Source organism: Amblyraja radiata, unplaced genomic scaffold (assembly GCF_010909765.2).
Source record: "Amblyraja radiata isolate CabotCenter1 unplaced genomic scaffold, sAmbRad1.1.pri scaffold_688_ctg1, whole genome shotgun sequence".
NCBI classification, from domain to species: domain Eukaryota; kingdom Metazoa; phylum Chordata; class Chondrichthyes; order Rajiformes; family Rajidae; genus Amblyraja; species Amblyraja radiata.
The window spans coordinates 1-68,880 of record NW_022630708.1 but is presented as its reverse complement, the minus strand read 5'-3'; the positions used below and the strand labels follow the sequence as shown (position 1 = coordinate 68,880).

Below are 68,880 nucleotides of genomic sequence, written 5' to 3'. Positions count from 1 at the left end.
CCTGCCGTGTTGGAGCAACTTTTCCATAAGTTGCTCCATGTGGGAGAGTCGTCCTCAGACGCACTCCGTTGAGGGAGGGTATCCCTCTTTCCCGGACTCATCAGAGTCAACGGGTTTAGACTTGCGGTGGCATTACGCCCCGCAGGGCAACCACGGAGCTCCTGCTCCCGCGCAGAGTCTCCTGCCGACTCTGCTGTCGGCGCTAATGTCGGGAACAAGACCGTCGCCCACTATTTGGAAAGCTGCGGTCTTCGGCAGCCAACATCCCCGCGAGCCGTCTCCTCGACATCTGGGCTCTGAAAAAACTTCAAGCCCGAAAGAACGCAGGTAGGTAGTTCAACTTCCCTTACCTGCTCATCCCGACGGCTGGGAGGCCTCAGTGCCTGCCGGTCCGTCGCGCGCGTTGCGTTCAGACGTAATTGACGCGCACGCAGACGGACGGCCCTTCTTCACTTAGTCACTCACGTGACTCCGAAGTAAAATATAGCATTCAGACATGACATAGATATAGACATGTTGATGCTATTAATGAACAATAATGGGAATTGTAACCTCCCTCAACCTGGAGGAAGTATGAACTAATATAGAGTTGGCAAATACCCCCGATCTAGCAATTAATCTACAGATTAATAGTTTGACCATCCTGCAGCAGCTAGGATGTGATCCATAAGCCTGCTGCTGAGGTATAGCGGTCCTGGTAGAGTGGGACTCAATTTCAATGTACACTCCTGTATATGCCAGACCCATTTAACCGTCTGGAGAAGATTTGTAGTGATTCCTTCTAACGAGGTTTTATGTAACTAACAATATTGCTAGTCAGAGTCTATGAGGCTCTTAGGGACCTTGACATACTGGTGTAGATGCGTGTTCACACGCAACCCAAGGACCATGGGATATGCAACATCTAGTTTGGTCTGTGTCCCTGTCTACTCTGCTTGACTAATCATAAACAAAACATGTTATTATAGCCCACAGATATGATCATTCTATCCAGTGTAGCAATGACTGGACCCGTAGCGCTGTACTCAATGCTATGGCATAACCACTAGTACGTGAGTTTGACCAAGGACAGGGATGTTGCTGGTGCCCATCGGCAAAGTGACGTAGCACAATGTTAACAACCCATATCTCTGTGTCCCTAGGCCTAGGAGGTTTTTAGTTGACGATACCCTTTATACTCTAGAAGTCAGAGGGTGAGACTGGAAAAAGAGGTTTATATTATCCACTGCCAAATGATGAGGAGGTACTTCAGGCACAGTAAATGGAATTTTAACTTGATGTTATATCCCATAAAACTGAATTTTAATGTTTCAGTCATCCGTGCCGAGTTAAACGTAAAGAAGAATAAACAATACTTCCCATCTTCTATTCGGTTTGTTGCTATTTGGTGCTATCCCTGCAATCTGCAGTGGGTACTCCTAAGGCTTATGGCTAGACAACCCGAGCCGCAGGAAACGGTATCTCAGAGTCTGTAAGTCTATAAATTGATTATATCATGCAGAGGATGGTATCGACATCACAACTGAACCAGCATCTTTTTTATCCGGAAATATCCATGTGTGGTTTTATGCTCATTCCCCACATCAGCAGGAATTGTGGGTATATAACCCAGGCAGGGACTATGAAACCTGGAAGCAGGAATCTTGCTGAATTTCGCAAGACCCGTCTATTGAGGCCAAATGGAGGAAGATATAAAGAACATTCCTCCCTTGTGTAGCAAGAATGCACCCTTTGCCACTAATATGCCTTGTATTTTTTGCAACGGTTCATTGAACCTAGATGCAAGCATCTTAATCGTTAGTGTTCCATCGATCCACAATGTTATTAAATGCTTTGTGATCACACATTCATTCTGTGTTGTCATTGATTTTGCATGATAATACACCAGTGCTAAATACGGTTAGGTAAAACTATCACCGGATACTTTGATTTGATTGTACCTTTGTGATTAACAAATACCACCACCAAAGTGTATCACCTTGGACTTGTGCATGCAGGTTATGCATATCCACATGCCCTTTAATGCACAGAATGCACCTTGTGTCCATTGGTCCAAATGCACCTTGTGCCCACCTCCAGTTTAAATTCCAGTTGGAATATTTTGGAGGACCAAGAAACCAAGAACCAACCAAGGTAGTTGATACCATAACTGAACACTTGATACCTCATGCTAATCCCATCTGCCTCCGTAACTAGAGATGGTATTAGTAGATTTCCCATCTTTGGGCAATAGCATCAGTTTGAAAATGACTGAAGATTTACAGATGAGATGGTTTTAGAGGAGCAACGCTGAATACTGTGCGTCCATCATTGTGACTTTGTTAGTTTCAGCTGAGAATAGCAGAGGTCTAATCTTTTGTCTCTGAGCTGATCCCAGACAAATATATGGTTTGATTGTATCCCAATAATCAATAGTTTCAGTTGGTATCAACTTAATTTGAATTTAACTGGATGGGTGAGAACCTCAATTTTTCAAATATAGCTATGTGGCTGATAAGGCTAATTTAGTAAAATACAGTATGTCCAATATGTTCCAGATTGGCCAAGCCACTTATTTGTTAGCTCTGTGCAGTCGAAGCACTGATTGTAGTGATTTAGTAATAATCTGGAAACTGAAGTTGGCCCATTTTGCAACGCCACTGAGTGTATCATTGCCTCATCCAGTTAAATTTCAAATATCTTCTGTGAAAGGAAATGATCACCTGGAAGTTATTCAGAAATGTCTAAACTGCACTGTTGAGGCTGTTGACCTTGATCAGTCCACATCCCATATTGTGAGCCTGCCTTGAAAGGCAAACTCCGCCATACCTGTTGTGCAGTATAAACTAATCTTATGTTATCCCAAACCAGTGTAAATATTCAAACCAGTTTAAGATTACCAACTTGTATCCGTGACGGGAGACATCATTGATGTGGCTCCATACCTTTATCCGGATGGGAGGACTTATGCAACCCGACCCAGGAGCTGCCTCAACCATGTGTGCTTGATTTTGCTCTTCTGCTCCTGGGGGGTAGAGGAGCTCGAGTACGGGGTTGGCGCATCTTCCAGGAAGGCCGTTCTGGGTTATGGCCTAAAAAAGACCTTTGTTATGGTCGTACGGTCTTCAAGCTTTCACCAGCTTCAATGCATCGTGGTTTGCTGGTAGGTGCATAGGGGTGCTGCCGCCGGAGATGTGAGGTCTTTTGTGATGATGTGGCCTTCCTGAGCTCGATGGCCCTCGTCAAGCTCCTGCTGCTGATTGTGTTGTTCCTGCCCCCCCCTGCACACTTGTAGTATTTTCAGCCAAACCCCTGTCTTCAGAGTCAGCCCAGAAGTGACTCCTAATGCTCCCCTCTGTCGAGGGAGATGCATTATGCAGCCTTCAATAAGGTGCTGCCTTGGACGTCCTGGTGACTAAACTCCACATACCGGAGCATGTCTCATTGAAGCTTCTGCTCCATCAACCGCTCCATGCGGGATATGCGATCACAGTTGCTCCCGCCGGCGGTGAGTCTTCACAGCCCGACTCGTCCGAGTCTTCGGCCTGTCCTACCTCTGCTTGGCCTTCCCACCAGTCTGTGGTGTCGATTCCGACCGTGCAGGTGCCAGGTCAGAGACTGCTGATCAATAGCAATCCAGGTGCAGTCTACCACTGCTGACTGCCCGCAATTCCGCGGTTCTCCGCAGTCAGTCTGGATGTGGTCCATTCCTGTAACATATTCTCACAAAATAGCATAAAACGACCTTTGAGTAAGGAATTTACCTGCAAGTCCTTTTTAAACCGTCTGCTGCGGGGGCAAAGCTCTTCCCGAGCCTGGTCTGGTCTCGTGGTCGTAGTTTGTTACAGCTGGGGTTCCCTATGTGGTCCTTGAGGAAAGGCTTCCATTGCGGGTATTTCTCCCCCGAGCTTTCTCTCCGCATAGCAGGGCTTCTCCGCGATGTTCTCCAGTCGGGGCTTCCCCCCCAAAAAAAGATTTTTTAAAACTTACCTCAGGTCTGTTGCTGGCAGGAGAATCACGTCCAACCTGCCAGTCGTCACGCAATGCGATAGACGATATGACACGCATGCGTCCTGGCGGGTTCTTCACGTAGTCACTCACGTGACTCCGAATTAAAATTGTCCCTAGTGTGTGCGGGGTAGTTTAATACATGGGTATCGCTGGTTGACGTGGACGCGGTGGGCTGAAGGGCCTGATTCTGTGCTGTATCTCTAAACTAAACTAAAAAAGGTTCTGACTGTGTGGTTAAAGATATGAACACATGGGCTCACTGGTCTGAGGGCTATAGAAAGAATCTTGTACTTTGCTGACTTTCACAAGCAATGTTAAACTGAGACCAACGAGATAACGGCAATAGTTTGTTTTAGAGAGATGGCGTGAAAACAGGCCCTTCTGCCCACCGAGTCCACGCCAACCAACGATCACCTGTACACTAGTCCTATATCCTTCACACTAGAGGCAATTTACAGACGTCAATTAACCTACACACCGGCACATCTCTAGAATGTGGGAGGAAACCAGAGCACCCGAAGGAAACCCACACGGGTCACAGAGAGAACGTACAAACTACAAGCACGCGTAGTCAGGATCGAACCCGGGTCACTGGCACTGTAAGGCAGCAACTCTCAGTCTATAGCTGCGCCACCATGCTGATCAATTCACTTGATGCTAAGGAAGTTGTATGTCAGCCCTCTGCAGACTTTAAAACCCAATGAGATGTTCCTTCTCCATTTGGCACATCAAGTCCTCTCCATCATTCAATCATATCTGGATTGGCATGGCTTAGAACATCAGAACAACTCTCTGCCACAGCCACTGATTTCTCAGGGACTACAAAGGGAAAATGTACTCCAGTAATCCCACTGTGTGCTTTATATCTGTCTGTGAAGGTGTTCAGATTTGTCAAAGATTGAATTGCATTCCAACAATGGAGTCTTTAGGTTTATAGAGTTAAAGTGTGAAACTGATAAAACAGAAGTATTTTCGTGCCAGGAACAAACTACACACACTTTGACTATAGACAACTCTCATTTGGCAAATGTCAAAAATATTCTGCTGCTTTTTAAGTATTTTTCCCCAACATGGCAGTGTGGCTCAGCGGTAGAGTTGCTGCCTCACAGCGCCGGTGACCCAGGTGCTGTCTGTACAGAGTTTGTATGTTCTCCTCGTGACCCGCGTGGGTTTTCTACGGGTGCTCTGGTTTCCTCCCACACTCCAAAGACGTGCAGGTTTGTAGGTTAATTGGCTTTGGTAAAATCCCCAGTGTGTAGGATAGTGCAGGTGTAGAGGTGAATACTGGTCGGCGTGGACTCGGTGTGGCTCGTTGCCACACTGTATCTCAAAATGAAAACACTTGAGATTGAATATTGTTTGTGCTGGAGTAACTCAGCGGGTTGTGCAGCATCTCTGGAGAACACAAGTGGGTGACGTTTTGGTTCAGGACCCGTCTTCAGGACCAGACGTCAACGAGTGCTGGACTCACCATGACGTAGAAACATAGAAAATAGGTGCAGGAGTAGGCCATTCGGCCCTTTGAGCCAGCACCGCCTTTCAATATGATTTTGGCTAATCATCCAAAATCAATACCCCAATCCTGCTATCTCCCCATATCCCTTGATTCTGTTAGTCCTAAGAGCCACATCCAACACTCACTTGAAAACATCCAGTGAATTGTCCTCCACTGCCTTCTGTGGCAGAGAATTCTACAGATTTTCTGCGTGAAAATGTTTTCCCTCTTCTGAGTCCTAAATGGCCTAACCCGTTATTCTTAAACTGTGACCCCTGGCTCTGGACTCCCCCAACATCGGGAACATTGTTCCTGCATCTAGCCTTAACTCCTTTAAGAATGTTATATGTTTTCATAAGATGCCCTCTCATCCTTCTCATTTCCAGCGAATTCAATCCCAGTCGACCCATTCTTTCATCATACGTAAGTCCCGTCACCCCGGATATTGACCTGGTGAACTTACGCTGCACTCCCTCAATAGTAAGAATGTCCTTCTGCAAATTAGGAAATGTACAGGAGTGTGAAAACACCCACCTCCAGATTCAGGGACAGTTTCTTCCCAGCTGTTATCAGGCAACTGAATCATCCTACCACAACCAGAGAGCAGTTCTGAACTACTATCTACCTCATTGGTGACCCTCGGACTATCCTTGCTGGCTTTACCTTGCACTAAACGTTATTCCCTTACCATGTATCTATACATTGTAAATGGCTCGATTGTAATCATGCATTGTCTTTCTGCTAACTGTTTTTAACACACGACAAAAAGCATTTCTCTGTACACGTGACAATAAACTCAATTGAACTGAGTTCCTTGTATCTAACACTTGAGTCCAGTTGGTTATAACCACTGTGACCTGTGGTCATATGGTGAAGTGGTTTATTCCCTTCTGGGCCGGCCTTCCATTCATAAGATCGCAAGTTTGTAAACCATCATAATCAGAGGTGACCTCATAATGTGCCTGGCCGGCGACATCACAATGAACTGCATCCGTAACCATGAGAGACGGACGGGCTCCATTCCATCCATCAACTTGAAGTGGGTTCACTGTTTGCGAGATATTGAACAGATCAGAGCTTTAAAATTCACTCTACGTATTTAGAAACATTCGAACCTGTATCAAAAATGCCGGTGGAAAATGCCAAGCAGGATGATAAAAGGAGATCTAAGGTAGATTTGAATCCGTTAATAGACCAAGATAAAAGGTGGAGTGACTCAGCGGGTCTTATTCTTAAACTGCGACCCCCTGGTTCTGGACCACCTACATTGGGGACATAGGGACGTAGGGCTCTACTGCCACCTCTGAGCTTTTCTTTATGGGAGAGAATCCTATCCATCCAGTGACAATCCTGTCTCCAGTCTTCAACATCACCCCCTCTCCCCCCAACCCTCCAACTTGACAAACAACCATCCACCATTACTCTCTGGCATCTCCCATTCAGCCACTGTTGAATCCATCTTGCTACTCCACCATTAATACCCAACCATTGAACCTTCTTAACCAACCTTCCATGAGGAACCTTGTCAAAGGCCTTACTGAAGTCCATATACACAACATCCACTGCTTTACCCTCATCAATTTCCCGAGTAACATCTTCAAAAATTCAAGAAGATTAGTTAAACATGACCTTCCAGGCACAAATCCATGTTGACTGTTCCTAATCAGACCCTGTTTATCCAGATGCTTATATATATCATCTCTAAGTATTCTTTCCATTAATTTGCCCACCACTGACGTCAAACTAACAGGTCTATAATTGCTAGGTTCACTCTTAGACCCCTTTTTAAACAATGGAACAACATGCGCAGTTAGGTCTTTATTCTCTGGAGCGCAGAAGGTTAAGGGGGGACTTGATAGATGTCTTTAAAATGATGAAAGGGATAAGACAGAGTTGATGTGGATAAGCTTTTCCCATTGAGAGTAGGGAAGTTTCAAACAAGAGGACATGACTTGAGAATTAAGGGATAGAAATTTAGGGGTAACATGAGGGGGAACTTCTTTACTCAGTGAGTGGTAGCTGTGTGGAATGGGCTTCCAGTGGAAGTGGTGGAGGCAGGTTCAATTTTATCATTTAAAAATAAATTGGATAGGCATATGGATGGGAACGGAGTGCTGGAGTAACTTAGCGGGTCAGGCAGCATCTGTGGAGAACATGGGTAGGTGACGTTTCACAGAGTACTGGAGTAACTCAGCGGGTCAGGCAGCATCTGTGTAGAACATGGATAGGTGACGTTTCACAGGACAATGAAGCTAGTTGGAGAATGGTGGCCGATTAGGAAAAGGGGTGATGCAACGAGACCTAGGTGTCATGGTACACCAGTCATTGAAAGTAGGAATGCAAGTGCAGCAGGTAGTGAAGAAAGCAAATAGCATGTTAGCATTCATAGCAAAAGGATTTGAGTATAAGAGCTGGGACGTTCTATTGCAGTTGTACAGGGTTTTGGTGAGACTACACCTGGAGTATTGTGTACAGTTTTGGTCTCCTAATCTGAGGAAAGACATTCTTGCCATAGAGGGAGTACAGAGAAGGTTCACCAGACTGATTCCTGGGATGGCAGGACTTTCATATGAAGAAAGACTGGATAGACTCGGCTTGTACACACTAGAATTCAGAAGATTAAGGTGGGATCTTATAGAAACTTGCAAAATTCTTAAGAGGTTAGAAAGGCTAGATGCAGGAATATTATTCCTGATATTGGGGAAGTGCAGAACTAGGGGTCACAGTTTAAGGATAAGAGGGAAGTTTTTTAGGACCGAGATGAGAAAATCATTTTTTACACAGAGCGTGGTGAATCTGTGGAATTCTCTGCCACAGAAGGTAGTTGAGGCCAGTTCATTGGCTATATTTAAGAGGGAGTTAGATGTGGCCCTTGTGGCTAAAGGGATCAGGGGGTATGGAGAGAAAGCAGGAATGGGATACTGAGTTGGATGATCAACCATGATCATATCGAATTGCGGTGCAGGCTCGAAGGGCCGAATGGCCTACTCCTGCACCTATTTTCTATGTTTCTAACTAGGGTTGGGGATTGGTGGAGAAAGAGGGAAGGCAAGGGTTACTTGAAGTTGGAGAAATCAATATTCATATCGCTGTTGTAATCTGCCTGTCCCGCTGAGTTTCTCCAGCATTTTGTGTCTATCTTCAGTGTCATCCAGCATCTGCTGTTCCTGCAGATTTTGTCTTGCCCACGTTGACCAAGATGCCCAATCTACACTAGGTCCTCCTGCCTGCATTTGCTCTGCATCTCTCCATACCTATCCTATCCATGTACCTGTCAAGAGTCAAGTGTATTTTATTGTCATATGTCACAAACTGAACTATTAAATGCTGACTTACGATACGATAGAACTTTATCTAAATGCGGGAGTAACTTAGCGGGACATGCGGCTGTCTCTGGATAGGAGGAATGGGTGATGTTTCATGCCTATCTTCAGTGTAAACCAGCATCTGCAGTCCTTATATCACCCTCTCTATCTCTCGTTTGCCTCACCCCTAACTCTCAGTCTGAAGATGGGCCTTAACCCGTAACGTCACCTACTCCAGCATTTTGTGACTTTCTTAAATGTAGAGCAAGATGGGGGCAAATGGCTGGAAGAGAGACAAGAATAAGATGCAAATTCCCATCTACAGGGGATCAGTTCTTCTCATTATGGTGGTGTTTAGTTTGTGCCCAGTCTGTATTGGAAAACTTTATGCTTATTATTGTCATGTGTACTGAGATAAAGTGAAAAGCTTTGTTTTCAAAGGTTTCAAAGGTCTTTTATTGTCACCTGTACCAATTAAGGTGCAGTGATATTCGAATTACCAATTCGCCGTACAAAAAAAGTAACAAGACACACAACTACATAAAAGTTAACATAAACATCCAGCACAGCGGATTCCTCACTGTGATGGAAGGCAATAAAGTCTAACATCGGAAATGTCCTCGTTCTTCAGGGAACGGGGATTCCCCTCCGCCACCATAGATGAAGCTCACACCAGGGTCTCATCCATACCCTGTAACACTGCTCTCTCTCCCCATCCCCGCACTCGCAACAAGGGCAGAGTCCCTCTGGTCCTCACCTTTCACCCCACCAGCCGGCAAATACAACACATAATTCTCCGCCATTTCCACCACCTCCAACGTGACCCCACCACTCGCCACATCTTCCCATCTCCCCCCATGTCTGCCTTCCGCAAAGACCGCTCCCTCCGCTACTCCCTTGTCAATTCTTCCCTTCCCTCCCGCACCACCCCCTCCCCGGGCACTTTCCGTTGCAACCGCAAGAAATGCAACACCTGTCCCTTCACCTCCCCCCTCGACTCCATTCAAGGACCTAAGCAATCGTTCCAGGTGCGACAAAGGTTCACCTGCATCTCCTCCAACCTCATCTACTGCATCCGCTGCTCTAGGTGTCAGCTGATTTACATCGGGGAGACTAAGCGTAGGTTGGGCGATCGTTTCGCCGAACACCTCCGCTCAGTCCGCAATAACCAACCTGACCTCCCGGTGGCTCAGCACTTCAACTCCCCCTCCCATTCCCAATCCGACCTCTCTGTCCTGGGTCTCCTCCATTTCCAGAGTGAGCAACAGCGGAAATTGGAGGAACAGCACCTCATATTCCGCCTGGGGACCTTGCGTCCGGATGGCATTAACATTGAATTCTCCCAATTTTGCTAGCCCTTGCTGTCTCCTCCCCTTCCTTAACCCTCTAGCTGTCTCCTCCCACCCTCCCATCCGCCCGCCCTCGGGCTCCTCCTCCTCCCCTTTTCCTTCCTTCTTCCCCCCCCCCCCCCATCAGTCTGAAGAAGGGTTTCGGCCCGAAACGTCGCCTATTTCCTTCGCTCCATAGATGCTGCTGCACCCGCTGAGTTTCTCCAGCAATTTTGTGTACCTGCAATAAAGTCTAACCTTCTTCCCTCATTTTTCTCCTGCAGTCGGGGCCGTTGATCGATGTGTCGGGGCGATCCAAGACCCCGTGTCGAGGCACTAGTATGGTGAAGCGTCTCAGGCTGTGAGTAGAATAAAATAACACTGCATCTGGTTAACCCAGAGAACACGGTCCCTCATTGATGTGTGGGAAGGACCAGAACTGCAGATGCTGGTTTGAACCAAAGAAAGACACAAAATCTGTAATATCTCAGTGGGGTCAGGCAGCATATGTGAAGAAAAGGAATGGGTGACGTTTAGTGTCGAGACCCTTCTTCAGACTGAGAGTCAGGGGTGAGGGAAATGAAAGATATGGAAGACATTTGAAAGCAGATGATGATCAAGGAATAGTAGGTTGGTTCATTCGAAGGTAGATACAAAATACTGGAGTAACTCAGCGGGACAGACAGCATCTCTGGAGACAAGGTATGGGTGACATTTCGGGTCGGGAACCTTCTGCAGACTAGGATGGTTCATTGTTGGCAGGGGAGAAGATGACAAAAAGGCATACAATCAGTAAAATGAACCAGGACAGTGTAATCAAACCCGAAACGTCACCTGCCCCTTTTCTCCAGGGATGCTGTCAGTTCCACTGAGTTCCTCCAGCCTTTTGTGTTTATCTTCGGTTTTTCATTGATCTTTGACATTGCCCTCCATGGTGAATAGAGCCTTTTGTTATACAGGCCTTGTTTTCTCAGGACCGTATAATGCTGGGGAGGTCAGTATCCGCGATGGACCGGGCAGTGTCCACCACCTTTTATAATCTCCTTCTTACCTGGGCTTTCGAGTTGCCAAACCTGGCCGTGATGAAACCAGTCAAAGATGCCGCCATGTGTAGGTCCACCACCGATTTTCCAGCACCCTTGGTTCCAGAGCCTTTCTGGATTATCCTTTTTCACGGACAAAAAGAGGTCATGGTCTCGAGGGGAGTTCAATGGTACTGGAGCCGTCCATATAGGCCACTGGTGGGCTGAGATATCGGCCGTGTAGGTGGGCAATTGGAACAGATCTGCCGGCTCTGGCCGCAGGGGGCAAATTCATCCCACCGATCGGCACAGAAGTCCCGGTGAGGTTAAGGTAAGCCGCCTCACCCGGCCTGGGTACCACATTTTCAGGGGGAGTTCTGGGGGCATTTCAAGAGTGCACTTGTAATTTTGCCTGGACCACCAGTTGCCGCAGAATCGGTGGTGGACCTGTACATTGTGTGTGTTTGCGTATGCGCTCTGCTTGATGTTAGCGTTTGAGGTATTTTTCCCGCGGTTGGGATGATTAGCCACTCATGGATTCAGTCAACACTGCATAACTATCTCTCCTGCCTAGAGTCACACAACATGCAAGCCGGTCATTCGGCTCAACTTACTGAAACTGACCAACATGTCCCATCTACACTAGTCCCACCTGCTTGTGTTTGGCCCATAACCTTCCTAAACCGTTCCTATCCATGTACCCGTCCATTATGCTTCACATATGATCCCTGTTAGAGGAATGATCTTGTCAATCTGGTGGAGAGGGAGCAGAGAAGATTCACAAAATGTTGCCAGGACTCGAGGGCCTGAGCTATAGGGAGAGGTTGGGCAGGCTAGGACTTTATTCCTGAGGGGCCACTTTTTCACACAGAGGATAGAAGGTGTATGGAGCGAGCTGTCAGAGGGGGTAGTGGACTATAACAATATTTAAAACACATTTGGATGGATAGGGCAGGTTTAGAGGGATATGTACCAAATGCAGGCAGGTGGGACTAGTGTAGCAGGGACATGTTGGTCGGTGTGGACAAGTTGAGTGGAGAAGCCTGTTTCCACACTGTATCTCTCTTTGAGCAGGTACTTTGAGTTATAAATTCACCGTTACTATCGAACTATCCATGTGAAACCACTGCCTTACTTTTTTATGCTATTTCCGTACATCACACAGAGGGGAAATAATGCAGAGCTAAGGCAAGCGATGAAGTAATCAATTATTCCTACTCCTAAGCACGCCCAGTGTAATAATTAATTAATAGACGCTCTGTTCCATTCTGTGGCCATTAAGAATGCGCAAGGCATTTTTGGCTGCAATCTTTCGAGATTTACTTTGGTAGTCTGAAGAAGGGTCACCCGAAACATCACCCATTCCTTCTCTCCGCTGCCTGAGTTACTCCAGCATTTTGTATCTATTTACGATGGATGTTGCCAGGACTTGAGGGCCTGAGCCATAGGGAGAGGTTGAGCAGGTTTGGTGTGCAGGAGGGTGAGGGGTGACCTTAGAGAGGTGTACAAGACCGTGAGGGGAATAAATAAAGTGAATGCAGTATGTTACGCAGGGTTTGGGAACCAAGAACCAGAGGACATAGGTTGAAGGTGAGATGGGAAAGATTTAATTTCAGTCCCGAAACATCACCTGCCCCTTTTCTCCAGAGATGCTGTCTGTCCCGCTGAGTTCCTCCAGCCTTTTGTGTCTATCTTTGGTTTTTCATTGATCTTTGACATTGCCCTCCATGGTGAGTAGTGCCTTTTGGTTCCAGACCCTTTCTGGATTATCCTCCAAGACTTTACTGGAGAACCTACCTGATCTCCTGGTTGCTCAACATTTAATTCTCCTCCCATTCCCACACTGACCCTTCTGTCCTTGGCCTCCTCCATTGTCAGAGTGGGGCCCAGCGCAAACTGGAGGTAGGGTTAGGATGATCAAATTGAAATTAGCTTCCTTGATGTTGTTGCCAGAAGATCTGTTTGAAGAAGTTTAAATAATTTAGTGGGTTTAGCGTGAGCTTTGGCTGCAGCTCACTGCATTGGTCATAATTAGCATGTTGGATACACGTAAACATGTATGATTCCTGAGGCCTGACATTAGGGTGGTTGGAGGTACCCAGTTGTCTGTTTTGCAATTACTGCTAGTCAGAGGGTGGTGATTGTGTGGAATTCTTTGCCACAGAAGCTGTGGAGGACGTCAATGGATATTTCAAAGGCAGAGATAGATAGATTTTTGTTTAAGAAAGAAACTGCAGATGCTGGAAAAATCGAAGGTGGACAAACATGTTGGAGGAACTGAGCGTGTGAGGCAGCATTTATGGAGAGAAGGAATAGGCAACGTTTCGGGTCCTTCTTCAGACTGACAGAGATAGATAGATTTTTGATTAGTGCGGATGTCAGGGGTTATGTGGAGAATGCAGGAGACCAGGGATAGGAGGGAGAGATAGATCAGCCATGGTTGAATGGCGGAGTAGACTTGATGGGCCGAATGGCCTAATTCAGTTCCTATCACTTATGAACTTATGAACAACACCTCTAATTTTGCCTGGGCAGCTTACAGTGGTATGAACATTGACTTCTCTAACTTTAAGTAGCCCTTGCTTTCTCTCTCTCTCCATCCCTCCCCCTTTCCAGTTCCCTCATTAGTCTTACTGTCTCTGACTACATTTTATCTCTGCCCACTCTCATCATCACTCTGAAGAAGGGTCTCAACATGAAACGTCATCCATTCCTTCTCTCAGAGATGCTGCCCGTCCCGCTGTGTTACTCCAGCATTTTGTGTCTTATCTTCAATTTAAAATACATTTTGACAGGTCTGGAAATAGGAAAGGTTGAGAGGAATATGGGCCAAATGCTAGCAGGTGGAACTAGAGTTTGTACGTTCTTGCTGTGACTGTGTGTGTTTTCTCCGGGTGCTCCGAATTCCCCCCTCATTCCAAAGATGTGCAGGTGTGTAGAATAATTCTGAAAATTGCCCCCAGTGAGTAGGGTAGATATAGTGTACGGGTGATCGCTGGTTGGCGCGTACTTGGTCAGCCTAATGGCCCGTTTCCATGCTATATCTCTAAAGTAAGCTTAGAAGGGATGACAGTGCATCATTTCACCACGTTGAGCAATACTCTCTGTATCATGGACATCACCACAATCCCATGTACTTGTCCATCATATGTTAACACCTCAGGTAACATTGACCCTTCGCTCATAAGTTACAGGAGCAGAATTAGGCCATTTGGCCCATCAAGTTACTCCACCATTAAATTATGGCTGATCTATCTTTCCCTTTCAACACCATTCTCCTGACTTCTACCCATAACCCCTGACACCCGTTCTAATCAAGAATCTATCCTTAAAAATATCCAATGACTTGGCCTCCACAGCCGCATGTGGCAATAAATTCCATAGATTCACCACCCTCTGACTAAGGACATTCCTCATCTCCTTCTTAAAGGAATGTCCTTTAGTACTGAGGCTCTGGTCGTAGACCAGTGATTGCCAACCTTTTTCATCCCATTTACCCAGGCAACTTTAATGGCACATTACAATATTATTTCACTTATTTATGAACAACTAATGATGAACAGATACCAGTATACCAGAACCAAACACAATCAGTCAATGAGAAAAAATATGTACAAATCCAGATTCAATAAATGTGCCCCCTGGGTAGGTGAAATGTACCTTCTAGGGGGTAAGTTTACCCCAGGCTGGGAACCCTTGTCCGAGACTCTCCCATGAGTGGAAACATCCTATCCACATCCATACTGTCCAAACCTTGCACTATTTGGTACATTTCATTGAACTCCAGAGAGTACGGGCCCACTGCCTTCATAAATGATCTTCATAGATTAACCCGCCCATTCCTGGGATCATTCTCGTAAACCTCCTCTGGACCCTCTCCATAGCCAGCACATCCTTCCTCAGATATGGTGCATGAAATTGCTCACAATACTCCAAATGTGGCCTAACCAGCGCCTTATAGAGCCTCAGCATTACATCCCTGTTTTTGTATTCTAGCCCTCTTTAAATAAATGCTACTACAGGTGCACAACCTTTTATCCGAAGATCCAAATAACGAAAACCTCAGAATAGCGGCCATTTTTTCGGTCCTTGAAGAAAGGTCCTTGAAAACGTTCACCGAGGGCGGCCCGCAGAGGTGACAGCGGAACCTCCGGTCGGTCCTCGAAGAAAGGGGAACTAAATCCCCATTCATAAAAGAGAAGGTGAGGCTATATTGCGCGGGAGGGTTAATAATTGACAATATGCTGCTGCCTGCCCGCTGAGTTAAAAAGTTCCCACGGTAGACTCACGATACACAGTGTTTCGTGAGTCTTGCGTGGGAACTTTTTAACTCAGCGGGGCAGGCAGCAGCAGATTGTCGCTCGCTTCAGTTTCACCCCACCTACACCCCTCTGCTTCCCGGCCATGTGTGTGACCCCTTCCCTCCCCTCTCCAGCTCCCCGCCCATTGCACCGGCGCGGGGGCTTTGCACTGTCTTCAAGTCGGCGATTGCAGCAGAACCGTGCCAGTCACCGGAGACGTCAGGACCAACGGGACACCGACCCCCAGGCGCACTGCAAGCACGGAGATCCCAGAGACCCACAGCCAGCAGCAGCCCAGCCCAGCCCCGTTCCAACTCCAGAGGAAAACTGCAAACTGGCCGGAGACGTCAGGACCACCAGAAGCCGTTCCCCGAGCTGCGCCCCCTCATCGGGACACCGACCCCCAGGCCCACTGCAAGCACGGAGATCCCAGAGACCCACAGCCAACAGCAGCCCAGCCCCGCTCCAACTACAGAGGAACCTGGGTTGCGGTTGACGGGGCGCAGCTCGGGGCGTCGGGGAGCGGGGCCCATCGGGGAGCGGGTTCCTGTTGGTCCTGACGTCTCCGGCCACCTGCCATCCTCCGGGAACTGTACCACCCTTGCAGGAGAGTGGGGTTGTTTGCAGTTGCAGAGGGAGGGGGCAAGGGCGGTACAGTTCCCAGTCTCAGCTCCAGTCCAGGGGGGTGGCCGGAGACGTCAGGACCAACGGGACACCGACCCCCAGGCCCACTGCAAGCACGGAGATCCCAGAGACCCACAGCCAGTAGCAACTCCAGCCCAGCCCCGCTCCAACTCCAGAGGAACACGTAGGGGCAGAAGCTGATGGTGTGCAAGGTACGTCTTGTTCTTGGGGTGGCGGATGAGGGGGCGCAGCTCGGGCTGTGGGCAAACTGCCACTTGTCGCCGTTGCGGCCCATCGGGGAGCGGATTCCTCTGGAGTTGGAGGGGGAGGGGGTATTGTGCTGTTTGATCGCCCCCTGCTATCCCAGGGACAGGGAGACACAGCGGCTTTTTAGACTGGTGGGCAATCACTTCCAAAGTTCTGCCCACACAGTCAGTATACCTCTCCTACACTGCATTTCATACAAACATTTATTCTGCAAGAAAAAACTACATTGAAGACTCAAACTCGCGACCGAGTTTACTGCCGGGATCAAGGCGCAAACTCGCGACCTTGCGGATATGAGCCGAGCACTCTACCACTGAGCCAGCCATTAAAATCTACGCTAAAAAAATTCCATTCCGAAGACCGACAAATTCTGAATTACGAAAAGTGTCTGGTCCCAAGGCTTTCGGATAAAAGGTTGTGCACCTGTATTGCGTTTGCCTTCTTTATCACTGATTTGTCTTGCTGATTATTTTTTTGGGAATCCTGCAACAGAATCCCAAGTCCTTCTGCACCTCCGATTTCTGGATTCTCACTCCATTTAGAAATGAGTCCACGCCGTTTTTTCCCATTCATCTTTCTCTCAAACTATGTTTTATATCATCCATTGAACTCCAGTTTTTAAACTGTTCATTATTCATTCTGCCATAATTTGTTTCTGGCATCCTTATCCATCTCAATTAGCTCCCATCCCCCACATATGCTGAATCCTCCTTAGTTTAGTTTTAGAGCTACAGCATGGAAACTGGCCCTTTGGCCCACCGAGTCCACGCTGACCAACGATCACCCACACGCTAGTTCTATGTTATTCTACACGCTCTTGGACAATTCAAGGAATTCAATTTACATTAGAGCTGCTGCCTCACAGCGCCAGAGACCCGGGTCAGTTTAGTTTATTGTCACGTTTACCCAGGTACAGAGAAAAGCTTTTTGTTGCGTGCATCCAGTCAGTGGAAAGTCAATACATGATTACAGTCGAGCTATTTACAGCGTACAGATGCATGATCAGGGAATAATGTTTAGTGCAAGATAAACCCAGTAAAGTCCGATCAAATATAGACCAAAGGCCATCAATGAGGTAGATAGTAGTTCTGCACTGCTCTCTGGTTGGGGTAGGATCGTTCAATTGCCTGATTACTGCTGGGAAGAAACTGTCCCTGAATCTGTGTGTTTTCACACTTCTATACCTGATGGGAGAGGGGAAAGAGGGAGTGGCCAGTATGTGACTTGTCCTTGACTATGCTGATGGCCTTGCCGAGGCTGGGAATGAGTTTGATGCTGTGTGCGTGTGGAGTTCGCACGTTCTCCCTGTGACTGTGTGCCTTCTTCTTCGGCTATGTGTGTGTGTGTGGAGTTTGCATGTTCTCTCTGTGACCCATCCGGAAAGGCATGGCTTCTCCGGATGGGTATGCTGATGGATTGTGCTTCCTACTCGCAGGCTCTTTTCAAACAAGGCCACTGACGTGGCCAACGACACCTCCGCAGCCACAGCCGCAGACACCGCTGCCGACAACGCCGCCAACTCCTCCGCGCCAGGTACTGACACTGCCGCCGCCACTGGCACTGATAACACCTCCGCAACCGCCGGTGTCGACACTGTCGCCAACACCATCGGAGCCGACACCACCGTCGACAAGGCCGCCGACACCACCGTCGACACTGTCGCCAACACCACCGTTGACACTGTCATCGACACCACCGTCAACACTGTCGCCAACACCACCGTCGACACTGTCGCCAACACCACCATCGACACCGTCGCCGACACCACCGTCGACATTGTCGCCGACACCACCGTCGACACTGTCCCCAACACCACCGTCGACACTGTCGCCAACACCACCGTCGACACCGTCGCCAACACCACCGTCGACAAGGCCGTCAACACCACCGTCGACAAGGCCGTCAACAACACCGTCGACAAGGCCGCCGACACCACCGTCGACACCGTCGCCAACATCACCGTCGATATGGCCGTCCACACCACCGTCGACACTGTCGTCAACACCACCGTCGACACTGTCGCCAACACCACCGTCGACACTGTCGCCAACACCACCGTCGACACTGTCGCCAACACCACCGTCGACATGGCCGTCAACACCACCGTCGACACTGTCGCCAACACCACCGTCGACACTGTCGCCAACACCACCGTCGACACTGTCGCCAACACCACCGTCGACACTGTCGCCAACACCACCATCGACACTGTCGTCAACACCACCGTCGACACTGTCGCCAACACCACCGTCGACACCGTCGCCAACACCACCGTCGACACTGTCGCCAACACCACCGTCGACAAGGCCGCCGACACCACCGTCGACAAGGCCGCCGACACCACCGTCGACACTGTCGCCTACACCACCGTCTACACCGTCGACACTGTCGCCAACACCACCGTCGACATGGCCGCCAACACCACCGTCGACACTGTCGCCAACACCACCGTCGACACTGTCACCTACACCACCGTCGACACTGTCGCCAACACCACCATCGACACTGTCACCGACACCACCGTCGACACTGTCGCCAACACCACCGTCGACATGGCCGTCAACACCACCGTCGACACTGTCACCGACACCACCGCCGACACCGGCGCAGACACCACCGTCGACACTGTCGCCTACACCACCGTCGACACTCTCGTCAACACCACCGTCGACACCGTCGCCATCACCACCGTCGACACCGTCGCCTACACCACCGTCGACACTGTCGCCAACACCACCGTCGACATGGCCGTCAACACCACCGTCGACACTGTCGCCAACACCACCGTCGACATGGCCGTCAACACCACCGTCGACACTGTCACCTACACCACCGTCGACACTGTCGCCAACACCACCGTCGACACTGTCACCGACACCACCGTCGACACTGTCGCCAACACCACCGTCGACATGGCCGTCAACACCACCGTCGACACTGTCGCCAAAACCACCGTCGACATGGCCGTCAACACCACCGTCGACACTGTCACCTACACCACCGTCGACACTGTCGCCAACACCACCGTCGACACTGTCACCGACACCACCATCGACACTGTCACCGACACCACCGTCGACACTGTCGCCAACACCACCGTAGAAATGGCCGTCAACACCACCGTCGACACTGTCACCGACACCACCGCCGACACCGGCGCAGACACCACCGTCGACACTGTCGCCTACACCACCGTCGACACTCTCGTCAACACCACCGTCGACACCGTCGCCAACACCACCGTCGACACCGTCGCCAACACCACCGTCGACACCGTCGCCTACACCACCGTCGACACTGTCGCCAACACCACCGTCGACATGGCCGTCAACACCACCGTCGACACTGTCGCCAACACCACCGTCGACATGGCCGTCAACACCACCGTCGACACTGTCACCTACACCACCGTCGACACTGTCGCCAACACCACCGTCGACACTGTCACCGACACCACCGTCGACACTGTCGCCGACACCACCGTCGACATGGCCGTCAACACCACCGTCGACACTCGCCAACACCACCGTCGACACTGTCACCGACACCACCATCGACACTGTCACCGACACCACCGTCGACACTGTCGCCAACACCACCGTCGACATGGCCGTCAACACCATCGTCGACACTGTCACCGACACCACCGCCGACACCGGCGCAGACACCACCGTCGACACTGTCGCCTACACCACCGTCGACACTCTCGTCAACACCACCGTCGACACCGTCGCCAACACCACCGTCGACACCGTCGCCAACACCACCGTCGACACCGTCGCCTACACCACCGTCGACACCGTCGCCAACACCACCGTCGACATGGCCGTCAACACCACCGTCGACACTGTCGCCAACACCACCGTCGACATGGCCGTCAACACCACCGTCGACACTGTCACCTACACCACCGTCGACACTGTCGCCAACACCACCGTCGACACTGTCACCGACACCACCGTCGACACTGTCGCCAACACCACCGTCGACATGGCCGTCAACACCACCGTCGACACTGTCGCCAACACCACCGTCGACACTGTCACCGACACCACCGCCGACACCAGCGCAGACACCGCCGCCGATGACACCGCCAATGACACCGCTGCGGACCTGCCTGATGACGTGACCAACGATATGCCTGTGGAGCTGCAAAGAAAGGTAATGGAGACCCTCTGCCTCATGCACAGCATGGTGCCGCAGCCGGAGCATCGGCGCTACCAATATCCTGGTGGGGAGATTTGCAAAGGTTACTGGGGAGACATTAAACTAGAACGGTTGGGGGGAGGGACTCAAATAGAGAAAGCTGTAAGGGGAAAGAAGAAAAAGTTAATAATCAGAAAATAAGAGGTGGTGGGTTTCTTAAATGTGTGAGCAGAGATACAGAGTGGTGCTAAATGATGGCAGAAGCAATAGGTAGCAAGGTGAAAAATAAAAGTGGCTGGCAGACAAATCCAGGGCAAAAATCAAAATGGTATAAGGAGTAAGGGTGTTGTAATAAACAAGCCTGAAGGCTTTGTGTCTCAATGCAAGGAGCATTTTTAATAAGGTGGATGAGTTGAATGTGCAGATGGCTATTAATGACTATGATATAGTTGGGATCACGGAGACATGGCTCCAGGGTGACCAAGGCTGGGAGCTGAACATCCAGGGATATTCAATATTCAGGAGGGATAGACAGAAAGGAAAAGGAGGTGGGGTAGCATTGCTGGTTAGAGAGAAGATTAACGCAATAGAAAGGAAGGACATTAGCTTGGAGGATGTGGAATCGATATGGGTAGAGCTGCGAAACACTAAGGGGCAGAAAACGCTAGTGGGGAGTTGTGTACAGGCCACCTAACAGTAGTAGTGGAGTTGGGGATGGCATCAAACAGGAAATTAGAAATGCGTGCGACATAGGTAAAACAGTTATAATGGGTGACTTCAATCTACATATAAATTGGGTGAATCAAATTGGCAGGGGTGCTGAGGAAGAGGATTTCTTGGAATGTATGTGGGATAGTTTTCAAAACCAACATGTAGAGGAACCAACGAGAGAGCAGGCTATTTTAGACTGGGTATTGAGTAATGAGGAAGGGTTAGTTAGCAGTCTTGTTGTGCGTGGCCCCTTGGGCAAGAGTGACCATAATATGGTTGAGTTCTTTATTAGGATGGAGAGTTACATTGTTAATACAGAAACAAGGCTTCTGAACTTAAAGAATGGTAATTTTCAGGGTACTGAGACGTGAATTGGCCAAGATAGACTGGCAATTAATTATTAAAAGGTTGATGGTGGATATGCAAAGGAAGGCATTTAAAGACTGCATGGATGAACTACAACAATTGTTCATCCCAGTTTGGCAAAATAATAAATCAGGGAAGGTAGTGCATCCATGGATAACAAGGGAAATCAGGGATAGTTTTGATACTAGGATACTTAGAAGATTGAGGGGGGGGGGGGGGTTCTTAGAGAAACGTACAAAATTACGGGTTGGACAGGCTAGATGCAGGAAGATTGTTCCCGATGTTGGGGAAGTCCAGAACAAGGAGTCACAGTTTAAGGATAAAGGGGAAATCTTTTAGGACCGAGATAATAAAAACATTTTTCACACGGGCAGTGGTGAATCTCTGCCACAGAAGGTAGTTGAGGTCAATTCATTGGCTATATTTAAGAGGGAGTTAGATGTGGCCCTTGTAGCTAAAGAGATCAGGGGGTATGGAGAGAAGGCAGGTACAGGATACTGAGTTGGATGATCGGCCATGATCATATTGAATGGCGGTGCAGGCTTGAAGGGCCGAATGGCCTACTCCTGCACCTATTTTCTATGTTTCCATGTGACTTACTGCACTTTCAGCGCCGCAGACCTGGGTTCGATCCCGACAATGGGTACTGTCTGTACAGAGTTTGTACGTTCTCCCCGTGACTTACATGGGCTTTCTACGGGCTCTCTGGTTTCCTCCCACCCCCAAAGACATACAGGTTTGTAGGTTAATTGGCTTGGTATAAATGTAAATTGTTACTGGTGTATGTGGGGTGGTGTAATGTGCGGGGATTGCTGGTCGGTGCGGACTCTGTGGGCCGAAGGTCTTACTTCCCCGCTGTGTCTCTAAAACTAAAAAAATGAAACTATAGCCGTGAGAAACTGTCGATGCCTGCGTACTTTAAAAAAAAGATGTAAAGTGCTGGAGTAACTCAGCGGGGTGCAAGTGTCCCAGCCTGATGTTTCAAGCACTAAATGTTTTACGACGTGACTGTTCTAACTTTGTGAAAACAAAATGTTTTCCCAGAATACTGCCTGGATTAGAGGGCTTCAGCTACAGGGAGAGGGTTGGATAGAATTGGATTGTTTTCTGTGCCATGTCAGAAGATGAGAGGAGACTTGGCAATCGTAATTAAACACACTAACACTTCACAATTAATTTCCTTACAACCACACAGTTAAAATACAGTTACTTATGGATTACAAAGATTAAAGATGAGTTTTGCCTCATTCTTACAAAGTGCTAAAGTCAAAGTTCTAATCACACAATTACAAACTACAGACACATAAAGGTCATTAATTGTCCCACTTGATTGCTTCTTCCCAAGCTCGGGTCTAATTTCATTCTGTATTACAACCTCCCCGTACTATCTCTGGAAGAAAATAATGTAAAAGCCTCTTCACTAAAAACATTCCTCACAACAAATGAAAGATTATCAAAACAGAGTTACTTTCTTAGTTTCTGGTAAACATAAGAAATCCTTTCGCAAAGGTCACACAACCATCACCTATGCCTTATCTCTTATCCCAACATAAACACATGTACAAAACAGCACAAACCATCCCACAGACAGTATCTACCCTTGGTGCCTACAATCCAACATAGGCAACCATAAATCGCCTTAAATGACACAGCCAAACTCTGAGATGTGTCACAAAGGAAGAAGGATGGTGCCCATGTCATGGAGAAAGATCCCATTTAGAACTTCCATTATAAACAGCAACCTAAACCAACTACGACCTCTCACAGCATGATTATTGCTTCAAAGCAATAAATAAAGATATGCCCATTCAGATCAACATTTCCACGTTATGATAAGCCATCTGTTCTCCTGTGTGTGTTCTTTGTTCTTTATTTCTTTGTGGAGGCATGTATTTCTGATAGCCCCAACTCCAAACCCTTCTTTTGCAACTTAACACAAGTTCCTTAAGAACTTATCATTTGAGCAATTTTATTATATATTTCCTCAAGTGGAAGGACAATACAGGATTACAATCAACCCACCCATAGTGTACAGATATAGGATTAAGGGAATATCGATTAGTGCAAGGTAAAGTCTGATTTAAGATAGTCTGAGGGATAGTTTAAGAATAAGGGGTAATTCATTTAGAACGGAGATGAGGAAAAACTTTTTCACACAGAGTGCTGAGAGTCTGTGAAATTCTCTGCCGCAGATGGTGGTGGAGGCCGGTTCTCTGGATGCTTTCAAGAAAGAGCTGGACAGAGCTCTTAAAGATAGCGCAGTCATAGGATACGGGGAGGAACAGGGTATTAATTGTGCATGATCGCCATGATCATTGTGAATAGCGGTGCTGGCTTGAGGGGCCGAATGGCCTACTCCTGCACCTATTGTCTATTGTCTTCAATGAATAATAATGAATGAATAAAAATGTTATTAGCCAAGTATGTCCACATACAAGGAATTTACATTGGAGCTTTGCTCGCATGTAACAACAAGATATTCAGTAGACAATTAAAAACAAAACATTATAATTTAAACATGTGAAAATAAAGTACCGGAGTAAAAAGAGGCTACGGTCTTTTGGCTGTTGAATAGAGTTACTGCTCGTGGGAAGAAGCTGTTTTTATGTCTGACTGGCAGCTTTGACAGTCCGGAGTCGCCTCCCAGAGGGAAGTGATTCAAAGAGTTTGAGGCAGAAGGTGAGATCGGCAAAAAACATCTGCATCTGCGGTAGATGGTAGGTGGGGACTGCTCTCTGGTTGGTAATTGGGTGGTTAGTACGTAGGACAGTACAGCACAAGAACGGGCCCTTCGGCCCACAATGTTTGTGCCAAACATGACGCCAGGTTAAACTCTCATCTGCCTGAACATGATCCATATCCCTCTCTCCCCTCTAATTCCACAAGCCCATCTAAAAGCTCCTTAAACACCCCTCTCATATCTGCCTCCACCACCTTCCCAGGTCAGGCATACCAGGCCCCCACCACTGCCCCGCTCATCCCCATTAAACTTCCCCCCACTCTCCTTATAGCGATACCCTCTAGTCTTGGACATTTCCAGCCTGGCATAAAAAGATTTTGAGTGTCTACCCTAACTGTGCCTCTCATAATTTTATATACTTAATAGACTAAGTGAGACCCGTTGGGTCCCAGCTTCACACGGGAGGGCTGGTCCCCCAACACAATATTCCACCTCTGCACCACTTCCAATATTGCTGACCAGTGGGGGCGGGGGGGGGGGGGGTATCTGGAGTGCTAGTATGAACCATTTTAGAACCAATATACTTTTTTGCAAGATTTAGAACCAATAGACATTTTTTGCAAGCTTTAGAACCAATAGACATTTTTTGCAAGCTTTAGAAACAATAGACATTTTTTTGCAAGCTTTAAACCCAATAGACATTTTTTTTACAAGCTTTAGAACCAAGAGACATTTTTTTACAAGCTTTAGAACCAAGAGATATTTTTTTTGCAAGCTTTAGAACCAATAGACGCTTTGCAAGCATTAGAACCAATTTACACTTTTTTTGCAAGCTTTAGAACCTATAGAGACACTTTTTGGATGCTTTAGAACCTATAGAGACACTTTTTGCAAGCTTTAGAACGAATAGACATTTTTTGCAAGCTTTAGAACCAATAGAGATACTTTTTGCAAGCTTTAGAACCAATAGACATTTTTGTGCAAGCCTTAGATCCAATAGACACTTTTTTGCAAGCTTTAGAACCAATAGACACTTTTTTGCAAGCTTTAGAACCAATAGACATATTCTGCAAGCATTTTAGAACCACTAAGGGCACTTACATTTGAGTAGACATGTGTTCAGTGTTATTCACAGCTCAGAGAAACGTGACCGTCTGCCTTCCTCCATCTTGAAGAGACTGTGAGGCACACCACTTCCTGGTTTTATAGTCCCTCCCCCTGCCGCCAGCAGGGGCAGATGAGAGAATGGGGAATTTTGTAAAAACATTAATATCTCTGACATTTTTCATCGACGGGAAAAATCCTCGGTACACATGTGGCGGTGGGGCTCTGAGCAAGGTGGCCAAAAATGATGGCCGTAGGTGGCGGCGTTCTCTCGGAAATCGCAACACAGATGGCCTAAACCGATCAAGAACAGACTTTTAGTAATATAGATAGATAACTGGTCTCCTCTCAACCTCTGACATTGCAGAAAAAAACAATGCAGGTCTATCCAACCTCACTCTGTAACTAAAGCCATCGAATCCAGGCAACTTTCTGGTAAAACATTTTGTTTACAAAAAGTTAGAACCTTTTCCTCATAAAACGTTTTGTGCTGCGCACGTCCGTCTTATGCGTTCTAATGAGGGGTGGACGCAAGGAATTGCAGATGCTCGTTTATATAAAAAGACAAAGTGCTGGAGTATCTCCGCAGTCGCTGGTGGCCTGGTCTGGAGAAAGGCAGGTTTGTGATCCTTAGAATGTGCAAACTCCGCATGGACAGCTCCTGAGGTCAGGATCGAACCCTGGTCTCTGGGTCTGTGAGGCAGCAACTAATCTCATGATTTTATACATGTCTATAAGATCACCACATCCTATATAGAGGATGGGAGCAGCCTGGCTTGAGGATAGAACTGAAAAATTGGATTAGAAATATCTAAATACCCATCCTTATTGTTTTGTTTTCCAGCAGAACGAATCCCTCCAATCGATGGGCAAGGCCTCGCGACTAAGATCCTTTATCCGCAACATTTTTTGCTGGCCTTGCTGCCTGAATAACAACAAAGGCACCATCTCGGGGAGTTCCCGCAGCTCCACACCATCACTTCCTCGGTCGATGGAAAATGTCAGCATTCGGGTCCGCCTAGAAAACGGCCATGGAAAGGTGTCACAAAGAATTATGGTAGGTGCATGGCATTCTTCCACGGCTCAGATAATACTTTATAGCAGAGACACAGCATGGAAACAGGCCCTTCGGCCCACTGATTCCATGCTGACCAACGATTGGATAGGATGCACCAGTTCCTGCATGCTGGGGATAATTTACTGAAGCTAATTAATCTACAATCCCAAATATCTTTGAAGTGTGGGAAGAAACCGGGGAACTGGTGTTAGTCAGGGGTTATGGGGAGAAGGCAGGAAAATGGGGTTAGGAAGGAGATAAAGATCTGCCATGATTGAGTGGCAGATTAAGCTCGATGGGCCGAATGGCCAAACTCTACTTCTATGACCGTATGAGCACCCGAAGAAAATCCCATGCAGTCACAGGGAGAACATACAAACTCCCCACAGACAGCAGCCACAGTCAGGATGGAACCCGGGTCTCCGGCGCTGTATGGCAGCACATCTACCATTGCTGCAATATATTTGTGACTTCTGAATAAAACATTTGGAAATGTGAAAAGTTGAAATTCCAGGAGCTTGTTTCCGTGCTGTTTAGTCTAAAGTCTACAACAGACGCAAAATTTAATGAGATTCTGGTTTCTCTCATAAGGGGCAAGAGTCAGAGGATATAGAGTGATGCAGTGTGGCCCTTTGGCCCATCTTGCCCACACCGGCCACGTGTCCCACCTGCCTGCATTTGGCCCATATCCCTCCAAACTTGTCATATCCATGTACCTGTCCAATTGCTTCTTAAACGTTGCGATAGTCAATGCTTCAACTTCCTCCTCTGGCAGCTCGTTCCATACACCCATCTCAATGTGAGAGGGGAAAGATTTAGAAACATAGAGACATAAACAATAGGTGCAGGAGTAGGCCATTCGGCCCTTTGAGCCTGCACCGCCATTCAATATGATCATGGCTGATCATCCAACTCAGTATCCTGTACCTGCCTTCTCTCCATACCCCTGATCCCTTTAGCCACAAGGGCCACATCTAACTCCCTCTTAAATATAGGCAATAAACTGTGGCCTCAACTTCCTTCTGTGGCAGAGAATTCCACAGATTCACCACTCTCTGTGTGGGACCTGTAATAGGGACCTGAGGGGCAGCTTTTTCACACAGGTGGGTGTAGTGGTACAGAAGGCTGAGGTGATCATATCGAGGTGTATAAAATCATGAGGGGAATACAAAGAGTGAATGCCGAGGGTGTTTTATGCCGGGAGGTGAATCAAGACAAGAGGACATGGGTTTAAGGTGAGAGGGGAAGATTTAATAGGAATCTGAGGGGTGTTAGGTTTTGGGTGCGAGCTGCCAGAGGAGGTAGTTGTGGCAGGAACTACACAATATTTAAAAGTCAACTGAACAGGTAGATGGGTAGAAAATGTTTCAAGGGGTATGGGGCAAACGTGGGCAGATAGGACTGGCGTAGAAAATGGGCATCTTGGCTGGTTTGGGTAAGTTGGGTTGAAAGGTCTGTTTCTGTGGTGCATGGTGCTAAGGGTATAATGGTTTGAAAGATGCTCTGTATATGACTCCTGGAATGTGATTGGGGACACTCTTATCTTTCATTGCCTTGGACTCCCTGTAGTTTGAAATGGGAGGGGAGAATATAGATCCTAATATCAAGTAGGGTTAATTATTTGTTCAAAAGATGATCCTTTGCCAAACATGGTGTGAAGGCATCAGAAAAATCAATCTAAATGTCAATAATTTAAAATTAACGAGTCCTTTGCCTACTGCAGTGGATGTTGTAACTACATTAGACTTACAGTGTTGGAAACAGGTCCTTTGTCCCACCGAGTCCACGCCGACCATAAATCACCCCGTACACTAGCACTATACTACACACTAGGGACAATGTACAATTTACAGAAGCCAATCAACCTGCAAACATGCACGACTTTGGAGTGTGGGAGGAAACCAGGGCACCGGGAGAAAACCCACACGGTCACAGGAAAACGTACAAACTACGGGCAGACAGTACCCGTAGTCAGGATTGAACCGGGTCTCAGGCGCTGTAAGGCGGCAGCTTTGTACCGCCCATTTGTTAGCAACCTTATCCGCATCTGTTGTAGACCAAGTAAACAATAGAAATATTTCAACTCCACCCGATTCGTTTCTTTGTAATACAGTCCACTTTAATTTCTGTTGCCACAGAGGCTGTAGATAGCAATGTTACAAAATTTTGCGATTTAAAAAATCAAGTCTGCAATTTATCCCATCAGATAAAGCACAAAAAGAAGTTTAATTTGACACCTAATTCACTTTCATATCTTCAGTATTAAAAAAGTTATGGCCATTTTTATACTCGGAAATTAGCATCTTGTTCCCTATTGCTTTTCCATTGACTTAACTCAAAAGCTGTGACAGTCAAAAGCCCACATCTTTCTTAAAAATTAAAAGAACTGAATGAAATTTTCAGTTATTATAGATTGAAGCATTCTGAAACAAATATGAAACAATCTTACTTGGATTACCTGAAATTAAAGCATATAATTAGTTAGTTACCTAATTGTAGCTAATTACAAAATTCAATTACTAGATCTAAACATCTATCCATTTCTTAAAAGATTAACATTTTTAAATAGCCTAAGTGTCCAAATAACATTCACACATGAATTCGCAATATAACATGATATTTATATCTCATTGTCATGAATTTATAGGCCAAATGGAAGGAATTCAATGTTTAATTCCCGTAAATTAATGGGCATTTAAATCATCTTGTGAGTGGGTTTTAGTTTGTGTAACGCGATTGATTGGAACGTTGTGGTTGCAGTGAATTTGAACCCCATATCGGCAGGAAAAACACTGCCGGGTTCGTATGGAGCCAAAGTCCCATTTTCGCCGATTACTTTGGTTTAAAGTAATCAGAAGAAGCAAGTTATATGTAAAATATATGACTTACATTATGTTTTGTCCCCTACTTGAGAAATATCTTTTTATTTTACTCCAGCGATTAAATTTTTTTTTTTAAACTTCCGAGAATGGAAGTCCAGTCGATTGTTCTGCAGCAGCTGGCAGCCTGAGGAAGTTCACCTCCGACGGGCAGGAGAAAACGGCATTTTAATCCCTCCCCCTCAAAGCCACCAAAGTGGCTCACATGGCCAGTGGCAGCACTGCAGCGCCGCTGAAGATAAGATTTGTAACATCGCTAACTTAGAGGCCAAGTCAGTGGATATTTTTAAGGCATAGATAGATTCTTGATTAGTATGGATGTCAGAGGTTATGGGGAGAGGGCAGGAGAATGAGGTTAGGAGAGAGAGATGATCAGCCATGACTGAATGGCCTAATTCTACTCCTATTCCTTATGAACACGGCAGCAGACAGCATCCGTAGTCGGGGTCGAACCCAGGTCTCTGGTGCTGTATGGCAGCAACTCTGCTGCTGCACCACCGTGACTCCCTACATTTCCTTGATTTTCTGCCTTGTGGCTCTTTTGAAAGCTTACTGGTATATTATCTAGTTACAAACTGAAACCAAGAACCCTGCAGAGGATCCAGGGATGTCGTCTTGGTTCGCTAATTGAATACCTTTTATTGCCGATTTTTCAGAGTAAATTACTTCTACTTTGCAGGAAGCTTAGTTTAATTTATTGTCATGTGCCCAGTGAAAAGCTTTTGTTGTGTGCTAACCAGTCAACAGAAAGACAATACATGATTACAATCGAGCCATCCACAGGGTAAAGAAACATGATAAAGGGAATAAAGTGAATAACGTTTAGTGCAAGATAAAGTCACTAAAATCCGATTGAAGATAGTCCGAGCATCTCCAATGAGGAAGCGAGTAGCTCAAGGCCACTCTCTGGTTGGTGGAATGGTTCAGTTGACTGATAACAGAAAGTGGGATAACATTATAATAATAATAATAATAAATTTTATTTATGGGCGCCTTTCAAGAGTCTCAAGGACACCTTACAAAAATTTAGCAAGTAGAGGAAAAACATGTAGGCGGAATGAAATAAATAGTAGAGACATGACTAGTACACAAATTAAAGACAGAATTCAATACAAAACAAAATATGAGGCAATTCAAGCACAGATGAAAAGGGAGGGGGACGTGGGGCTAAGGATAGGCAGAGGTGAAGAGATGGGTCTTGAGGCGGGACTGGAAGTTGGAGAGGGACACGGAATTGCGGATCAATTGGGCGAGGGAGTTCCAGAGCCTGGAAGCTGCCCTGGAGAAGGCTCTGTCCCCAAAACTGCGGAGGTTGGATTTGTGGATGGAGAGGAGACCGGCTGATGTGGATCTGAGGGACCGTGAGGGTTGGTAGGGGGAGAGGAGGTCAGTGAGATATGGGGGGACCAGATGGTGGAGGGCTTTGTAGGTGAGGACCAGGATTTTTTAAGTGATCCGGTGGGAGATGGGAAGCCAGTGAAGTTGTTTGAGGTCTGGAGTGATGTGGTGCCAGGATTTGGTGTGGGTGATGAGTCGGGCGGCTGCGTTCTGGACCAGTTGGAGTGGATTGATGTAGATGGAGCTGATGCCAAGGAGAAGTGAGTTGCAGTAGTCCAGACGGGAGGAGATGAAGGCATGGATCAGTCTTTCAGCAGCGGGAGGTGTGAGAGAGGGTCTGATTTTGGCGATGTTGCGGAGATGAAAGAAGGAGGTTTTAGTGACATGGCGGATGTGAGGCTCAAAGGGGAGGGTGGAATCAAAGATCACGCCAAGGTTGCGGGCCTGGGGAGATGGGGAGACAGTGGTGACGTCGATGGTGAGAGTGGGGTTATTGATTTTGCTGAGTGTGGATTTGGAGGCTATGAGGAGGAATTCTGTTTTATTGCTGTTGAGTTTGAAGAAGTTATGTTGCATCCAGGTTTTTATAGCTGACAAACAGGAGTTGATATGGGAGAGGGGGGGGGGGGGCGTTGTGGGGGGATTTGGTGCCGAGGTAGATCTGGGTGTCATCGGCGTAACAGTGGAAGTCCAGGTTGAAGTGGCGGAGTATGTGACCAAGGGGGAGGATGTAGATGATGAAGAGGAGGGGGCCGAGTATGGAGCATTGGGGAACGCCTTGAGTGAGTGTGGCTGTAGCAGAGGTGTGGTTGTGCAGAGAGATGAAGTGGGATCTGTTGGAAAGGAAGGAACAGAGCCAGCTGAGTGCAGAACCTTCAATGCCAAGGTCCCCAAGTCTGGTAAGCAGGATTTTATGGTTCACTGTATCGAAGGCTGCACTCAGGTCGAGGAGGATGAGGATGTTGAGGGAACCAGTGTCAGCAGAGGTGAGGAGGTCGTTGAGGACTGGTGTGAAAGGGTATTCAATGTATGGTGTGAACTCGATGGTCTGAAGGGCCTGTTTCCATTCTGTATCTCTAAACTTAACTGACCGCAGGCCTGAGGATTGCAAACGACTGGTCAAATAATGGGGTAGCATTTTTCTAAGATACACACAAAATACTGGAGTAACTCAGCGGGTCAGACGGCATTTGAGGAGAGAAGGAATGGGTGACGTTTCGTGTCGAGACCTTTCTTCAAACTGAGAGGCAGGGGAGACGGAGTCTGAAGATATGGAAGGGTGAGGAGTGAAAATGACAGATCAAAGCAGACGATGCGGATTGAAGCGGAGCATTTTACTAACACTTGTTTGTTTTCTGGTAAGAGGTTGTTAAATTCCTTTCAGTAGAACCTCAGTGCCACCCCACTCAATACACCTAGCATCTGAAGTAAACACTTTTTCCCTTCCTCTCCAGGTGACCGACGAAGAAAGATCCCCAGCCGTCATCCAGAGAGCCATGGCTAAATTCAATCTGGATGGCGACTGGCAGGATTATCATCTTGTCCTGATCGTCACCAAAGACAGAGGTGAGGAATAAAACATAGGTTGCTTGATGCTGGAAGATGTACAATATTCCTCCTAAACTCAATGTGTTGGAGGAGCTCAGCATATCAAGGTTATTATATTAAGCACTATGTTCAGCATATTAAGTTACAGAGAAAGGTTGAACAAGTTAGGTCTTTATTCTTTGGAGCGCAGAAGGTTAAGGGGGGACTTGATAGAGGTCTTTAAAATGATGAGAGGGATAGATAGAGTTGACGTGGATAAGCTTTTCCCATTGATAGTAGGGAAGATTCTAACAAGAGGACATGACTTGAGAATTAAGGAACAGAAGTTTAGGGGTAACATGAGGGGGAACTTCTTTACTCAGAGAGTGATGGCTGTGTGGAATGAGCTTTCAGTGGAAGTGGTGGAGGCAGGTTCGATTTATCATTTAAAAATAAATTGGATAGTTATATGGACGGGAAAGGAATGGAGGGTTATGGTGTGAGTGCAGGTAGATGGGACTAGGGGAGAATAAGTGTTCGGCACGGACTAGAAGGGCCGAGATGGCCTGTTTCCGTGCTGTAATTGTTATCTGGTTGTATGGTTATATGGTTATAAGGTGGCACAGCGGTAGAGTTGCTGCCTGACAGCATTAGAGAACCCATTTCCATCCTGACTCCAGGTGCTGTCTGTACGGAATTTGTACGTTCTCCCATGACCGCAGGGGTTTTCTCCGGGTGCTCCGGTTTCCTCCCACCCTCCAAAGACATGAAGGTTTGTAGGTTAATTGGCTGCTATAAAATATTTGTCTCTGGTGTGTAGGAAAGTGCTAGTGTACAGGTGATGGCAGGTCCACATGGACTCGATGGGCCAAAGAGACTGTTTTTCCATGCGTGTGACTACTAAAATACTGAACAAAATGAAACTAAATTATCTGTGGAGGGAATGGGCAGGTGACATTTCAGGTTGAAACCTTTCATATTGGATATGGAACCCACATCCAGTTCGGTTGAGTTTGAAGAAGGGCCCCAACACAAAACATCGCCTCCCATGCCTTCCAATGCGTGGAAGCAGGCACTTTGGCCTTACACGCCCATGCTGACCAACATGCCACATCTACACTAGTCCCACCTGCCTGCGTTTGGCCCATGGCCCTCTAAACCAATGCTATCCATCTAGCTGTTTTTAAGCATTGTGATACTTTTCTTTAGAGAGACAGCAAAGAAACCACTGGCCCATTGAGTCCACGCCGACCATCCTTCACACTACTTCTATGTGATCCCACTTTCTCACCCACACCATACACAATAGTGTCCATTTTTACAGAGGCCCATTAACCTACAATTGTAGATGGGATATGAAGGAATCAGAGCACCCGGAGGAAACGCATGCGGTCATGGGGTGAAAAGGTGGTCAGGATGGAACCCGGGTCTCTGGCACTCTAAGGCAGTGGCTCTGCCTGCTGAGCCTCTGTGCTGTACACAGAAACAGGCCTTTCAGCACACCAAGTCCACGCTGACCATCGATCTATCTGTCCACACTAGTTCCATGTTATCCCACTTTGCCATCCACTCCCTTCTCCTTCTCCTTCTCCTTCTCCTTCTCCTTCTCCTTCTCCTTCTCCTTCTCCTTCTCCGCTTCTTCTTCTTTTTTTGCCGCCACCAACTGGTATGGAGTGTGGATCAAATAACATTATTACATAAACTAATAACCTATATCTTTCTGAACAAATTGGTTACCCTGAGAAAAAGCAATAGGATCTGATAGCACCTATATGAATCTTTTTGTAAAATATCTATTAAATCAAATTGTACTTTTTCTTTTCTGAATTGTTCACTCATTTATCTTCTTTCTTCCTCATACCTCTCACAATGTATAATGACATGCTCTATTGTCTCTTCTTGCCCACAGTATTCACATTTGCCTGTATTATGCTAGCCTATTATAAAAGTGTGCTGTTCAGACCAGTGTGTCCAAATCTGATTCTTGAAATTACTGTCTCCTCTTTTCTGTTTTTTCCTGCACATCTCATTTCTCCCACTTTCCTCTGGACTCTGTAGAACCACCGTCCTTTCCACTCTTCCTCCCATTGCTTTTGCCACCTTTCCTTCAGTCTTTGCTTAATAATGTCTTTGATTTCAGTTTTACCTATGTTAATACTTAAATCAATCTTACTTCTTTTTGTTACCTCTTTTGCTACCTTATCTGCCATTTTGTTTCCTCTAATGCCAATGTGTGCTGGTACCCATAAAAATATGACTGTAAGCCCCATCATTTGAATTCTGAATAGTATTTGTTGTATTTCAATCAAAATGTCTGGTCTACTGTCTGAATGGCTGTGCTGTCATCCACTCCCTACTCACTAGGGGCAATTTACAGAGACCAATTAAACAATTGAAAGTAGGCATGCAGGTGCAGCAGGCAGTGAAAAAAGCCAATGGTATGTTAGCATTCATGACAAAAGGATTTGAGTATAGGAGCAGGAAGGTTCTACTGCAGTTGTACAGGGTATTGGTGAGACCACACCTGGAGTATTGCGTACAGTTTTGGTCTCCAAATCTGAGGAAGGACATACTTGCCTTAGAGGGAGTACATAGAAGGTTCACCAGACTGATTCCTGGGATGTCAGGACTTTCATATGAAGAAAGACTGGATAGACTCGGCTTGTACTCGCTAGAATTTAGAAGATTGAGGGGGGATCTAATAGAAACTTACAAAATTCTTAGGGGGTTGGACAGGCTAGATGCAGGAAGATTGTTCCCAATGTTGGAGAAGTCCAGAACAAGGGGTCACAGTTTGAGGATAAAGGGGAAATAAAGGGATCAGGGCGTATGGAGAGAAGGCAGGTACAGGATACTGAGTTGGATGATCAGCCATGATCAGATTGAATGGTGGTGCAGGCTCGAAGGGCCGACTGGCCTACTCCTGCACCTAATTTCTATGTTTCTATTATAATATTATTGAGTGTAAATCCAAGTGATGTAAACCCTTTTGTAGTGTGCTGCAAGATTTTAGTGTATTGCAAATAAGCCCCACTCTGAATCATTTAGAATTATATAACTTCTACAGTACATACCTTTATAAAGGAAATGAGGAGGATTTTCTTTCGCCAGAGGGTGGTGAACCTGTGGAATTCATTGCCACAGATGACTGAAAAGGCCAAGCCAATGGATATTTTTTAAACTGAGATTGCCAGATTCTTGATTAGTGCAGGTGTCAGAGGTTATGAGGAGAAGGCAGGAAATAGGGTTGAGATGGTAAAATAGATTAGCGATTATTGAAGGGCAGAGTAAACCTGATGGGCCGAATGGCCTAATTCTGCTCCTATAATTTACAAACTTATTCACTGGAAATGTCGCTTTCTATTCACAAAGCAAGACTGCAATGTAAATAAATGTAAAAACAAAGAACTACAGATGCTGGTTTAATATCAAAGATAGACACAAAGTTCTGGAGTAATCCAGCGGGTCAGGCAACATCTCTGGAGAAAATGGAAGAGGAACATTTCGGGCCGGGACCCTTCTTCAGACTGAATGTAGGTGGGGTGGGGGGAAGGAAGAGGTGAAGAGCTGGAGGTGAGAAAATCAGGAGCCATCAGGGTCGGCCACAAATGAGCTCGGATGGGGCGGTGCCTGGTAGGTCCATTGTTGGCTAGTTGAAGGTGTGATCTCAAGACGAACAATATGAAGAACTGTGGCGAAATGACTAGTGAGGAGCAGGGAGGGGGGGAGGGTGGAGGGGGAGTGGGTGCAAGATGAAGTTAGTTAAAATTAGACCATTCAATGTTCATAGAGCAGTCCTGAACTATCTACCTCATTGGTGACCCTCGGACAATCCTTGATCGGACTTTGCTTGCTTTACCTTGCACGAACATTATTCCCTTATCGTGTATCTATACACTGTAAATGGATCATCGTGTATTGTATTTCTGCTGTCTCGTTAGCATGCAACAAAAAGCTTGATGCTGTGCCTCGGTACATGTGACAATGAACTAAACTGTAACTAACATGAAGCTATGTACAAGTTGCCCAAGTGAAATATGAGGTGCTGTACCTCCATCTTGTGTTTGGCCTCACTCTGGCAGTGTAGGAGACCCAGGCCAGAAAGCTCAGTGTGGGTCAGGAATAGGAGTAGGATAAGACCATTCGGCCAATCAAATCATACCCTGCCATTCAATCATGGTTGATCTACCTCTCCCTCCTAGCCCCATTCCTCTGCCTTTTCCCCATAACCCCTGACACCTGAACTAATCAAGAGTCTATCTCTGCCTTGTTCATTGACTTGGCCTCAACAGCCTTCAGTGGCAAAGAATTCCACAGATTCACCACCCTCTGACTAAAGAAATGTCTCCTCAGCTCCTTCCTAACAGAACATCCTTTAATTCTGAAGGGGTGTTCAAAGCTGGGATGAAGGTATAAGTTATATGCCTTCTATCACAGTGGGGAATGTGAGGTTGCTGAAACCAACAAGATGGTGGTGCTGCCTGCACTGGTGAGGACTCGGAGAGAGTGCGGTGTGTGCAGTGATCTCGGTGTTTACGGGGTCATGGCGCCATGTGAACAGCCCGGTGTCTGGGCAGCTTTCTGACTGTTCGTGTGGACAGGGACGGCAGAGAGAGTGTGGTAGCGGTCCGTACAACTCTGGTCACATCATGGTGAAGGAGCGTGTGTGTGTGTGTGGCCCGAACATTAAACTGATGGCTGTGGATCTCCGCTTATGCTGTGTGGCCTGGGGATTCTCACACGCCGCTGTGTGGCTGTTTATGTTTAATTTTTAAGTAGTTTTGTATCTTGTTGCTTTTTTGGTGTGACTATATAATAAACCAAATGTCACTGTACCTCGGTACACGTGACAACAAAGGACCATTGAAATGTTTGTTAGACGGGCGATCACGTGGGCCTCGTAGGCCTCGTGTTCAGTGAGACGGTCGCCCAGTCTACGTTTGGAAATGTACTGATTGTTTATTTTCTCTTCTGTCCCCAGCGGTGGTCATTCCTGACGACGCCAACATATACTACGCGGTGGGCCCCGTTGCCAAAGTTCATTTTGTTCTGAAGAAAAAGGACAACTGCAGTCAACTCGGAAGCGGATCGGCCAACTGTGGTGTGTAAATGTGGTGTCAAATGGTGTCAACATTCTGGTCAGATTTGTATAGAACGGTTATTTGGTGTCGACATTGTGATCTGTGTCATGGAGGGGCAGTCGCAACTAACTGGAAGGTGGCATTTATAACTTTTCTCCCTTTTCTGGGTAATGTTGGTATGTTCTGCATAATTCTAACACACACACACACTCACCCACTCACTATCCCACTATCTTACCAACTCTCTCACTCACCCACTCAATCTCACTCCATCTCACTCCATCTCACTCCATCTCACTCCATCTCACTCCATCTCACTCCATCTCACTCCATCTCACTCCATCTCACCCACTCTCACCCACTCTCACCCAACACCAACCATCATCACCCGTCACTCACTCCCCAATCACCCATCACTCACCCGTCAGACACTTGTCAATTACCCGTCACCTACCCATCCGTCGCCCGTCATTCACCCGTCATTCACTCGTCATTCACCCGTCGTGCATTTGTCACCTACCCGTCACTCATCCGTCTGGAACACGTTCAGCACCCGTCACTCACTCGTCACTCATTCGTCAACCACTCGTCACTCTCAATCACCCGTCACGCGCCCGTCACTCACTCGTTTCCACCCATTGCGCAACCGTCAATTACCCGTCAGTCACCCGTCACCTACTCTCACTCACCAGTGTTGCCAGATTGAAATTGTAATTTAAAGCCAAACAACACTGGGGAAAAAAACATAAAATACCCAAACAATACCTGAAAAAAAAAGGCCACACAATCCTGCCTCGCCAGGACCACAGAACCTCACCGCCTCTCCGGGCCTCTCCATCTCACCGGGCCTCACCAGCTCAATGGGACCACTGAACCTCTCCACCTCACTGCCGAACCTCTCCGCCTCACCGGAGCTCACCACCTCACCAGTACTCGCAACCTCACTGGGCCTGCTGAACCTCGTTGCCTCGCCGCCTCACCTGGGCCTGCTGTACCTCTCCGCCACACTGTACCTCGCCGCCTCACCTGGACTGCCAAAACTCTGCCTCACCGGGCCTCGCCGGCTCAATGGGACCACAAAGCCTCTCCGTCTCACTTGTTTGAAAGGTAAGTCCGAACAATAGTGTCCGTCTATCATCTTTACTGAGTAGTTCATAATATCCAAGAACTTTAATTCTTCCCTGGACATTTCTTCAGATTCCTTACTAGTTCTTTCATTGAAGTCATAATTGTATTGCTTGACCAATAGCTTTTCTAATTTACCAGTAGATATTTGATTAACAGCAGCGGCAGGGTAGTTCTTCTGGTTCCCGCTTTCGTTGTTCCTTCTCAAGGAGCCATAGATAACCCATCCAAGTAGGGTCTTCACAGCAAACGGTCCTTGGCTCCTCACAATCTATATCGGTTCCAATGCCTTCAATGCATTCGTTCCGATAAGTAGGTCAATAACAGAATCTATTTTAGATATTTTTACATCCTTCAAGTAAGGCCATTGTCTCAAGTCCTCATGACTGGGTATATTTTGATGACCAATAGGCATGGTTTCATGTGTAAACACTTCAGATATTGGTATAAAATTATCTTCATCCAGACTAGATATTTCCATACTTGTGATGTAATGATTAACGGACTCCTCTGTATTCATGGTATGCAACCGAATCTTAATCTCCTCTCCTGTGATGTCCAGCCTTCTCATCAAGCCTTCTATGCAGAAGGTAGCCAAACTTCCCTGATCTAAAAATGCATATGTTTGCAACACTGTATTCGTCTTGCTATTCCTTACTTGTACTGGTAAGATAGAGAAGATATAGGCTTCTACCCCGGCCCCAATATGGGCAGTTACTTGAGGTTAGGTGACAACTTCTCCTTCAGTTCTATTTGCTCCGGTTTCCATTATTTGGCCTGCTTTATCTCACCACTTTTCTCTCAGTCGTCTGGAGAGTTTTAGAATGATGGCTCTAGTATTACTAACAAGATTCATTTCCCCCATGTGGTTGAGATTTTTCATCGAGCTACACCAACCTCTAAGAAATTTTGTAAAATCAATGCCTCCACATCTTCTGGCTTGATATCTTTCCAAGCATAGGCCTTCTCCATGTATACGTTAGGAATCCTCTGTTCAAAGTAACATTAGCAAATTTGCAGATGACACAAAGCTGGATGGCAGTGTGAACTGTGAGGAGGATGCTATGAGAATGCAGGGTGACTTGGACAGGTTGGGGGAGTGGGCAGATGCATGGCAGATGAAGTTTAATGCAGATAAATGTGAGGTTATCTACCTTGGTATCAAAAACAGAAGGCAGATAACTATCTAAATGGCATCAAGTTGGGAAAAGGGGAAGTACAACGGGATCTGGGGGTCCTTGTTCATCAGTCTATGAAATTAAGCATGCAGGTACAGCAGGCAGTGAAGAAAGCAAATGGCATGTTGGCCTTTATAACAAGAGTAGTCGAGTATAGGAGCAAAGAGGTCCTTCTGCAGTTGTACAGAGCCCTAGTGACACCACACCTGGAGTATTGTGCACAGTTTTGGTCCCCTAATTTGAGGGAGGACATTCGTGCTATTGAGGGAGTGCAATGTAGGTTTACAAGGTTAATCCTGGGATGGCAGGACTATCATATGCTGAGAGAATGGAGCGGCTGGGCTTGTACACTCTGGAGTTTAGAAGGATGAGAGGAGATCTTATTGAAACATATAAGATTGTTAACGGTTTGGACATGCTGGAGGCAGGAAACGTGTTCCCGATGTTGGGGGAGTCCAGAACCAGGGGCCACAGTTTAAGGATAAGGACTAAGCCAGTTAGAACGGAGACGAGGAAAAATGTTTTCTTACAGAAAGTTGTGAGTCTGTGTAATGCTCTGCCTCAAAGGGCGGTGGAGGCCGGTTCTCTGGATACTTTCAAGAGAGAGCTAGATAGGTCTCTTAAAGATAGCGGAGTCAGGAATATGGGGAGAAGGCAGAAATGGGGTACTGATTGAGGATGATCAGCCATGATCATATTGAATGGCGGTGCAGGCTCGAAGGGCCGAATGGCCAATTCGTCCACTTATTGTCTATTACCATAACGCTCTTTAAGTAACCTTCTTGCCTCTTGTTAGCCTTGGCTGTTAGGCTTATTTTGACAACTTTGTACAAGTACCTTAGCACTTCCGCTTGTGTAATATGCCAGAAATCGTTAGCGCTCTTTTTCATCAGTAATTTTCATTTCTACTACTTCTTCAAACGCCATTATGAAAACTTCATACCAGAAAGGATCAACATTATATGTAAGAATTTCTATTGGTGGGTGGGTGAAAGAGAGATTTTGTTTAGCTATGAGCTTGTTGAATTCAACTTGCTCCTCCGCCAATTCATGTAATCCATCTTGAGATTCTTGGCTTGTCGCAAACGAATGATAGACAGGTCTCTGATAATAACACTGGATTGCTCGAGCCTGTGTATCAGGCCACGGAATAGCGAACGTACTGAGCTGTCGGTTTGTCCCGAGCCTCTACAGATGCCCCATCAGTAGTTTGCTTCAGTCTAGCACCCACTTGCTGAGATGAAGTTTGTCCATCTTTTGGCCATGTGCTAGTTCTGAGTCACGAGGCCGGATATCCTCTGGCTGCAGAATTGGTTTAGCTGTTGTTTCCTTTTGAGCAGTGACTTTTCTCAAATAAGAGTTCATCGCATCAGATGCTTTAGAGCTGCATCTTGAACGCCGTTTATGATTATTCCACACTAACACACATGGTAAAAGATCAGTCTTTATTCCATAAGTAAGCAGGAACATATAAACTTGAATGAGCCATTCTCATTCAGCTCAGCGTGGCTTGTGAGAGAGAGGGAGAGAGTGAGAGCAAACTGACCTTGCTAGTGTAAAGCTGTGTAGTACCGTAATACCATGTAATGGGTGGCATGCACATATGTGTAGTGGGGATTATCAATGGTATGGATTATTAAGGGTTAATCTCCATCCTTCCTCTTAAAGAAGCAAAGCATATATAGAGTGCTTAGTGGAGCATATTGTAAAACACCAGTATAAGGTGTGAGCATTTATTATTTTACGTCTACATGCTTGTGCATATGTGAACACATATATTGAGACGGGCCATGCACAATTCAAGTCTAGCCGGTGAATGTTCCAATCAGCGAGTTTGGTTTGCAGACACGACCTGCACATGTACAGTAGTACCCCTCGTGCACCTCATCCTTCTCTGAAGGAGCAAGTCCCTTATGGGGTGAACGTGGGCGGTGGAGAAGACACAGGTGGAGATGGGGGCAATGGGGAAGGCAGGGATGGTGGTGGCTCCGGCAGAGGAATCGCTGGAATGGCGTTGGCGGAGCGTGAGGGAAGACTGGCAGGCTGGTCCGGGTAAGGATGTGCCGGGAGAACCAGTGGATGTGTTATATCTGGACTTTCAGAAGGCTTTCGACCAGGTCCCACATAAGAGATTAGTATACAAACTTAAAGCACACGGTATTGGGGGTTCAGTAGTGAGGTTGATAGAGAACTGGCTGGCAGGCAGGAAGCAAAGAGTAGTAGTAAACGGGTCCTTTTCACAATGGCAGGCAGTGACTAGTGGGGTAACGCAAGGCTCAATGCTGGGATCGCAGCTATTTACGATATATATTAATGATTTGGGCGAGGGAATTGTGTGCAACATCTCCAAGTTTGCAGATGACACGAAGCTGGGGGCAGTGTTAACTGTGAGGCGGATGCTAGGAGGCTGCAAGGTGACGTGGATAGGCTGGGTGAGTGGGCAAAGGCATGGCATATGCAGTATAATGTGGATAACTGTGAGGTTATCCACTTTGGTGGCAAAAACAGGAAAGTAGACTATTATCTGAATGGTAACCGATACAATGAGACCTGTGTGTCACGGTACACCAGTCATTGAAAGTAGGCATGCAGGTGCAGCAGGCAGTGAAGAAAGCGAATGGTATGTTAGCATTCATAGCAAAAGGATTTGGGTATAGAAGCAGGGAGGTTCTACTGCAGTTGTACAGGGTCTTGGTGAGACCACACCTGGAGTATTGCGTACAGTTTTCGTCTCCTAATCTGAGGAAGGACATTCACCAGACTGATTGCTGGGATGTCAGGACTTTCATATGATGAAAGACTGGATTGACTCGGTTTATACTCACTAGAATTTAGAAGATTGAGGGGGGATCTTATAGAAACTTACAAAATTCTTAAGGGGATGGACAGGCTAGATGCAGGAAGATTGTTCCCGATGTTGGAGAAGTCCAGAACAAGTGGTCACAGTTTAAGGATAAGGGGGAAATCTTTTAGGACCGAGATGAGAAAAACATTTTTCACACAGAGAGTGGTGAATCTCCTGAATTCTCTGCTACAGAAGGTAGTTGAGGACAGTTCATTGGTTATATTTGAGAGGGAGTTAGATGTGGCCCTTGTGGCTAAAGGGATCAGGGGGTATGGAGAGAAGGCAGGTACAGGATACTGAGTTGGATGATCAGCCATGATCATATTGAATGTCGGTGCAGACTCGAAGGGCCGAATGGCCTACTCCTGCACCTATTTTCTTTGTTTCTATGTTTCTATTAAATGGGAGTAGCTGTTGGCGGGTTCGCTGATAGACGCTGTTGTCAATATTGACCAGGTACGAGCATGGCTCTGCGGTTGACCCCAGAATGACTCCGATGCGATGGTAACCTTGGAGTGACTGTAAACAGACAACCTGTCCCTTGTTGAGCGGTTGAAGCCGAGAGCTGGTTTTGTATTAATATATTCTTTCTATCTCGCGGCGACGTTGGAGCTGGGATTGGATCACTGACAGTGCACGAACTTGTGGTTCTAGTAGTTGCTTGGCCATAGGCAGGGTGGAGCGGGTTCACTGTGACATGAGTCATTCGGCCGAAGATCCCAGGAGAGGGTCGCGGACAATGTTCCGTAGGTTGAGTAAGTCGAGATAGACATCAGAGACAACCCTGTGTGAGCGTTCCATTAGTTTGTTTGCACTTCTTACCGCGCGCACGGCCAGGCCGTTGGACTGTGGGTAATCGGGGCTGCTGATGGTGAGGTAAAAGTCCCTGCGTTTCACCAAATCCCTGAAGAGCTGACTGGAGAATTGAGTTCCATTGTCTGAGAGCAGCTTTAGGGGGGCTCCGTGGACAGAGAAGTAGCGAGTCAGTTTTTGAATGACCATGGCTGAGGTCGGGGCACTGAGCAAGTCGACTTCAAACCATCCTGAGTAGCAAACGGATTTGAGTATAGGAGCAGGGAGGTTCTACTGCAGTTGTGCAGGGTCTTGTTGAGGCCACACCTGGAGTATTGCGTACAGTTTTGGTCTCCTAATCTGAGGAAAGACATTCTTGCCAAAGAGGGAGTACAGAGAAGGTTCACCACACTGATTCCTGGGATGTCAGGACTTTCATATGAAGAAAGACTGGATAGACTCGGCTTGTACTCGCTAGAATTTAGAAGATTGAGGGGGGATCTTATAGAAACTTACAAAATTCATAAGGGGTTGGTCAGGCTAGATGCAGGAAGAATGTTCCCGTACAAGAACAAGTCCAGAACAAGGGGTCACAGTTTAACGATAAGGGGGAAATCGTTTAGAATCCAGATGAAGAAAACATTTTTCACAGAGAGAATGGTGAATCTCTGGAATTCTCTGCCACAAAAGGTAGTTGAGGCCAGTTCATTGGTATTATTTAAGAGGGAGTTAGATGTGGCCCTTGTGGCTAAAGGGATCAGGGGGTATGGATAGAAGGCAGGGATGGGATACTGAGTTGGATGATCAGCCATGATCATATTGAATGGCGGTGCAGGCTCGAAAGGCCGAATGGCCTACTCCTGCACCTATTTTCTATATTTCTATGTTTCTATGAATTGACGAGAACCAGGTATTGTTTGCTGTGCTACTCAAAGATGTCGGCTGCTACTGTGGACCAGGGTAAGGTGCGGAAGAATTGGTGGCTTCTGTTGGTGCGGGGTCAGGCTATTGCAAATCAGGCAGGCAGCAACTTTCTCGAGAATGTAGTCAGCCATGTCAGGCCAGTAAAGCATAACTGTTGCATGTTGGGGGGTTATTTCTGCAGTGGGATGCCCCCCCCCCCATGGACGATATCAAAGTACTTGCTGTGAAGAGACGTCGGGATAACTGCCTTATGTCCATTCATTATAATACCGTCTTGAAGGACCAGTTCATCGCGGACAGGGTAGAATAGGTGGACAGCCTGCGGCAGGTGGTGCTGATTGTCTGGCCAGCCGCAGTGGGCGACAGTGGCCAGCGATTGTAGCGTTTCGTCTGCAGCTGTTTTTGCCACTAGGATGTCTAAGTCCGCAGATGGAAGGCAAGAGACCATCATAACCGTGTACCCCTCATGCTCATCATCAGACAGGTTGGGTGAGGTGCCCATGAGAGGGTGTCAGCTAAGCGCATGTCCTAACCGCGTTTGTAGGTTAGTCTGATGCCATATCTCGGTAGTTCCATCATCATGTGTTGTAAACTCACTGGTGCCGTGTGGATCAGTTTACTGAGGATACTGACCAGGCTGGTGATCGGTTTCTACCGTGATCGGGTCGCCAAAGATAAAGTCCTTGAATTCCTTGCAGGCAAAGGTTACTGCGAGTAGCTCCTTCCCAGTTTGAGCGTAGCGCTGTTCAGTGTCGGTCATGGTGCGGGAGACATAGGCAACTGGTCTGTGACCCTTCTTGTCGTCATGTAGGCAAGTGATGCCCAGTCTACACTGGGAGGCAGCATTGGTGAGGGTGACGGGTAACTCGGCATCAAAGTATGTGAGGGTTGGAGCGCAACACATTAGTTGTTTGCGGGTTTCAAGTGCTGGTGCTGGAGCTGGTGCAGGTGCCAGGACCAGTGTGTATGATTGTGGACAGTTGTCACAGCGGGGCTGACAGCTCGCTGAAGTTTGGGATGAATTTTCCCAGGTAGTTTACCGTGCCTAGAGCCGTCACATCCCACCCGTAGGTGCTGGCATTTTGTTGATGGTAATGGTTTTAGATGGGTCTGGCCTGAGTCCGTTGTTGGTGAACATGTGGCCCACATAAGTCACTTCCTCGACCCGAAACCTGCTCTTGAGGGGTTTGAGTTTGAGATTGACTTATCTGGCACGATCCAGGACTTGTTTCAGGTTTGAGTCATGTTCTTGTGCATTGCGCCCGGTGATCAGAATGTGTTCCATGATTATGGTGCATGGGTAGCCAGTAAAGAGTTGTTCCATAGTACATTGGAAAACTTCACCGGCGAAATTGATGCCAAATGGCATTCGTAAGAATCGGTAGCGTCCAAAGGGCGTTGCGAATGTGGTTAACATGCTGGATGCCTGATCTAGCGGTATGTGCCAAAATGCGTTTTTTGCATCTAGGACAGAGAAAACTGTGGCTTTACCCAGGCTGGCTGCGACCGTGCGTGCGTTAGGGTTAGGGTTAGGGTTAGGGTTAGGGTTAGGGTTAGGGTTAGGGTTAGGGTTAGGGTTAGGGTTAGGGTTAGGGTTAGGGTTAGGGTTAGGGTTAGGGTTAGGGTTAGGGTTAGGGTTTGGGTTAGGGTTAGGGTTAGGGTTAGGGTTTGGGTTAGGGTTAGGGTTAGGGTTTGGGTTAGGGTTATGGTTAGGGTTAGGGTTTGGGTTAGGGTCAGGGTCAGGGTCAGGGTCAGGGTCAGGGTCAGGGTCAGGGTCGGGGTCGGGGTCGGGGTCGGGGTCGGGGTCGGGGTCGGGGTCGGGGTCGGGGTCGGGGTCGGGGTCGGGGTCGGGGTCGGGGTCGGGGTCGGGGTCGGGGTCGGGGTCGGGGTCGGGGTCGGGGTCGGGGTCGGGGTCGGGGTCGGGGTCCGGGTCGGGGTCGGGGTCGGGGTCGGGGTCGGGGTCGGGGTCCGGGCTGGGGTTAGGGTTGGGGTTGGGGTTAGGGTTGGGGTTGGGGTTGGGGTTGGGGTTGGGTTGGGGTTGGGGTTGGGGTTGGGGTTGGGGTTGGGGTTGGGGTTGGGGTTGGGGTTGGGGTTGGGGTTAGGGTTAGGGTTAGGGTTAGGGTTAGGGTTAGGGTTAGGGTTAGGGTTAGGGTTAGGGTTAGGGTTAGGGTTAGGGTTAGGGTTAGGGTTAGGGTTAGGGTCAGGGTCAGGGTCAGGGTCAGGGTCAGGGTCAGGGTCAGGGTCAGGGTCAGGGTCAGGGTCAGGGTCAGGGTCAGGGTCAGGGTAGGGTTAGGGTTAGGGTTAGGGTTAGGGTTAGGGTTAGGGTTAGGGTTAGGGTTAGGGTTAGGGTTAGGGTTAGGGTTAGGGTTAGGGTTAGGGTTAAGGTGTGATTTATCGGACAGTGGGAAACATGCCCTCTGATGCTTATTGATCTCCTCCTGGGGATTCCTTTTCACCATGTACTGTCACTTGGTATTTGGCCCACGGTTTCATCACCCTTGCCCAAATCTACTTGCCTTACACTTGCCCTTCCATAGATTTGTGGGAGTCAGTCAGGATCCACCCTAGGTTTGAGTTTATGCAAGGTTTAGGCCATTAGGCTCTTTCGTCTGTAGCGCTTCAATCCATAGTCTCTCTGCTCTCTTCCGTCTCCCTATTGTCCAATTTATGTTTGTTTCCAGGCCCATGATCTCCAGGGACTGGATCCCATGTTGCTGGAAGTGTCTGCTAATGGGTATGGATTGGTCCCCCCTTGTGATGTTGCTGATGTGTCCTGTCAGTCTCACTCTGATGCTGTTGCCTGTCTCGCCTATGTACAGTAAGTTGCACTCTTTACATCTAATTGCATACACCACATTCTTTTGCTCACAGGTTATCCTCTGCGCTATCTGGCCTCTCTTCCCTGTTACACTGTTCTCTATATTTTTGGCTATTACTAAGTGGGTGCAGGCCCCACACCGTCTCTGCCCACAGTCTGGGGCTGTGTGTAGACTTGTACTGACCAGGATGTCCTTCAGATTTTTAGCCCTCTTGTATGCTGACATTACCTTGTACCCCTTTAGTGTGGCAAATCCCCTTTGGAATTGTTCAAACCGGCCCTTGACTATTTTGTGAGCCTGGACAGCCATGTTGCCATACCTTGTTATTAGTGGCAAGTTCAATGTCGTCCCCGGCCTAGGTCTGGGCGCTTGTTTGCTTTTTAGAAAATCTGACTTAATGTGTCTTAATTTACGTTTGCAGTAACCCCTCTGTCTGAGGGCGGTGAAGAGGGTGCTTGTGGCCTGGTTGAAATCCTCCTCCCTAGTACATATACGGTGGAAGCGGGTCAGTTGTGACTTAACGATACCCCTGAAGGTGTGTTTTGGGTGGTGGCTCGTGGTGTGTAGGAGGGTGTGTGTGTCTGTGGGTTTGAAGAAGACTTTGGTAGCTAGTTTGTGGTCTTGGGTATCTGATGGTAGTTTAAAGACAGTGGTGTCGAGGAAGTCCACCCTCTGCTGGCTGGTCACGGCCTTTACCTTGATGGATGGGTGATGGGCATTGAGTATGTCAATAAACTCCTGTAGTTCCCCCTCTGAGTGTGTCCACACTCCCCAAATGTCATCTAGGAATCTGTAGTAGCACATTGGACGCTTCGGACATTTGTGGAAAACTGTCTCCTCCCATTCTGCCATGTATATGTTGGCATAAGCTGGGGCAAACTTCTTCCCCATTGCTGTACCTTTGACTTGTAAATAGAACTCCCCGTTAAATTCAAAGTCATTCTTAGTCAAACCCAGATCCAGTAGTTTAATTAGGGCCTCGTCTGGTCTCTCTGGGTCAGGATTTCTCTGTAGGATGTTTTTAACTGCCTGTATCCCCCTGTCTGTCTCTATGTTTGTGTACAGGCTTTCCACATCCATGGTGAAGAGTATTGCGTTGGGTGGTATGTTGAGGGAGTTAACTATTCGGGTGAAGTGGTAGGTGTCTCTGATGTAGCTGGGATGTTGTTGTCCCAACGGGTTAAGGTAGTGGTCAATGTATTCTGCTACCCCATAGGATTCGCTACTGCAATCTGATACTATGGGCCTACCTGGTGGTATTTCTCCAGGCACTGTCCACGTGTCTGGGTTTTTGTGTATCTTTGGGAGCATGTAGAATTTCCTCGCCCTGGGTTGTGCTCCTGTCAAGTATTCTACTTGTTTGGCTAGGATGTATCCTGATCTCTTAAGCTCCTCCAAAATGTCCCCTATTTCCTTTTGTGTTTCTTTATATATGGGCTCATCTAACTTAGTGTAGTGTTCTATCTTGTTCAGTTGTCTATGTGCCTCGAAGAGGTACTGTTGTCTGTCCATGATGACTATACTGCTCCCCTTGTCTGCCGGTTTGATCACTATCTCGTTGTTCTCCTTCAGCTCTGTCAAGGCCTGCCTCTCTTTTCTGGTGATGTTAGACTTATCTTTCGTTGTAGGCATATCCTCAATGGCTGATGCTGTCTCTGTTATAAATTCTGTTATCTCCCTCGGGACATCCTCGTCGTCTGGGGACCATCCTGTGAGTGGCCTGAAGGGTATGGTTTCGGCAGGTTCTGCGTCACTGAAGTAGTGTATTAACTTAATGGATCGATAGAATCTGTGTAGGTCACCCTGCACTTGTTCCTTGTGGGTTTTGGGAGTAGGGACGAAGGTGAGGCCTCTGTTCAGTACCCTCTCTTGGGTTTCGGTAAGGGAAAATGTCCGAGAAAGGTTGACAATTGTTTTCCCTAGTTGTGGGCCCTGCCTCTCTTGGCATGATGTCTCTAACAGTTTAAATGCTTCATCCACTCTCTGACCATGGTTCTGCCTGTGGGTTCTGTCCAGTGGACGTGGTCTGGGAGAACTTTAAACTGGCTGGTGGGAATTGTGGGAATGTGTTTCTTGGTGTGTATGTAGTCATTAACTTGTCTGAGTGTGTCCTGCTCTGATGCTGGGAGCGACAGGCTGAAGTTGATCATAGGGATCCATATGCTGGCATTAGGGAATTTACGACTGGCCATCCTGATTAGTGCTTGGAGTTGTTTGATGGCAGTCTGTGGTCTTTGTTCCTTATTATTAATGCCAAATGAGAGAATGACTTTTTGAGTTTCTGGACATTGGCTCAATTTGTCCAGAATGGAAGTTCCATGAATGAATTTAGCTCCTGGGTAGCTGTCCAATTGTATGTTATTGTTGGAGAATTTGGGGATCTTGGAAATGTTGGAATCTCCAATTATTAAAATAGGTTTACTGGGTTGTAGTTTCCAGGTAACATTTTTGTGACTTGTGTTTGGGTGTCGGGTAACTTCAGCCAGTCGCTTCCCTGGACCATTCCTTCTGTGCTGCTGGAATTCATCCTGTGAGTTACTACCTGTGTCTAAAGTCCTCTGGTGCTGCGTGCAGGCCCTACGTGCTGGTCTGACCCTCTGTGCTGGGACCCCGTGTGCTGGAATGGAAAGGGAAGGTGTTGCAGTACCGGACATGTTTACCTGTGGCACCGCGGTCGTGACATCCCTTCCGGCGGTCGCTGTGGTCGGTTCGGTCTCGTCCCAGGAGGGTCTGCGCTCGGCCCGTGGTCTCTGGGAGAGAGGGCCGTGGGTGCCCTGGCGTGAGCAGAGGCTCCGGTAGATAAGGGAGGACGTGCTGGGGGAATCAGAGAGTGCGGGTCGTGTCCAGTCTGCCAACCACGTCCCGGTCGCGGACCGGAAGTGGGCCGGGGGCTCGCGGACCGGGGAGCGCGGCTGGACCTGGGCCTGGTCCTGTTGCTGGGGTCGCAACACCACAATCGGGGGGCTTGTCGGTAGCCGCCCGGGGGGGGGGGGGGGGGGTTATGTCGGGGCTGGCGGTAGCGCAGGCGTGGGTGGCGCGGCCGCGGGGAGCGGGGCCACGGGGAACGGAGCGGGGTGCGCTCGGGATGGGGCGTGATGTGGCCCAAGCCGTGCGGGGCCGCTCGATCTGGTTTTCCTGTGAAATGGTAAACAAGTCTTGCGGGATATGTACCGCTACATTAGATATTACCGCCGCTGGCCTGGGGGTCTGGAAATCCCGCAAGCTGCTGCGCTGTTCCGGCCCAGTCTCTGAGGTCAGGTTCAAAACTCGATGTCTAAGGTCCTCCATTCTGATTTTAAATTTATCTCCCAAATTTCTCTTATTCCAGATTAGGGCCTTGGTGACAGCCTCCTGCACACGATCAGTGGGCTGGCCCTGGCGGTATTCATCATCCAAATATTCCAGACTGTTTTGGTAATGTTCAATTAAAATTTGCCTAGTGTGTTTAGCCCAGGTTTCAGCATTAGAAGCCAATTTCTTTAATGTTTCCTGGGTGGGATTTGCTGGTTTCACAAAGTGTGTTAATATATTTGCTTGCCTAGTGAGACCCCTGGGGGGTGTATTCCGTCCTTTTAGAACTCCTAGATGGTGTAGAGCCTGGGCCATTTTATAAATAACTCTCACCGCAACTGCAAAGGAATCCCTCGGTCTCGGTGGATTCCTGCGCTGGTTGCAATTCCCCCCATTACTGTTGTTAAGCAATCTCCCTTCCCCCTCTCCCCTCTGCATGTTACAACTCATTTCTGGTTTAGTAGATTATGCTGCAATGCTAACACAGTCAAATCTAAGCATCAATTATCTCTAGTGTCGTACGGTTAAACACCAAGGTGCTCACCAAATCTTTGGTTCTTTCCAGCTCGCGGAGACCGCTTGCCGAACTCTTCCCGACTGGGCAACGATTTTCCAGTTTCGCTATCTCTGTAGCTTCTTCAGGGAAAGAGATCTAATTCTCATCGGTTAGGGTTTTTAAGGGGTAGGTTGATGTTCCTCCCTTTCTGGGTGGAGCTTCCCATGTGCTCGGTCCTAGGACCGGTCACTTTGGTTGGGCTCTACCTGTTCTTTGTTTGGACTGGTCGGTCCACTTCCATTGTTTGTAATGTTATCAAATGTATCTGGTATCTTGTATCATTTGCTGCTAGTGTTTTCAGCCTCTCTTGATCAATAAATGTCCAAATTCCTCTTGTCCACTATCATGTTTTGCAAGTCCTTAAGTTATGTATGTGCTCTGCCAACCTGTTTGTAGTCTGTGTGGCGTCAAAGGCTCTTCTGGGTAGGGGGGTCCTGGCTGGGATAGGGGTGGGTATGGTGTTGTGGACGTGTCAGGGTCTCTACCCTCTCTTTTGTAGCCTGTCTGGTTTATGGGGGAGTTTGGTAGGTTCTTCGTATACTAGCTGCTGGGGGGGGGGGGGGGTTCTCTGGGTTCGGGGGTATTTTTTTGGGGTTGTTTGGTGGGGATTCAGTGGGGTCTGTTGTAAGGTTTAGGTTGGGGGGGGGGGGAAAGAATTTGGGGGGATGTTTTGGGTTGTTCGGGGTGTTTTGTTATGGTGATTCATTGGGGTCTGCTGTTAGGGTTAGGTTGTAGGGCGGGGGGGGGGGTTTATCAGTTGTTTGGGGGGATGTTTTGGTTTGTTTGGGGGTGTTTTTAGGGCTGTTTGGGGTGATTCGGTGGGGTCTGCTATAAGGTTTGGGGTGGGGGGGGTTTGTTATCAGTCGTATGGGGGGGATGTTTTGGGTTATTCGGGGTTTTTTATTAGGGTTTGGGGTGATTCAGTGGCGTCTGCTGTTAGGTTTAGGTTGTAGGGTTGGGGGGGTTTTGGTTGTTTTGGGGGCTGTTTTGGGTTGTTTGGGGTGTAGGTCCTTCGTATATTGGCTGCTGGCGGGGGGGGCCTTTGGGTTTGGGTGTATTTTTTGGGGTTGTTTGGTGGGGATTCAGTGGGGTCTGTTGTAAGGTTTAAGTTGTGGGGGGGGAAGGAATTGGGGGGATGTTTTGGGTTCGGGGCGTTTTGTTAGGGTGATTCAATGGGGTCTGCTGTTAGAGTTAGGTTGTAGGGTGGGGGGGGGTTTATCAGTTGTTTGGGGGGATGTTTTGGGTTGTTCGGGGTGTTTTTAGGGTTGTTTGGGGTGATTCGGTGGGGTCTGCTGTTAGGTTTAGGTTGTAGGGTGGGGGGGGTTTAGTTGTTTGGGGGCTATTTTGGGTTGTTTGGGGTGTAGGTTCTTCGTATACTGGCTGCTAGGGGGGGTCTCTGGGTTTGGGTGTTTTTTTGGGGGGTTTTTGTGGGGATTCTGTGGGGTCTGTTGTAAGGTTTAAGTTGTGGGGGGGGAGGAATTGGGGGGATGTTTTGGGTTGTTCGGGGTGTTTTATTAGGGTTTGGGGTGATTCAGTGGTGTCTGCTGTTAGGTTTAGGTTGTAGGGAGGGGGGGGTGTTAGTTGTTTGGGGGGGCTGTTTTGGGTTGTTTGGGGTGTTTTCCTTGTTGTTTGGGGTGTTTCAGTGGGGTCTGCCGGGGGAGCTATCCGTGGTTTGGGTTAGGGTTATCATGGGGTGAGCTGTGATTATCCTCTCCTGTCTGACCCTCATTTGACTCCCTCTCTGGTTCTCCCTGCCTCCCTATCCTAGTTTTATAGTGTCCCTCACTTCCCTACTATGATTATTAGAGTCCATTCTATCTAGGTTGGTACTGTTAACTCCATCATCCCCCCCTTGGATTGGGTTTCACCCTCCTGACTCCGTCTGTACCTTGTTTTGCCGCCTGGTCCCTCTGCGGTTTTGATTTGCCTGAGTGATGAAGCCCGTGTCACTGTAAAGGTTAGGTTGTGATTTATCGGACAGTGGGAAACATGCCCTCTGGTGCTTATCGATCTCCTCCTGGGGATTCCTTTTCACCATGTACTGTCACTTGGTATTTGGCCCACGGTTTCATCACCCTTGCCCAAATCTACTTGCCTTACACTTGCCCTTCCATAGATTTGTGGGAGTCAGTCAGGATCCACCCTAGGTTTGAGTTTATGCAAGGTTTAGGCCATTAGGCTCTTTCGTCTGTAGCGCTTCAATCCATAGTCTCTCTGCTCTCTTCCGTCTCCCTATTGTCCAATTTATGTTTGTTTCCAGGCCCATGATCTCCAGGGACTGGATCCCATGTTGCTGGAAGTGTCTGCTAATGGGTATGGATTGGTCCCCCCTTGTGATGTTGCTGATGTGTCCTGTCAGTCTCACTCTGATGCTGTTGCCTGTCTCGCCTATGTACAGTAAGTTGCACTCTTTACATCTAATTGCATACACCACATTCTTTTGCTCACAGGTTATCCTCTGCGCTATCTGGCCTCTCTTCCCTGTTACACTGTTCTCTATATTTTTGGCTATTACTAAGTGGGTGCAGGCCCCACACCGTCTCTGCCCACAGTCTGGGGCTGTGTGTAGACTTGTACTGACCAGGATGTCCTTCAGATTTTTAGCCCTCTTGTATGCTGACATTACCTTGTACCCCTTTAGTGTGGCAAATCCCCTTTGGAATTGTTCAAACCGGCCCTTGACTATTTTGTGAGCCTGGACAGCCATGTTGCCATACCTTGTTATTAGTGGCAAGTTCAATGTCGTCCCCGGCCTAGGTCTGGGCGCTTGTTTGCTTTTTAGAAAATCTGACTTAATGTGTCTTAATTTACGTTTGCAGTAACCCCTCTGTCTGAGGGCGGTGAAGAGGGTGCTTGTGGCCTGGTTGAAATCCTCCTCCCTAGTACATATACGGTGGAAGCGGGTCAGTTGTGACTTAACGATACCCCTGAAGGTGTGTTTTGGGTGGTGGCTCGTGGTGTGTAGGAGGGTGTGTGTGTCTGTGGGTTTGAAGAAGACTTTGGTAGCTAGTTTGTGGTCTTGGGTATCTGATGGTAGTTTAAAGACAGTGGTGTCGAGGAAGTCCACCCTCTGCTGGCTGGTCACGGCCTTTACCTTGATGGATGGGTGATGGGCATTGAGTATGTCAATAAACTCCTGTAGTTCCCCCTCTGAGTGTGTCCACACTCCCCAAATGTCATCTAGGAATCTGTAGTAGCACATTGGACGCTTCGGACATTTGTGGAAAACTGTCTCCTCCCATTCTGCCATGTATATGTTGGCATAAGCTGGGGCAAACTTCTTCCCCATTGCTGTACCTTTGACTTGTAAATAGAACTCCCCGTTAAATTCAAAGTCATTCTTAGTCAAACCCAGATCCAGTAGTTTAATTAGGGCCTCGTCTGGTCTCTCTGGGTCAGGATTTCTCTGTAGGATGTTTTTAACTGCCTGTATCCCCCTGTCTGTCTCTATGTTTGTGTACAGGCTTTCCACATCCATGGTGAAGAGTATTGCGTTGGGTGGTATGTTGAGGGAGTTAACTATTCGGGTGAAGTGGTAGGTGTCTCTGATGTAGCTGGGATGTTGTTGTCCCAGCGGGTTAAGGTAGTGGTCAATGTATTCTGCTACCCCATAGGATTCGCTACTGCAATCTGATACTATGGGCCTACCTGGTGGTATTTCTCCAGGCACTGTCCACGTGTCTGGGTTTTTGTGTATCTTTGGGAGCATGTAGAATTTCCTCGCCCTGGGTTGTGCTCCTGTCAAGTATTCTACTTGTTTGGCTAGGATGTATCCTGATCTCTTAAGCTCCTCCAAAATGTCCCCTATTTCCTTTTGTGTTTCTTTATATATGGGCTCATCTAACTTAGTGTAGTGTTCTATCTTGTTCAGTTGTCTATGTGCCTCGAAGAGGTACTGTTGTCTGTCCATGATGACTATACTGCTCCCCTTGTCTGCCGGTTTGATCACTATCTCGTTGTTCTCCTTCAGCTCTGTCAAGGCCTGCCTCTCTTTTCTGGTGATGTTAGATTTATCTTTCGTTGTAGGCATATCCTCAATGGCTGATGCTGTCTCTGTTATAAATTCTGTTATCTCCCTCGGGACATCCTCGTCGTCTGGGGACCATCCTGTGAGTGGCCTGAAGGGTATGGTTTCGGCAGGTTCTGCGTCACTGAAGTAGTGTATTAACTTAATGGATCGATAGAATCTGTGTAGGTCACCCTGCACTTGTTCCTTGTGGGTTTTGGGAGTAGGGACGAAGGTGAGGCCTCTGTTCAGTACCCTCTCTTGGGTTTCGGTAAGGGAAAATGTCCGAGAAAGGTTGACAATTGTTTTCCCTAGTTGTGGGCCCTGCCTCTCTTGGCATGATGTCTCTAACAGTTTAAATGCTTCATCCACTCTCTGACCATGGTTCTGGCCTGTGGGTTCTGTCCAGTGGACGTGGTCTGGGAGAACTTTAAACTGGCTGGTGGGAATTGTGGGAATGTGTTTCTTGGTGTGTATGTAGTCATTAACTTGTCTGAGTGTGTCCTGCTCTGATGCTGGGAGCGACAGGCTGAAGTTGATCATAGGGATCCATATGCTGGCATTAGGGAATTTACGACTGGCCATCCTGATTAGTGCTTGGAGTTGTTTGATGGCAGTCTGTGGTCTTTGTTCCTTATTATTAATGCCAAATGAGAGAATGACTTTTTGAGTTTCTGGACATTGGCTCAATTTGTCCAGAATGGAAGTTCCATGAATGAATTTAGCTCCTGGGTAGCTGTCCAATTGTATGTTATTGTTGGAGAATTTGGGGATCTTGGAAATGTTGGAATCTCCAATTATTAAAATAGGTTTACTGGGTTGTAGTTTCCAGGTAACATTTTTGTAACTTGTGTTTGGGTGTCGGGTAACTTCAGCCAGTCGCTTCCCTGGACCATTCCTTCTGTGCTGCTGAAATTCATCCTGTGAGTTACTATCTGTGTCTAAAGTCCTCTGGTGCTGCGTGCAGGCCCTACGTGCTGGTCTGACCCTCTGTGCTGGGACCCCGTGTGCTGGAATGGAAAGGGAAGGTGTTGCAGTACCGGACATGTTTACCTGTGGCACCGCGGTCGTGACATCCCTTCCGGCGGTCGCTGTGGTCGGTTCGGTCTCGTCCCGGGAGGGTCTGCGCTCGGCCCGTGGTCTCTGGGAGAGAGGGCCGTGGGTGCCCTGGCGTGAGCAGAGGCTCCGGTAGATAAGGGAGGACGTGCTGGGGGAATCAGAGAGTGCGGGTCGTGTCCAGTCTGCCAACCACGTCCCGGTCGCGGACCGGAAGTGGGCCGGGGGCTCGCGGACCGGGGAGCGCGGCTGGACCTGGGCCTGGTCCTGTTGCTGGGGTCGCAACACCACAATCTGGGGGCTAGTAGGTAGACGCACCGGGGTGGTGGGGGGGGGTTATGTCGGGGCTGGCGGTAGCGCAGGCGTGGGTGGCGCGGCCGCGGGGAGCGGGGCCACGGGGAACGGAGCGGGGTGCGCTCTGGATGGGGCGTGATGTGGCCCAAGCCGTGCGGGGCCGCTCGATCTGGTTTTCCTGTGAAATGGTAAACAAGTCTTGCGGGATATGTACCGCTACATTAGATATTACCGCCGCTGGCCTGGGGGTCTGGAAATCCCGCAAGCTGCTGCGCTGTTCCGGCCCAGTCTCTGAGGTCAGGTTCAAAACTCGATGTCTAAGGTCCTCCATTCTGATTTTAAATTTATCTCCCAAATTTCTCTTATTCCAGATTAGGGCCTTGGTGACAGCCTCCTGCACACGATCAGTGGGCTGGCCCTGGCGGTATTCATCATCCAAATATTCCAGACTGTTTTGGTAATGTTCAATTAAAATTTGCCTAGTGTGTTTAGCCCAGGTTTCAGCATTAGAAGCCAATTTCTTTAATGTTTCCTGGGTGGGATTTGCTGGTTTCACAAAGTGTGTTAATATATTTGCTTGCCTAGTGAGACCCCTGGGGGGTGTATTCCGTCCTTTTAGAACTCCTAGATGGTGTAGAGCCTGGGCCATTTTATAAATAACTCTCACCGCAACTGCAAAGGAATCCCTCGGTCTCGGTGGATTCCTGCGCTGGTTGCAATTCCCCCCATTACTGTTGTTAAGCAATCTCCCTTCCCCCTCTCCCCTCTGCATGTTACAACTCATTTCTGGTTTAGTAGATTATGCTGCAATGCTAACACAGTCAAATCTAAGCATCAATTATCTCTAGTGTCGTACGGTTAAACACCAAGGTGCTCACCAAATCTTTGGTTCTTTCCAGCTCGCGGAGACCGCTTGCCGAACTCTTCCCGACTGGGCAACGATTTTCCAGTTTCGCTATCTCTGTAGCTTCTTCAGGGAAAGAGATCTAATTCTCATCGGTTAGGGTTTTTAAGGGGTAGGTTGATGTTCCTCCCTTTCTGGGTGGAGCTTCCCATGTGCTCGGTCCTAGGACCGGTCACTTTGGTTGGGCTCTACCTGTTCTTTGTTTGGACTGGTCGGTCCACTTCCATTGTTTGTAATGTTACCAAATGTATCTGGTATCTTGTATCATTTGCTGCTAGTGTTTTCAGCCTCTCTTGATCAATAAATGTCCAAATTCCTCTTGTCCACTATCATGTTTTGCAAGTCCTTAAGTTATGTATGTGCTCTGCCAACCCGTTTGTAGTCTGTGTGGCGTCAAAGGCTCTTCTGGGTAGGGGGTCCTGGCTGGGATAGGGGTGGGTATGGTGTTGTGGACGTGTCAGGGTCTCTTCCCTCTCTTTTGTAGCCTGTCTGGTTTATGGGGGAGTTTGGTAGGTTCTTCGTATACTAGCTGCTGGGGGGGGGGGGGGGGTTTCTCTGGGTTCGGGTGTATTTTTTTGGGGTTGTTTGGTGGGGATTCAGTGGGGTCTGTTGTAAGGTTTAGGTTGGGGGGGGGAAAGAATTTGGGGGGATGTTTTGGGTTGTTCGGGGTGTTTTGTTATGGTGATTCAATGGGGTCTGCTGTTAGGGTTAGGTTGTAGGGCGGGGGGGGGGTTATCAGTTGTTTGGGGGGATGTTTTGGTTTGTTTGGGGGTGTTTTTAGGGCTGTTTGGGGTGATTCGGTGGGGTCTGCTGTTAGGTTTGGGGTGGGGGGGGTTGTTATCAGTCGTATGGGGGGGATGTTTTGGGTTATTCGGGGTGTTTTATTAGGGTTTGGGGTGATTCAGTGGTGTCTGCTGTTAGGTTTAGGTTGTAGGGTTGGGGGGGTTTTGGTTGTTTTGGGGGCTGTTTTGGGTTGTTTGGGGTGTAGGTCCTTCGTATACTGGCTGCTGGCGGGGGGGGCCTTTGGGTTTGGGTGTATTTTTTTGGGGTTGTTTGGTGGGGATTCAGTGGGGTCTGTTGTAAGGTTTAAGTTGTGGGGGGGGAAGGAATTGGGGGGATGTTTTGGGTTGTTCGGGGTGTTTTGTTATGGTGATTCATTGGGGTCTGCTGTTAGGGTTAGGTTGTAGGGCGGGGGGGGTTAGGGTTAGGGTTAGGGTTAGGGTTAGGGTTAGGGTTTAGGGTTAGGGTTAGGGTTAGGGTTAGGGTTAGGGTCAGGGTCAGGGTCAGGGTCAGGGTCAGGGTCAGGGTCAGGGTCAGGGGTTAGGGTTAGGGGTTAGGGGTTAGGGTTAGGGTTAGGGTTAGGGTTAGGGTTAGGGGTCAGGGTCAGGGTCAGGGTCAGGGTCAGGGTCAGGGTCAGGGTCAGGGTCAGGGTCAGGGTCAGGGTCAGGGGTAGGGTTAGGGTTAGGGGTAGGGTTAGGGTTAGGGTTAGGGTTAGGGTTAGGGTTAGGGTTAGGGGTAGGGTTAGGGGTAGGGTTAGGGTTAGGGTTAGGGTTAGGGGTAGGGTTAGGGTTAGGGTTAGGGTTAGGGTTAGGGTTAGGGTTAGGGTCAGGGTCAGGGTCAGGGTCAGGGTCAGGGTCAGGGGTAGGGTCAGGGTCAGGGTCAGGGTCAGGGTCAGGGTCAGGGTCAGGGTCAGGGGTAGGGGTAGGGGTAGGGTTAGGGGTAGGGTCAGGGTCAGGGTCAGGGTCAGGGTCAGGGTCAGGGTCAGGGTCAGGGTCAGGGTCAGGGTTAGGGTTAGGGTTAGGTTGTGATTTATCGGACAGTGGGACAACATGCCCTCTGGTGCTTAGTGATCTCGCCCTGGAGATTCCTTTTCACTGTGTACTGTCACTTGGTATCTGGCCCACGGTCTCATCACCCTTGTCCAAATCTCTTTGCCTTACACTTGCCCTTCTATAGATTTGTGGGAGTCAGTCAGGATCCACCCTAGGTTTGAGTTTGTCCATCCTGTTCGTGGCCCAAAGGGGTATAATTTCGGCAGCTCTGCGCCTCTGAAGTGGTCTATTATTGACTTAATGGATCGATAAAATATGTGTAGGTCCCCCTGCACTTGTTCCTTGTGGGATTTGGGAGTAAGGCCGAAGATGAGGCCTCTGTTCAGTACCCTCTCTTGGGTTTTGGTCAGGGAGAATGTCTGAGAACGGTTGATGATTGTTTTCCCTAATTGTAGGGCCTACCTTTCTTGGCATGGTGTCGCTAACAGTTTAAATGCTTCATCCACTCTCTGATCATGGCTCTGGCTGTGGGTTCTGTCCAGTGGACGTGGTCTGTGACTACTTTAAACTGGCCGGTGGGAATAGTGGGCATGTGTTTCTTGGTCTGTATGTAGTCATTAAGTTGTCTGAGTGTGTCCTGCTCTGATGCTGGGAGTGACTTGCTGAAGTTGATCCTAGGGATCCATATGCTGGCATTAGGGAATTTATGACTGGCCATCTTGATTAGTGTTTGGAGTTGTTTGATGGCAGTCTGTGGTCTTTGTGTTTTATTATTAATGCCAAACGAGAGAATGACTTTTTGAGTTTCTGGGCATTGGCCCAATTTGCGAAGAATGGAAGTTCCGTGTATGAATTTTGCCCCTGGGTAGCTGTCCAATTGTATGTTGTTGTTGGGAAATTTTGGGATCCTGGAAATGTTGGAATCTCCAATTATCAAAACAGGCTTTCTGGGTTGTAGCTTCCAGGTAACATTTTTCTGACCTGTATTAGGGTGGTTGTTTCTTTCCCCCAGGGCTGGGACCCCGTGTGCTGGGGTGGAATGGGCTGGGGACAGGGAAAATGTAGCAGTCTCGGACATGTTTACCTGTGGCACTGCGGTCGTGACGTCCCGTCCGGCGGTCTCCGTGGTCAGTTCGGTCTCTCCCCGGGAGGGTCTGCGCTCGGCCCGTGGTCTCTGGGAGAGAGGGCCGTGGATGCTCTGGCGTGAGGAGAGGCTCCGGTAGATCAGGGCGGACGTGCTGGGGGAATCGGGGCGTGCGGGTCGTGTCCAGTCGTCCGACCAGGTCCCTGTCGCGTACCAGAAGGAGGCCTGGGGCTCGCATACCGGGGAGGGCGGCTGGGCCTGGTCCGGTTGCTGGGGTCGCAACCCCACGATCTGGGGGCTTGTGGGTGGACGTAGCGGAGTAGTGGGGGGAGTTATGTCGGGGCTGGCGGGTGCGGAGCGGGGTAGCTCGAGCTGGTTTTCCTGTGAAATAGTAAACAAGTCTTGCGGGATATCTACCGCTATATTAGACATTACAGTCGCTGGTCTGGGGGTCTGGACATCCCGCAAGCTGCTGCGCTGTTCAGGCCCAGTCTCTGAGGTTAGATTCAAAACTCGATGTCTAAGGTCCTCCATTCTGATTTTAAATTTATCTCCCAAATTTTTCTTGTTCCAGATTAAGGCCTTGGCGACCGCCTCCTGTACACGATCCATAGGTGGGCCCTCGCGGTATTCATCATCCAGATATTCTAGACTATTTTGGTAATGTTCAATCAAAATTTGTCGTGTCTGTTTTGCCCAGGTTTCAGCATTAGAGGCCAATTTTTGTAATGTTTCCTGGGTAGGATTTGCCGGTTTTATAAAGTGTGTTAATATCCTTGCCTGCCTTGTGATACCCTTGGGAGGTTGGCCATTCTCTTGCACTACCCTCAGATGGTGCAGTGTTTTGGCCATTTTATAAATAACTCTAACTACGACTGCAAAGGAATCCCTCGGTTCATACCTGTGCTGGTCGCGATTCCCATTGTTATTGTAGTTATACCCTCTCCTTCCCCTCCCTCCCCTCTGCATGTCATTGTTCATATCTAGCTCAGTCAGTACAATGTCTTACTTCTGTATTTAAACTATAAACATCAATTATTTCTGTACAGAACTATGAACATCAATTATATCTCAACATCCATTATCTCGTTCAGTACCATGCAATGCTACTGATTTAAACAATAAACATAAATTATCACTAGCGTAGTACGGTTCACACCAGGGTGCTCACCAAGTCCATTTTTTCCGGCTCGCAGCGAAAAGCCTGCGGAGACTGCTTGCTGAACTTTCTCCGTACTCCGATGGTAGTTCCTTTGCTTGTTTGTCGTGTGTTTAGTCAAGTCTTTGGTCTTTATATCTTCGCCTTGTGGAGACCATCTGCTGGACTCTGCCTGCTAAGACGGTGTTGCAAGGAAGTTCACCTCCCCTTGTTTGTCGTGGTCCTAATTTAGTCTTTTGTTTTTTCCAGCTTGTGGAGACCGCATGCTGGAGTCTTCTCGACTGGGCAACGACCTGCCAGTTTCGCTATTGCTTTAGCTTCATCAGGAAAAGAGATCTGTTTCTATCTAGCCGGTAATGGGTTATAAAGGGTAGGTGAATGTCCCTCCCTTTTGGGTGTCGCCCTCCCCTGTGTTAGGTCTTAGGACCAGTCACTTTGGTCGGGGCTGCTCTTGTTTAGACCGGTCGATTCACTTCCTTTGTTCATCCTTCCATGTGCTCCTGGCTTTTAAATTACTGTTAATGTTTCCAGCAAATCTGCTGGTCAATTAATGTCCTAGGGTATCATGTTCTGCAAGACTTTTTATTGTGAATGTGCTCTGCAAACATGTTTCTAATCTGTGTGGGGCTGGAGGCCCTCATGGGTAGGGGGTTAAGGCTGGGATGGTAGTGGGTCTTTGGAGATGTTTGGGGGTGTTTTTTTTGTTTTTTTGGGGGGTGCCGTGGAGAGAGGGGGGGGGAGGAGATTGTGATGCCCTCCGGGGTGGGGGGGGGGGGGGGTGGGCGCGTAGGTCCTGGTGAGGGTTAGGGTCAGGGTTAGGGTCAGAGTAAGGGTTAGTGTTGGGAGGTTAGGGTTAGGGTTTTTTTTGGGGGGTGCCGTGGAGAGAGGGGGGAGGAGATTGTGATGCCCTCCGGGGTGTGGGGGGGGGGGGGCGTAATGGTGAGTGTCAGGGGACCAGGGTTTGAGATCCTATTTGGGGATCTTTTGAGTTGTTTGGGGAGATATTTTTGGTTGTTTGGGGTGTTTTTTTGTTTTGTTTGGGGTGGTCCAGTGGGTCTGTAGTTAGGGTTAGGTTTTGTGGGGTGGTTGAGGGGGAATAGTAGCCCCCTCTGGGGTCGGGGGTTTAGTGGTATCTTTTAGGTTGTCTGGGGAGATGTTTTCGTTTGTTTGGGGGTGTTTGCATTAGGGTTTAGGTTTAAGGTTTAGGGTTAGGGTTGGGGTTTAGGGTTAGGGTTGTGGTCAGTATCCAGGGGCAAGGGCTTGTGATCCACTTTGGGGGTCCTTTAAGTTGTTTGGGGAGATGTTTTGGGTTGTTTGGGGTGAGTTTGCTGTTAAGGTTAGGTTCTGTGTGGTGTGGTGGAGAGTGTCATCTCTCCTTGTTGAGGTAATGCTGAGGGTAGAGAGACTTTTATTTTTGTTGTTTGGGGTGTGATGTAAGTGCCCCTTCCTGTCAGACTATTTTGGCACCATGTATGGTTCTCCCTGTTGTCCTCTCCTAAAGTTTGTTTTGGGATGAGTTATTGCCTAAATCTGATTATTTTCAACCTCCCTATCTAGGCTGGTACTATTATTCTATTATATCCCCCCCATGGATTGGGTTTCACCCTCCTGCCTCCATTTAATCTTATTTTGTGGCATGACTCTCCTGCAGATTAGATTTGCCCGAGTGATGAGGCCCGTGTCACTGTACTGGTTAGGTTGTGATTTATCGGACAGTGGGACAACATGCCCTCTGGTGCTTAGTGATCTCGCCCTGGAGATTCCTTTTCACTATGTACTGTCACTTGGTATCTGGCCCACGGTCTCATCACCCTTGTCCAAATCTCTTTGCCTTACACTTGCCCTTCTATAGATTTGTGGGAGTCAGTCAGGATCCACCCTAGGTTTGAGTTTGTCCATCCTGTTCGTGGCCCAAAGGGGTATAATTTCGGCAGCTCTGCGCCTCTGAAGTGGTCTATTATTGACTTAATGGATCGATAAAATATGTGTAGGTCCCCCTGCACTTGTTCCTTGTGGGATTTGGGAGTAAGGCCGAAGATGAGGCCTCTGTTCAGTACCCTCTCTTGGGTTTTGGTCAGGGAGAATGTCTGAGAACGGTTGATGATTGTTTTCCCTAATTGTAGGGCCTACCTCTCTTGGCATCGTGTCGCTAACAGTTTAAATGCTTCATCCACTCTCTGATCATGGCTCGGGCTGTGGGTTCAGTCCAGTGGACGTGGTCTGTGACTACTTTAAACTGGCCGGTGGGAATAGTGGGCATGTGTTTCTTGGTCTGTATGTAGTCATTAAGTTGTCTGAGTGTGTCCTGCTCTGATGCTGGGAGTGACTTGCTGAAGTTGATCCTAGGGATCCATATGCTGGCATTAGGGAATTTATGACTGGCCATCTTGATTAGTGTTTGGAGTTGTTTGATGGCTGTCTGTGGTCTTTGTGTTTTATTATTAATGCCAAACGAGAGAATGACTTTTTGAGTTTCTGGGCATTGGCCCAATTTGCGAAGAATGGAAGTTCCGTGTATGAATTTTGCCCCTGGGTAGCTGTCCAATTGTATGTTGTTGTTGGGAAATTTTGGGATCCTGGAAATGTTGGAATCTCCAATTATTAAAACAGGCTTTCTGGGTTGTAGCTTCCAGGTAACATTTTTCTGACCTGTATTAGGGTGGTTGTTTCTTTCCCCCAGGGCTGGGACCCCGTGTGCTGGGGTGGAATGGGCTGGGGACAGGGAAAATGTAGCAGTCTCGGACATGTTTACCTGTGGCACTGCGGTCGTGACGTCCCTTCCGGCGGTCTCCGTGGTCAGTTCGGTCTCTCCCCGGGAGGGTCTGCGCTCGGCCCGTGGTCTCTGGGAGAGAGGGCCGTGGATGCTTTGGCGTGAGGAGAGGCTCCGGTAGATCAGGGCGGACGTGCTGGGGGAATCGGGGCGTATGGGTCGTGTCCAGTCCTCCGACCAGGTCCCTGTCGCGTACCAGAAGGGCCCCTGGGGCTCGCATACCGGGGAGGGCGGCTGGGCCTGGTCCGGTTGCTGGGGTCGCAACCCCACGATCTGGGGGCTTGTGGGTGGACGTAGCGGGGTAGTGGGGGGGGTTATGTCGGGGCTGGCGGGTGCGGAGCGGGGTAGCTCGAGCTGATTTTCCTGTGAAATAGTAAACAAGTCTTGCGGGATATCTACCGCTATATTAGACATTACAGTCGCTGGTCTGGGGGTCTGGACATCCCGCAAGCTGCTGCGCTGTTCAGGCCCAGTCTCTGAGGTCAGATTCAAAACTCGATGGCTAAGGTCCTCCATTCTGATTTTAAATTTATCTCCCAAATTTTTCTTGTTCCAGATTAAGGCCTTGGCGACCGCCTCCTGTACACGATCCATAGGTGGGCCCTCGCGGTATTCATCATCCAGATATTCTAGACTATTTTGGTAATGTTCAATCAAAATTTGTCGTGTCTGTTTTGCCCAGGTTTCAGCATTAGAGGCCAATTTTTGTAATGTTTCCTGGGTAGGATTTGCCGGTTTTATAAAGTGTGTTAATATCCTTGCCTGCCTCGTGATACCCTTGGGAGGTTGGCCATTCTCTTGCACTACCCTCAGATGGTGCAGTGTTTTGGCCATTTTATAAATAACTCTAACTACGACTGCAAAGGAATCCCTCGGTTCATACCTGTGCTGGTCGCGATTCCCATTGTTATTGTAGTTATACCCTCTCCTTCCCCTCCCTCCCCTCTGCATGTCATTGTTCATATCTAGCTCAGTCAGTACAATGTCTTACTTCTGTATTTAAACTATAAACATCAATTATTTCTGTACAGAACTATGAACATCAATTATATCTCAACATCCATTATCTCGTTCAGTACCATGCAATGCTACTGATTTAAACAATAAACATAAATTATCACTAGCGTAGTACGGTTCACACCAGGGTGCTCACCAAGTCCATTTTTTCCGGCTCGCAGCGAAAAGCCTGCGGAGACTGCTTGCTGAACTTTCTCCGTACTCCGACCGTAGTTCCTTTGCTGGTTTGTCGTGTGTTTAGTCAAGTCTTTGGTCTTTATATCTTCGCCTTGTGGAGACCATCTGCTGGACTCTGCCTGCTAAGACGGTGTTGCAAGGAAGTTCACCTCCCCTTGTTTGTCGTGGTCCTAATTTAGTCTCTTGTTTTTTCCAGCTTGTGGAGACCGCATGCTGGAGTCTTCTCGACTGGGCAACGACCTGCCAGTTTCGCTATTGCTTTAGCTTCATCAGGAAAAGAGATCTGTTTCTATCTAGCCGGTAATGGGTTATAAAGGGTAGGTGAATGTCCCTCCCTTTTGGGTGTCGCCCTCCCCTGTGTTAGGTCTTAGGACCAGTCACTTTGGTCGGGGCTGCTCTTGTTTAGACCGGTCGATTCACTTCCTTTGTTCATCCTTCCATGTGCTCCTGGCTTTTAAATTACTGTTAATGTTTCCAGCAAATCTGCTGGTCAATTAATGTCCTAGGGTATCATGTTCTGCAAGACTTTTTATTGTGAATGTGCTCTGCAAACATGTTTCTAATCTGTGTGGGGCTGGAGGCCCTCATAGGTAGGGGGTTAAGGCTGGGATGGTAGTGGGTCTTTGGAGATGTTTGGGGGTGTTTTTTTTGTTTTTTTGGGGGGTGCCGTGGAGAGAGGGGGGGGGAGGAGATTGTGATGCCCTCCAGGGTGTGGGGGGGGGGGGGGGCGCGTAGGTCATGGTGAGGGTTAGGGTCAGGGTTAGGGTCAGAGTAAGGGTTAGTGTTAGGGGGTTAGGGTTAGTGTTTTTTTGGGGGGTGCCGTGGAGAGAGGGGGGAGGAGATTGTGATGCCCTCCGGGGTGTGGGGGGGGGGGGCGTAATGGTGAGTGTCAGGGGACCAGGGTTTGAGATCCTATTTGGGGATCTTTTGAGTTGTTTGGGGAGATATTTTGGTTGTTTGGGGTGTTTTTTTGTTTTGTTTGGGGTGGTCCAGTGGGTCTGTAGTTAGGGTTAGGTTTTGTGGGGTGGTTGAGGGGGAATAGTAGCCCCCTCTGGGGTCGGGGGTTTAGTGGTATCTTTTAGGTTGTCTGGGGAGATGTTTTCGTTTGTTTGGGGGTGTTTGCATTAGGGTTTAGGTTTAAGGTTTAGGGTTAGGGTTGGGGTTTAGGGTTAGGGTTGTGATCAGTATCCAGGGGCAAGGGCTTGTGATCCACTTTGGGGGTCCTTTAAGTTGTTTGGGGAGATGTTTTGGGTTGTTTGGGGTGAGTTTGCTGTTAAGGTTAGGTTCTGTGTGGTGTGGTGGAGAGTGTCATCTCTCCTTGTTGAGGTAATGCTGAGGGTAGAGAGACTTTTATTTTTGTTGTTTGGGGTGTGATGTAAGTGCCCCTTCCTGTCAGACTATTTTGGCACCATGTATGGTTCTCCCTGTTGTCCTCTCCTAAAGTTTGTTTTGGGATGAGTTATTGCCTAAATCTGATTATTTTCAACCTCCCTATCTAGGCTGGTACTATTATTCTATTATATCCCCCCCATGGATTGGGTTTCACCCTCCTGCCTCCATTTAATCTTATTTTGTGGCATGACTCTCCTGCAGATTAGATTTGCCCGAGTGATGAGGCCCGTGTCACTGTACTGGTTAGGTTGTGATTTATCGGACAGTGGGACAACATGCCCTCTGGTGCTTAGTGATCTCGCCCTGGAGATTCCTTTTCACTAGTGTACTGTCACTTGGTATCTGGCCCACGGTCTCATCACCCTTGTCCAAATCTCTTTGCCTTACACTTGCCCTTCTATAGATTTGTGGGAGTCAGTCAGGATCCACCCTAGGTTTGAGTTTGTCCATCCTGTTCGTGGCCCAAAGGGGTATAATTTCGGCAGCTCTGCGCCTCTGAAGTGGTCTATTATTGACTTAATGGATCGATAAAATATGTGTAGGTCCCCCTGCACTTGTTCCTTGTGGGATTTGGGAGTAAGGCCGAAGATGAGGCCTCTGTTCAGTACCCTCTCTTGGGTTTTGGTCAGGGAGAATGTCTGAGAACGGTTGATGATTGTTTTCCCTAATTGTAGGGCCTACCTCTCTTGGCATCGTGTCGCTAACAGTTTAAATGCTTCATCCACTCTCTGATCATGGCTCGGGCTGTGGGTTCAGTCCAGTGGACGTGGTCTGTGACTACTTTAAATTGGCCGGTGGGAATAGTGGGCATGTGTTTCTTGGTCTGTATGTAGTCATTAAGTTGTCTGAGTGTGTCCTGCTCTGATGCTGGGAGTGACTTGCTGAAGTTGATCCTAGGGATCCATATGCTGGCATTAGGGAATTTATGACTGGCCATCTTGATTAGTGTTTGGAGTTGTTTGATGGCTGTCTGTGGTCTTTGTGTTTTATTATTAATGCCAAACGAGAGAATGACTTTTTGAGTTTCTGGGCATTGGCCCAATTTGCGAAGAATGGAAGTTCCGTGTATGAATTTTGCCCCTGGGTAGCTGTCCAATTGTATGTTGTTGTTGGGAAATTTTGGGATCCTGGAAATGTTGGAATCTCCAATTATTAAAACAGGCTTTCTGGGTTGTAGCTTCCAGGTAACATTTTTCTGACCTGTATTAGGGTGGTTGTTTCTTTCCCCCAGGGCTGGGACCCCGTGTGCTGGGGTGGAATGGGCTGGGGACAGGGAAAATGTAGCAGTCTCGGACATGTTTACCTGTGGCACTGCGGTCGTGACGTCCCTTCCGGCGGTCTCCGTGGTCAGTTCGGTCTCTCCCCGGGAGGGTCTGTGCTCGGCCCGTGGTCTCTGGGAGAGAGGGCCGTGGATGCTTTGGCGTGAGGAGAGGCTCCGGTAGATCAGGGCGGACGTGCTGGGGGAATCGGGGCGTATGGGTCGTGTCCAGTCCTCCGACCAGGTCCCTGTCGCGTACCAGAAGGGCCCCTGGGGCTCGCATACCGGGGAGGGCGGCTGGGCCTGGTCCGGTTGCTGGGGTCTGGTGGGTGGACGTAGCGGGGTAGTGGGGGGGGTTATGTCGGGGCCGCGGGGTGCGGAGCGGGGTAGCTCGAGCTGGTTTTCCTGTGAAATAGTAAACAAGTCTTGCGGGATATCTACCGCTATATTAGACATTACAGCCACTGGTCTGGGGGTCTGGAAATCCCGCAAGCTGCTGCGCTGTCCAGGCCCAGTCTCTGAGGTCAGATTCAAAACTCGATGGCTAAGGTCCTCCATTCTGATTTTAAATTTACCTCCCAAATTTTTCTTGTTCCAGATTAAGGCCTTGGCGACCGCCTCCTGTACACGATCCATAGGTGGGCCCTCGCGGTATTCATCATCCAGATATTCTAGACTATTTTGGTAATGCTCAATCAAAATTTGTCGTGTTTGTTTTGCCCAGGTTTCAGCATTAGAGGCCAATTTTTGTAATGTTTCCTGGGTAGGATTTGCCGGTTTTATAAAGTGTGTTAATATCCTTGCCTGCCTCGTGATACCCTTGGGAGGTTGGCCATTCTCTTGCACTACCCTCAGATGGTGCAGTGTTTTGGCCATTTTATAAATAACTCTAACTACGACTGCAAAGGAATCCCTCGGTTCATACCTGTGCTGGTCGCGATTCCCATTGTTATTGTAGTTATACCCTCTCCTTCCCCTCCCTCCCCTCTGCATGTCATTGTTCATATCTAGCTCAGTCAGTACAATGTCTTACTTCTGTATTTAAACTATAAACATCAATTATTTCTGTACAGAACTATGAACATCAATTATATCTCAACATCCATTATCTCGTTCAGTACCATGCAATGCTACTGATTTAAACAATAAACATAAATTATCACTAGCGTAGTACGGTTCACACCAGGGTGCTCACCAAGTCCATTTTTTCCGGCTCGCAGCGAAAAGCCTGCGGAGACTG

The 68,880-nt window shown here is 48.1% G+C and overlaps 1 long non-coding RNA gene across 1 annotated transcript; it reads left to right on the top strand.

Moving 5' to 3' along the window:
* The first annotated feature begins 49,656 nt into the window (after positions 1 to 49,656).
* On the top strand, positions 49,657 to 68,808 carry LOC116970265. The gene is made up of 10 exons (XR_004411088.1): positions 49,657 to 49,699; positions 50,233 to 50,318; positions 50,761 to 50,877; positions 56,484 to 56,564; positions 57,007 to 57,123; positions 60,448 to 60,527; positions 61,276 to 61,396; positions 64,353 to 64,438; positions 65,187 to 65,307; positions 68,239 to 68,808. It is a non-coding gene; the product is annotated as an uncharacterized LOC116970265 (long non-coding RNA).
* The last annotated feature ends 72 nt before the right edge of the window (positions 68,809 to 68,880 follow it).